Source organism: Chenopodium album, chromosome 5 (genome assembly GCF_948465745.1).
Source record: "Chenopodium album chromosome 5, dcCheAlbu1.1, whole genome shotgun sequence".
Lineage (NCBI taxonomy): Eukaryota > Viridiplantae > Streptophyta > Magnoliopsida > Caryophyllales > Amaranthaceae > Chenopodium > Chenopodium album.
The window spans coordinates 39,772,137-39,844,225 of NC_137838.1; the positions used below are offsets into that span (position 1 = coordinate 39,772,137).

A 72,089-nucleotide genomic window follows, 5' to 3' on the forward strand; every position below is an offset into this window, starting at 1 on the left:
GGGTTGAGCATAGGAATTATCACCATTTCCTTGAGATTTTTGGAGCTAATTTGGGTGGGGCTCCCCTTTTATTGTTGTTTTGAAAATTTTCCCTATTTTGATTGTTCCAATTACCTCGTCCTTCATTATCGCCATCATTTTGGTGTTGTCCACTAAAGCCATGAGAATGGCTTTGATTTTCATACCCTTGGCCTTAGTTTTGATTACTATAACCTTGATTGTTATGGTTACCTCGAAAACCTTGATTTCCTGTAGTTATCAAAACTCCCTTATTGGTGAGTATTCCTAGTCCCAAAATTCCTTGGACCATCAAATCTTTGTCCATAGTTATTGTTGGAAACAAAATTCACTTGCTCACAATCATTATTTTCAACATCATCACAATTCTTAAAAGCATGTGGACGACTAGAGGAGTCATGGTCATATGACCCACAAACATCACAAAAGGCACATCCACTTGGCATATTAATTAAAGTAGAAGGAAAAGTAGAGTTAGAAGATGTACCTCTCCCTTTCATGTGGGAGGAAAGACTCGGTGCAATTGAAGAGGCACTCTTTAGCTTGGCCTTTATTAATGTTATCTCCTTCCCCAAGTTTGAGATTTATGAAGACAAGTTATTAATTGCATTGAGATGGTCAACCAATTAGACCGTTGAGCCACTCCTGCTTGTAGACTCTCTCTCTCTCTCTCTCTCTCTCTCTCTCGCCAATCCATGTAGTGACGAACTACATCCTCTATTATATCAACAACTTCTTCCTCGGTATTGTTCATAATTGGGCCTCCGGCATCAAGACATGACTTCCCTTGTGGACTCAATCCTCCATAGAAGATTTGTATGATTTGGTAGGTCAAGATTCCATGGTAGACATTCTCGTTGATACTCCTCGTATCTTTCCCATGCCACATACAAACTCTCGCTAGGCTTTTGCTTGAAACTTTGGATTAGAGTTCTTACCTCGACTATATTCTTTTGAGAGTAAAAGCGAGAAAAAAACTCTTTAGTGACCTCATCCCAAGTTCTTAAGTTATTAGGCTCCACTTCCTTATTTAGCCACTTCAAAGCTCCTCTTATTAGAGAGAACGGGAATAGATTGAGCCTTATGAATTCTTGAGAAACCCCATTGGCCTTGATTGTGTTGCAATAATTTTCAAACACTTTAAGATGATTTAGTTGGCTTTCGTGCTTGACACCACTAAATTTCCTTCTTTCAATCATTGTTATCATCGCCAGCCTTATCTCAAAGTCATTACTCATTGTTGTTGGCGGAGCAATACCACTCTCAACTCTATAGGCATCGGGGGTTCCAAAATCCTTCAAACCACGCTTAAATAGACCCAAGAGGGGCACAATTACGGCAATTTTTGCTCGAAGGAAAGTTCATCAACATGTGGAGCACGCAACTCATGAGTTGCGCGTGACATCCACGCGCAACCAATACACATGCGCGCGACAGCCGCGCGCAACTCCTCCCGTTGTGCGAGTCTGCTCTGTCGCGGCATCTGAGTTAGGATTATTTCCGTATTTTGGACTACATAATGACAGGATACCACAAGATCTTAAGACAAATCATATGTTTACCTTTTACTAACCTTTGTGTCCTTTTCCTTAATATTTTCTTATTTTTCCTATTTTCTTTTTTATTTTCCTTTCCTTTTTTCTTTTCTTCTTTCCTTTTTTCCTTTCTTCTTTCCTTTTTTCTTTTCTTTTTCCTATCCTACTTCCTTTGTTTCTTTTTTGTTATTTTTTCGATGGGGGGTAAGTCAGGAACCCTTATCTCCCTCGGAAAATTTTTGCAAATTTTTATATTTAATAATAAAAAAAAAAAAAAAGAAAAGGGTAAAAAAATAATAAAAACATATATAAAATAAAATTGTACACATAGAAACAAAAGAAAATGATATATATATATGTATATATATATATATATATATATATATATATATATATATATATATATATATATATATATGTTTCCTAATCACGAAAAAATATGCGTACATAGGAGGTCAGGATGCTCGGTGACTCCCAAACGGCTGCTGCACATCCTGCAAAATTTGAACGAAGATTAATACATAAAATGTGTGGTAACTTCGATAAAAGAAAAATAAATATATAATAAACTTACCACGACCATCCGATGATCACGGCATGACAAAGTGATGAGAGCTCTTCGATAAGCAGCTCGGAAAGCGCTCAAAGTCCTCACCATTCCATTCACGGTCTCTCGCGAAACTTGTTCAAAAATACAAGGACATTTAGAAATAATGTAAATGAATATATATATATATATATACATATATATATAAGGAACATACCGACTAAACCGTCTAAGGAACAAACGGTATCCCCTCCTCATCCTTCGCTGCTGGAAGGATTTCACGAATTACCGACCCATTGGCATCGGTATACGTGATCTCCGCTGTAGGAGGCACCCAACCACCTAGCTCAACCCGCTGAAAAATAAATACAATAAAAGGGTCAAAAGTTACGATAAAATAAATATAAATAACAAAATAGAGTTAAAGTACTAACCGGAACAAAAGCTTGGAAAGGAGTCAGCCTGGATGCAATGAAAGTTCGATACGATGCATCTGATAGCAACAGCTGCTCCGCTGGATAACCTAGGATCGCCTGAGCTCGGTCCTCGGTAGACAGCGAATCCGGACGTAACATCTAGATCGGAGGATCCACGGGAACCCAGGGCTCTTCAAATGCAGACTGCCAGAGAACATGCTCGCCTAAAAACCAAGCGTCTATCCTCTGGAAGACTAGAAGTCCCTGATAAAGGGCTCAGAAATGGCAGCAAAACATGTCAGACAGCCTCAGGGACTCCAACAATCAAACTCCAAGGATGGAGATCGATCTATAAATACAACCACATGAAAAATCATCAGAAAATAAATAATATTAAATATCAAAAGATGCACATTTAGGTTGAATACTCACTGACGTACGAGTCGCCGAAAGGATCCTCTAGCAAAAAAAGTCGGCAGATGTGGCTCGTCTCTTCTTAATCGTGACCAATCGATGGCCGATAGGAAAACGAGCAGCCCCAAGCATCCTGGGGGCTAAGAAAGGCAGGTACGAGTATCCCCAAGCCTAAAACCGAAAAATAATAAGCTTTAATGAGAAAAGCAAAAATAATAACTGGAAAAAGCTCAAAGTAAGTACCTCAAGGATACGTCCGTGCCGTGTAAGGGAAATCCGAGGCACTTCAGTAGCTGCCGCGGAATCCATCACCTGGGTCGCCTTGCCCATTGCTGTAAGCATACGGGCATACGACAACTCCGCCCAAGTCAGGTTACTTACTTGCCCCAAATAACCGAGGCAAAAAAGTAACCCAATAGCGAAATGTTCTCCTCGATCACTCAAGATAGTGACGAAAAGAATGTGAGCAATGTATATCCGAGCAAGCTGCTCAGGTGTACATACTGATCAAGCTCGTCAGTTGACAACTCATCGGCATGGACCGAGTACAGACAAGACTACGCGTACACATGAAGGGCCGCTGCAAGACTCCCCCACAAGGTTGCGTAGTCTCTCGTTTGACCCCTTAACAATCTCTATAGCTACGGGCTCGCCTCCAAAAGGGACACTCGTAATCATAAAGAAATCGAAAGGGGTAACTATCATCTATCCTCATAGAAAATGGAAAGTGTTGGTGGAATCCCACAAAAACACCAGCAATCCACGAAGGAAAGCTAACGACGCAGGCTGACTCGATAAATCCCGAAGAGCCGCCTGCTGGGAACTAATCCCCGAAAGCTCCACAATCTCCTTTGCAACCTCGGAAAAACTTGCAAAACGAGCTCACAGGTCACCAGAGTCGTAAAGACGCATGCTAGGATCTCTCTAAGGAAAATAAAAAAAAAATGAAAATAATAAAAAAAAACGGTTATTGTTTAAAAAGGAGAAAATACAAAAGGAAAAAAGAAAAAACAGAAGGCGCAAAGAATTCACGATGTCGCGCCACCCTCTGATCAAGACATGATGGTCTGGGTCCGACTTAATGACCCTAGGGTTCAGTTGGGAGAAGCCCTCCAAACCACATCCTCTTGGTGACATTGATCGGCTGCGACGCGTTGCTCCTGAACCTCCTCTCGAGGACGGGGCACCCTCTTTCGAGGGCGAACCACCTTGTCAGGACCCTCTAGAATCTCCTTAACATCGACAAATGGAGGTGAGTCCATGCTATGATGGATAAAGTTTCTTTATTAGTTTATTAGTCCATGCATAACGGCTGCCGATAGGGCAAAACACGAAAATCAAATGCCACCCGTACTTGGGGGCCACAATACCTGCAGTTAAACTTAGTAAATGGGGGCTTCTAACACCCACAAAAGCCATCCTACACCAGTTTCAACTAAGCATTCAAGGGATTGTATTTCAAAATGTCAAATAATCAACTACTCCTAGACGAATAACATTAATACAAACATGATTATCGTCTACCAAACAATCTTGAGGTTAAAACATGGCAAAAATAAGCTAAGAGTATGCTTCGTGCCATTTTTTAACAATTCAAATTCGCAAAAAGTAAATTATGAAAGTAATACGGGTCCCATTACTATAATCTAATTCATAATCAACAAATGTAACCAAAGTGAGCAAGAAAAAACAATAGATTCGAGCAAAATTTGAAGAAAAATAGCAAGAACGAACTTGAACAAAGAAATGCTCATATAAGGTTCAATACATAACCATTTTTCATGAAATTTGTTGCAAAACACTCCTTAAACATAGTATAACAACATAGAACAAACCATTTCAAGAATAATGGACCAAACCAAGAATAATGGACCAAACAATTTGAAATTTAGGGTTTAACGGTTCGAAAATCGTCCCAATTAAGCCAAAATCAAACGAAATTTAACAAAAGACTTACAATAGATTTTGGCAAATATGATTAAGGGATGTGATCTTCTTCCTTTAGCTTTGAAAAACAAGAAAATCTGAGCCTCCTAGACAAGTCTCTTCTGCAATAGATCTATCCCTGATGAGTGATAATAGTAGCGGTCTTTATGTTTCACGGCTGGAACAGCGGCATTCACCGTAGCAGTTTCGTTCAACGAAGGAGCAGCAGTGGTTATAGCAGTGGTATTGTCAGCATTTGGAGACCCTTTTCTTTGTCTTTTTCGTGGATATGTAGTAGCTTAACTAAAGAGAGAAAGGAGCGAAAATGGGGAAGGAAGAAGAAACAGAGTGCTAAATGAAAATCGCGCTCAGCGATTTCCTTTTGCTGACATAAATGTCACGCGCAACTGAATCTTTTGCACAAGACAGACCAACGCAACTCAGAACGATGCACGCGCCTAGCCAGCGTGACCCACTAAGTTGCACGCGACTACTGGTCACTTAAAAGACCGGAATCCTGATTTTGATCTGTTTGATCATTTTTCAACGGTTTTTGCTCATTATTAGACGTAATGGCACGCATATTATCAAAATCTTTTAAATTGCATTGAATTTTGTAGTTTTTTTTCTTCTTTGTTAGTTTTTTGCATCATTCTTGCATGCACACCATGCTTTTTGCCTTCCCTAAGCATATGTTTTGAACATTTTTTGTAAGAGTGTCATAAGACGTTCCGTGGTGGTGCTTTACGTAAAAGCACCCATAGACAGGTTTGTTATTTTACTGTACTGACGTTACAACTGTCCGGCTTTTCTTCTTTTTTCACGTCCGAAGTAAAAAGGAAGACGATTTCATGTAGCGTAAAAATGCAAAAGGCGTATTGTACGGCGCAAAATTGTACAGCATAGGTGTTGCATAAAATTTCATTTCATCTCAAGCTTTGCGAGATCTACCTCTCGAAACTAAAAGGTAGAGGATTACTTTAGGTGTTAGCTTACGAGTAAACAGGTGCGCTGAACCATCAGGAACAGACACTTCTTTATTGGAAGCAAATACGATAGTTAGTGAGCTTACTAGCTTACCAGACATTTAGGGTGTCCGTCCACCCCCTTTATAAAGAAGTGACAAGACGATGTCGCGCTTATGTAGTCACGTGCCCCCAGTCCTGAGACACGTGTACTCATCTTGTGGACAAAACTGCTGAGAGAGTTGTTGACTTTCTTTCCTCTCACTGGATTTTGATATATGCCTCCAGTCCTGAGACATGTATTTCTATCTTGTTGACATCCGGCTCGAATACCGGACCGTTTCGAATCAAATACCGAAAACACCTTTTATCATCTTTTTACTTTGTTAAAGTTAGGCTAAAGTTTCAATGACATATCGAGGGACTTTAGACCAACGATGAGACGATTGAGAGGAAATCATCCCCTTTTATTCTTTTTTTAAAACCGATCTCTTCTCATGACTTGATATCTCCCAGAACACCTTTACTTGTAAAAGTGTTCTACAATTGCAAAGGATCAATCTAGATTCTTTAGCGTGTTAATACCTGGAAAAAATTTTCCTAGCCTTAATAGTTACTTGTTTCGAACACTTAGCGAACCAAGGATCATTTTCGCATCCTTAACATTTCTTAAAGATTCTCTATTATATGAGAACTTCGCAGAATGAGTCTCGGATTTATTTCCTTAACTACTTTGATCATCGCCTATTCTAGACTCAATCAAAGTGGGGGCTAACTGTAGACATCTGTTTTTGCCTCCTGTCCTGACAGAAAGTGCAATGACGATAAATAAAACCATCTTCGTGTTAGATTGAAGTGGAGAATGCTTATGGATGACTGGTTAAGCCACAAAACAAAACAACTAGCCTAAACTAAAAAACATAGCTAAGCAAGGTCCAATTAACTAAATCCGATCAATATTAGGCTTAAGCCCGTGCTTAAAACCCAATAATGACGGATTTAGGAGTGCCTAGGTTAAATTTTAATGCTGCCGCAGGAAAATCCGCGCACATCTCAATTAGTCGCGCTGGGCAGGCGCGTGCAACTAATTTTGTTGCGCACGACACTCAGCGTAGCCTCTAGAGATGCGCTCGCGGATGATTCGGGATTTTATGAAAATATATAATCGAATCTTACCATAATGCCACGCGCAAAACATTTAGTTGCGCTGACCATAGCAGCGCTACCAAATCACTTGCGCTAGGATGCCGCGCGCAACCAATCATGTTGACGCGACACCTGCTGCGGCATAATGTTCATAACCATAAACCTACCCATTCCCTATAAATAGAGGCTTAATCCAAGGATTAAACACCAGAAAAATAACCTAAAACTCTGGCGGAATACTTATGAACTTGTGCTACCTAAACCCTCTTGTCCTAAAGACTCACCCCTTGATATTTCGTTACTATGGGGGAGGTTCCCCAACAAGAAGGTGTCCATAAGTGTTCTAAACAGAGATCTAGCAAAGAGAAGTGGTAAATTCCCAAGCACTTAGATAAATCATATTTATTTTCATGTTTAAAAGAATCTTAATTAATTAATTAGTGATGTTTGATCACCTTTAAAGGACTAATTAATTATTTGCACATAGTATCTTGCGTTAAATAAAGATTAGAATTGGATAAATAATTGTTGGTTGATCACTTAAGCCAAGGCGAATATTGTTTATTTTCTTGTTCTTTTCACAAAATTAATTAAATAAAGAATAATTACTTTGCAATGTAATTCCTACGTGAATTAACGTGTGTAAATAAAATCAACTAACTTAGTTTTAGGTATCGCGTTTCTTATATTGTTTAGTAATGAAATTGCAAAAAAGGAAGAGCAAGTAGAGGCCGTACTAGGGCTAGAATAGCTATTCCTCCCTAAAAGGAACGTTATTTTAGTACCCTCGCTCTCGCTCTCAAACTCATTTCTTGTTTATGTAGACCAATTTGGGCATGGTTAAACTTACAATTCGTGTTAATTATTCAATGAACCAAACATGCAAGAAAGGCATGAACGAGATTTATGAGTTTTCCTAAAACTCATTGGCGACTCCTACTTGTTTCTTACAAAAAAGCATGATGAGAGTATCATTTCTAATTTAAGGTCTCCCAAACAGTCACAAATTCAAATCCTAATACACCCTAACAAGTGTAAAGTCCTAGGCTTTTTAGTGGCCATGGGCATCTAAAGAAGGACCCCCTACGATGGGATCACCCTCCTAACACATACTAGGCATCAAGATCTATGGGGATAGATAAAAAAGGATGATAAGATTGTGTCAAAGTACTTATATTGATAAGGTACTAGCTCGATTCAACATGAAAGGAGCCCAGGGAGGCCACCTACCCATGTCGCATGGCATAACCCTAAGCAAGAAGCGGTGTCAAAAGACACCTGATGAGTGAGAAAGGATGAATCAGATTCCATATGCTTCGCTTATTGGTTCGATCATGTATGCCATGATATATACCAAGCTAGATATATCATATTCCTTGAGCGCTACAAGCCGATATCAATTAGACCTAGGAGAGGCGCGTTAAACTTCAACCAAGAATATCCTAAAGCACCTGAAAAGGAACAAGGATAAATTCCTAGTCTATGGTGGCAAAGATGAATTGGTTGTTGAGGGTTACACCGATGCAAGCTTCCAGACAGATAGAGACGACTTCAAGTCACAGACTGGCTACATATTATGTCTCAATGGAGGAGCGTTTAGTTGGAAAAGTGCTAAGCAAAGCACAACTGCTGATTCTACAACTGAAGCCGAATACTTGGGAGCATCTGAGGCAGCTAAGGAGGCAGTTTGGATTCTCAAGTTCATTGGTGAACTTGGTGTTGTACCCTCATCGAGGGACCAATAGACCACTTTTGTGACAACAATGGAGCTATTCCTCAGGCTAGAGAGCCACGATAACATCAAAAGGAAAACATGTGAAGTAGAGGTTTCACATGATTCGAGAATAGAAATAAGAAGGTGAAATCAGAATTTGTAAAGTTAGAACGGATGACAATGTAGCCGATCCACTCACTAAACCTTTGTCTCAAGTGAAGCACAAGAAACACGTTGAGGCAATAGGAATCAAGCACATAAAAGATTGGCTTTGATTTCCTTATTTTAATGTTTTGATTAATTTTGGAAATTTTTAATGTAAAGCACTATGATGAACAATTCAGTTTTGGAGTAATCAAATTTTTCATGCAATTCAAATCACTCTGGTACTATTTTATTGTGGTTTAAAATTTAATATTTAGTCCATTTGATTTTAAGAATATTCAAAATAGGGTATCAAGACACAATCTTGGATAAATAAACACCTATTAAGGGAACATTGAATATTTTAATCGAAAATTATCCATGATCAAGGTCATTTAAATGATAGACGATTAATGACCCATAGAGATTGGTGTGTAGTATGATTTATAGAATCGTTTCCTGTGCTACAAGGACATAAATCATTTGCACAAGTATTGGTTTAGAACCATACTTAATCGACCTATGAGAATACTTAAAGAGATTAAAAATCGTCATAAGTATATTTCTCATTATTGCTATCGGAACTCTTATCCTCGACCATGGGTATTGTTAGGTCTTTTGTTTGAGTACTAATCAGTTTTGATGTTGGTCAAACGTCTGTCGTACATGGGGATTATAGCGACGGCAATCGGGCGGCTAGGTCCTCTTAGTAAGAGATGCTACATTAAAAGACTAATTAAGAATGTCCCCCTACTAACAATAGGGAACATGTCTTTGTTGTTTACAAGGCCTATCGAAGAGCAAGACTGTGAAAATGCATGGCCATGCTCAGATGGATTTTTGAAATCATCTGCTTATTGACAGTTAAACTCGGATTTCGAGAAACAATTCTAGACGTAATAGGAATGACAAATAATCTTATCTTATAGTTCATGAAGAGACATGAAGTGATATAGGAAAAGGGCTATACACTTAAAGCTCACTTGTCCGGAAGGACAATGGGAGATTGAAAGGAATGGTGTCCTTTGAACAAGTGTATTATTTTTATGGTGGGTTCAAAATTATTATAAAGCTAATATATTCAGTGAGGTCAAGAGATCGGAATGCCTGGGTGGAGGCCGCTTCCGATCAGTAATATTAATGCATAATTAATATTAAAGCTTAATCTTAACTAAACCCTTCAAGTCACACCCAATCAACTGACGAGCCAAAGCAATGAGTTAATTTGGAAGGAATTAATGAGTCGACCGAGTAATAAATATCTAGACGTCGGAAAATCAAGCTTAGAGCATCTAAAACAAGAGTCGGAAGTCAAGTCAAAAATAATAAAAAGACGAGACGAGAAAACGGTAATAAATTAACAATGACCAAAGTACCCCTAACATCGAAACCCCGAGTGCTAGGGGCAATGCCGAGCTAGCAGCCCACACCAAGTGCGGGGCTTGCTAGTAAGCTGCAGCTAGCAGCCCACACTAGGTGCGAGGAAAGCTAGCAGCAGCCCGCCCGCAAGTGTAAGGGCCTGCTGGCCGAAGGTGCTAGCAAGCAACCCGCACTTTGTAGTGCGGGGATGGCTGGGCCGAGGCTAGGGGAAGCAACAAAATGAGAATCCCACTTGGGTAACTTAGTGCCCCAGTGGGGGTTGCCATGTGGCGCAAGGTAGGGAGATAGTGGGGTGCATGTTAGGTCCCCATCTCCAAGTGGTCCTCACCTACTCCCTCATGTATGCTTGACACTTGTTGATTAATTACTACTTTTCTTAAATAATTTTATTTTAGCTTAAAAATAAAATGTGAAAATCTCATTGTCCCACATTGATGGGAGAGATTATCATATTCTCATCATTCCCTATAAATACCCATGTTGGGGCATTGGGAATGACGCTTGAGTAAGAGTTGGAAAAGGAATCAATAGTAGTGAAAACCTTTGAACTCAAGAGTTGAAAAAGGCATCACCTTTGTGGAAACCTTTAAACTCAATTACTCGGGTTTCGGCCGGACCTTGCTAACCCCAAGGCATTGGACCTTATCGGTGATCGTGTTGTGGGTGGATCATCGTTGGAGGCCTTCATATTATCGAGGCTAGCTTTCAAGTAAGAGCCCTAGTGGTCGAGCGAAGCATGCTTCAAAGGTATATTTATTATCTTAATCTTTTCATTAAGTTAATTATGTTTATGGTTTTATTTATTGCAAGTGCAGTCTTGTTTTTTGGTTTGTTTCCGCGGTGAGTCGGACTCACCAAACCCCAACAAGTTTTCCTAAAACTCATTGGCGACTCCTACTAGTTTCTTACAAAAAAGTGTGATGAGAGTATCATTTCTAATTCAAGGTCTCCCAAAAAGTCAAGAATTCAAATCCTAATACACCCTAACAAGTGTAAAGTCTTGGGCTTCTAAAGGGCCATGGGCAACTATGGAGAAGGATCCCCTACGATGGGAACATCCTCCTTACATGTGTCATCATCTCATTAAACTTCTTATCACTCACCGCGATGTAAGTGTTCAAAAATTTGTTTGATTTTCAATGATCTCATCTAAGTTAGTTATAGAAAATGGGGGTTGAGCATAGGAATTATCACCATTGCCTGAAGGTTTTTGGAGCAAATTTGGGCGGGGGTCCCCTTTGATTGTTGTTTTGAAAATTTCCCCTATTTTGATTGTTCCAATTACCTCGTCCTTCATTGTTGCCATCATTTTGGTGTTGTCCACTAAAGCCATGAGATTGGCCTTGATTTCCATACCCTTGTCCTTGGTTTTGATTACTATAACCTTGATTGTTATCGTTACCTCAAAAACCTTGATTTCCTTAGTTCCTATAACCATCATTGTTGTAGTTATCAAAACTCCCTTATTGGTGAGTATTTCTAGTCCCAAAATTCCTTGGACCATCAAATATTTGTCCATAGTTATTGTTAGAAACAAAATTCACTTGCTCACAATCATTATTTTCAACATCTTCAAAATTCTCAATAGCATGTGGACGACTAGAGGAGTCATGGTCATATGACCCAGTAACATCACAAAAGGCACATCCACTTGGCATATCACTTAAAGTAGAAGGAGGAGTAGAGTTAGAAGATGTACCTCTCCCTTTAATGTGGGAGGAAAGACTCGTTGCAATTAAAGAGGCACTCTCTAGCTTGGCCTTTATTAATGTCATCTCCTTCCCAAAGTTTGAGATTTATGAAGACAAGTTATTAATTGCATTGAGATGGTCAACCGATTAAACCGTTGAGACACTCTTGCTTGTAGACTCTCTCTCTCTCTCTCTCTCTTGCCAATCCATGTAGTGACGAACTACATCCTATATTATATCAACAACTTCTTCCTCAGTATTGTTCATAATCGGGCCTCCGGCATCAAGACATGACTTCCCTTGTGGACTCAATCCTCCATAGAAGATTTGTATGATTTGGTAGGTTGGGATTCCGGTAGACATTCTCGTTGATACTCCTCGTATCTTTCCCATGCCTCATACAAACTCTCGCTAGGCTTTTGCTTGAAACTTTGGATTAGAGTTCTTACCTCGACTATCTTCTTTTGAGAGTAAAAGCGAGAAAGAAACTCTTTAGTGACCTCATCCCAAGTTCTTAAGGTATTAGGCTCCACTTCCTTATCTAGCAACTTCAAAGATCCTCCGATTAGAGAGAACGGGAATAGATTGAGCCTTATGAATTCTTGAGAAACCCCATTAGCCTTGATTGTGTTGTAATAATTCTCAAAATCTTTAAGATGATTTAGTTGGCTTTCGTGCTTGACACCACTAAATTTCCTTCTTTCAATCATTGTTATCATCGCCAGTGTTGTTGGCGGAGCAATACCACTCTAACTCTATAGGCACCGGGGGTTCCAAAATCCTTCAAAGCAACTCTTGGAACTTCACCCATTCTTCTTTGTTCTTCTTCGTGAAATTCTTTTTCATTTGAAGAGTTAAAACTCAAGGATCATCTAGCAACTCTTATCCTTGCAATTGTTTTCTTAATCTTCGGATCAAAAGGTACTAAAGTCCTTCCTCTTTTCCTATGCATACAATCTCAAAGAAACAATTAGTAGCACGGCTACAAGTGTAACTCAAAAGAGAAAAATATTTTTGTATTTTTGAAATGAAATCAAATAGACTAAACAACAATAGCAAACAACTACGCCATTCCCCGGCAACGGCGCCGTTTTGACCGAGAGGTGGATTGTAGGTCGTTGAAACTAAAACTCCTCTAACAAAACTAAATTTATAACTAAACCTACACCTGGTAATAGGGCAAGTTCAAGTCGAACCACTAGGAATGGGGGAAAGTTAGCTATTGCCAAAGTAAAGCTATTTCGAAGCGTAAAAGGTAGTGTAGGTTATCTAATTCAACTAAACAAACAAAGTAAATCACAAAGCAAATCAATATATCAAACACTAAGGATTTAGGATCCACATATTCTTGCAATGGACACACACACTAATCGGGATGGTGACGCAGGGAAAATATAGGCCTAATCTACCCTCCCTTAGAGCCAAACAAAATTTATATACACTCGACCAACCTTATACGAGAATATGGTAAGTGAAGGGTCGAACCCAAAGGAATGAATAGGCACAAGCTATAGCCTAGGTAAAGCTACTTCGAAGATTGTTGTAAGAAATGGTTAGTAACTAAGGTATCAAAAAGTTAGTTAAATCGAGAAATTCAATATGCTAAACACTAGGGATATAGATTCCACATGAAAACTCCATGATTATGCTAATTGATGGATGACTCAATCGATTCAAACATTGCAAAGGACAAACAATAGTTGCAACTAATGGAATCCAAAAGCTATCTCCTATAAGCCAAGCTAGGGTTCACTATGAATGGCTAACAAGGAAATCACAATCAAAATCAATCAATTAAAGAAATTCTCAAATCAAGGGTTCATGTCATTGAAATTTGCAATGCAATCTTGATTAATCTTATAGATTGATCACTCCTAGTCTAATTAATCACATGCACAACTATGTCAACCAATTTAATTGCAACAATTCAATCAAGTATCATCAACTAGCAAAAATCATCAATCAAGCATGCTTCCCTTTCTCCCTAGCAACTAATCTACCCACTAATCATGGTGGAATTGGAAAACAATACAAATTGAATCACAAACATTATTATTTCAAATTTAATCAAGAAGAAAATCAATCATTCAACAATTTCTCAACCAAAGATCAAAATTCAAATCAAACATTCAAGAATTAAAGAAAATTTCAATAAAAGTAAATTCAAAGGAAAGAAATCTCACAAACTTTCATTGATTTGAAGATAAAATCCAAGATCAAGTTAAAATCAAAGATAAAATTGAAGTACAATCAAGTAATCCTAAGCTTCTCTCTCTACTATTTATGGAAAATAAGTCTCAAATACAAATAAAGTCATCTCCCTAAATTATGGAAAAGTCAAAACTTATATGTAACAAATCGAGCGAAGGGAGGCGGAGCCCCTCGTGCGCAACCAGGGTTGCCACGCGCGCACAACAGGGTCTGTGCGTACGCATAGAGGGGGTTGCGTGCGCGCACCCCTGTTGTGGTGCTCATGGCTCGCCTCCCTTGCTTGCTCGATCAATATTCTCTCTCCCAAGCATCCCTATCATCGGTGCACTCAAGGCGATGCCCGCGAGAAGGGCATCATCTTATTCTCCAAGCACTTGTACACTCCGGACCTAATCATTGCTTCCTCGGTGCTTGTGCTTGCGGAGCTAGCTTGGTTTGCTTTAAATTGCATGCTTGGATTCTCTAACTTAGCTCCGTCAAATTCCTTGAATGCGCTCGAGCTTCTTCCTTGATAATTAAACCTTGGGAAGCTCGAAACACCTACAAAACAAGCCAAAGAAACGAAGAAGCGAGAGAAATAACCAAGAAATGAATAAAATAATAGGAAAATCATCAAAAGCACACATTTCTCTAATCTTACACACAAACATGGAAAACAAGCATCGATATGTAAAAATAAGACATAAAAGACTAAAAACAAGCATAGAACTATGAAGAAAACCTAGCCTAAGAGTACCATAAATGACACTCATTAAATTCCCCTAAGTTAGACTTTTGCTCGTCCTCGAGGAAAACAAATCAAACATAAAGGAAGATGATGACATTTTTTAAGCTAAATAAGAAATGAGAAAATTAGAGAATAAGAGAATGTACACCAACTCATTTTTGTAGGAATCACGGTCAATTTTAGTAATAAATGACAATCCATTTAAACCTCTAGATCGCTCTAGAGGACGAGTAATGCTCTCGTAAGGGTTTCCTAAGAGATTAACCCATAACTCTTAAGTAAAAGGAGGCAAAGCATAAAAAGAGAAAAGAGAAAGTTAAGGCTTAAACGAAACAGAGGTTCTTCTACAATGGTCTTTTGCAAATGGTCAAAACACGAGAGGATACCAAACTTCCTAAAACAAACATTGGTAAGCACGTTCCGAGATATCTAGGATTGATTGAAACATAGGACATGCTAAGCATAGAGAACTAAAGAAATGCAATTCACTTTCATCTCAAAATATTTTAGCACATTCTCCCAATTAGCTTCAAATCTACTTTTAGCAAGCATCTCTATAGTTCCTCGAAGGAACCCGAAAAGGTAATCTATTTGAGGTTTTTCATCATCTCAACTATTGCATGCCACTCTATAAGCTTGACCTACATCTCCCTCCACCAGTTAGTGACTCAACCACAAAGGTCAAAAGGTCTTGGATAGGGTTACAATGTAAAGGCGAGAAAGGTGAGGGTAGGTTAAAATTTGAAATTTGGTTGTACATCTAAGTTTTGAAGCAAAGATTTGCCAAATCTCAACACCAAACAAAAACACATCACCCCAAAGCTTATTCAAAGCTAATAATCACAAACATATGTAAAAAAAACGTAAGACGGTTCACCCCATGCTAGAATAAAGCATTGTCTTCAATGCAAAAGAAAGGGAGAAACAAACTTACATCAAAATATTTTTTGAACTTTCTCATTTTCCACCTTTTCATTATCTCACTATTTTTTCAATTTTTGCCAAATCATTTCAATGTGCTTTTCTTTTTTCTTCTTTTTTCATTTTTCATCGCACTTTATTGTCCTCGCCTCTTTTAACTATGGACGGCTTTTTCAACATTTGCATTTGCTTTTTATTAACACAATATTTACAACACATGCTTGCTTTAATTATAAGAACCAAACAATCCATTATCTTCCATCAAAACTCAAACATAAGAGACCAAATGCTTCACAAAAACCAATGTTGGAAACAAAAATTAAACAAAAGGCTCGGGATCTAAAGATGTTGCTTGAAAAGAAGGGTATACGGCTAAAATGGTTAGCAATTAGGAAAATGAAAACCGAAAATAGAGATAAGAAAACTATCTTAGAAAAGGAAAAATTACCACCTCGAAAAGATGCCTTTGTCCTTCCTAAATGGCTCGGTCGTAATCTCGGAAGATGAAAGTCAAATTGTAGATAAAGCATACAATAGTCAAGGATCCAAACGCCGCACATATAGAATATGGAGAAGGCTAGAAAAACATGAAACCTCACAAGGTTATGGAAAAATTCACTATAATCTTCAAATTCAACAAAGGGATGCAATTGTAAATTTTCAAAAATAATAGAATCCGGCTTCAAGGTCCCAAGAGTTCTAAATCGTGCAAACCATTTGTCCTTAGTAAGAGTGATAGCCTAAAGTGCAAGTCCCCGGCAAAGGCGCCATTTTTACGTAGGGAAAATGTAGGTCGTTTTCTACCCTCCCCTAGAGCATATGGTAAGTCAAGGGTCGAACCCAAAAGAATGAATAGGCACAAACTATAGCCTAGGTCAAGCTACTTCGAAGATTGTAGTTATAAATGGTTGGTAGCTAAGGTAACAAAAAGCTAGATAAATTGAGAAATTCAATATGCTAAACAATATAGGTTCCACATGTAAGCTCAATGATTATGCTAATTGATGGATGACTCAATCGATTCAAACATTGAAAAGAACAAACGGTAGTTGCAACTAATGGAATCCAAAAGCTATCTCCTATTAGCTAAGATAGGGTTCACTATGAATGGATAACAAGGAAAATCACAATCAAATTCAATCAATTAAAGTTATTCTCAAATCAAGGGTTCATGTCATTGAAATTTGCATTGCAATCTTGATTAATCTTATAGTTTGATCACTCCTAGTCTAGTTAATAACATGCACAACTATGTCAACCAATTTAATTGCAACAATTCAATCAATCAAGTATCATCAACTAGCAAAAATCATCAATCAAGCATGCTTCCCATTCTCCCTGGCAACTAATCAACCCACTAATCATTGTGGAATTGAAAAAAAATACAAATTGAATCACAAACATTATCATTTCAAGTTTAATCAAGAAGAAAATCAATCATTCAACAATTTCTCAACCAAAGATCAAAAATCAAATAAAACATTCTAGAATTAAAGGAAATTGAAATAAAAGTAAATTCAAAGGAAAGAAATCTCATAAAATTTCATTGATTTGAAGAGGAAATCCAAGATCAAGTTGAAATCAAAGATCAGATTGAAGTACAATCAAGTAACTTAAGCTTTTCTCTGTACTTTCTCTCTCTATTTATGAAAAATAAGTCTCAAGTACAAATACAGTCGGCTCCCTAAAAAAAGAAAAGTCAAAAGCTATATATAAGAAATCGAGCAAAGGGAGGCAGAGCCCCTCGTGCGCACGTACCAAGTCTTCCACGCGAGCGCACAACAGGGTTTGCTTGCACGCACAAAGAGGTCTTTGCGCGTGCACCCTACTATGGTGCTCGTGGCTGGCCTCCCTTGCTATCTCGATCAAACTTCGCGCTCTCGAGCATCCCTGTCATCGGTGCACTTGAGGCGATGCCCATGAGGAGGGTAGTTTTTATTCTCCAAGCACTTGTACACTCCGGACCTAATCATTGCTTCCTTGGTGCTTGTGCTTGCGGAGCTAGCTTTGTTTGCTTGAATTGCATGCTTGGATTCCTGAACTTAGCTCCATCAACTTCCTTGAATGCGCTCGAGCTTCCTCCTTGGTAATTAAACCCCGGGAAACTTGACACACCTACAAAACAAGTCAAAGAAACAAAGAAGCGAGAGAAATAACTAAGAAATGAATAAAATAATAGGAAAATCATCAAAAGCACACGTTTCTCTAAACTTACACACAAACATGCAAAACATGCATTATCATGTGAAAATACAACATAAAAGCCTAAAAACGATCATAGAACTACGAAGAAAACCTAGCCTAAGAGTGCCATAAATGACACTCATCATTTGGATATTGATTAATCCCAATATTGCAAGAAAAGATAGACAATGCAATCAAAAGACCTCAATAAGCTATCTCCTAGAGGTCTAACTAGCGCCAACTAAGAAAGACTCTGCTAGGAACGCCACAAATGAAGCTCAATCATAAATGTGAGCTACAAATCAATGGTTAGTAATAATGTAGGCACACAATGCAATCTATTATGACAATTAAAGTTAGCTACTCTTTAACTAATCACACACATGCACAAAATCAATCAACAAATTTAATCACAATGCTAAATCAATCAAAAACTCCCAATTAGCTATGATCCATCACCCAAACATGCTTCACCACATCTCTAGAGAGTAAACTACTCACAATCCATGGAAAAAATCAAAATCAAAACTAAGCTAATCAACAAATTCATCATCATCATTTCAATCAAACAAATTCAATCAAGTAATCAACAAACTTGAACAATCAACAAAAAAACGAAATCAAAAGCTAAAGATTGCATTAAAGTAAAAGAAATCCTTACAAACTTTGGTGGAATTAAAGGAAAATGTGCTTATAATCATCAATCATCAACCATGAATTTCTGTCTCTAAAAATCTAACCTAATTCTCTAATGAATTCCCTCAAAACTTCTCTCTAAACTACTACAATCTACTTCTCTTTCTAAAAGTGAATTCTACTTCTAAAGATGAATTCTCCCTCTAAAAATAGAAGAAAAGTCTGTATATAGTAAAACTAACAAAGAGAAGTTAGTTAGATCGTGCAAAACAGACCCGTACAGGCGCGACCTTCTTAAAGAGGATGCGCGGCCACACAAAAGAGGGTAAGGAACAGGGGAAGCAACAAGCACGTACGCGCTAAGGCCACGCTCGCCCGCGCCACTAGGCCGCGCGCTCGCGCCATTGCCACGCGCGCCCGCACCTAGGAACATGGCATCTTCTTCCCCTTCAACTCGACGCTCCTCGTGCGCTCCAATTAATGTGCTTGATGAACACGGAGCATGACAGAACCTAAAACAAATTGACGGTGAGTTCAACATCAGAATCTCTGCCCCCACGGCTTAAATGCACGGCCTACGGTTACTTAGAACTTGCGTATCTCCATACTTGGGTTTCAAATGGAAGATACTAGGCATCCTAGTCAATGCAAGACTCGGGAAGAAACCTCGGTTTGGACAACGATCTTAACTTGAAAATGAAAGAAAACAACTAAATAAAAGGGAAAAAGATAAAATAAACCAAGAAATGCATGAAAATGGAAAATCGACTAAGGAAAGTGCAAACTAAAGAAATAAAGAGCTAAACTAAGGAAAAAGGAATGAAAAAAAGCTATAAAAGCAATAAAAAATCACCTTAAAAAAGAACAAATGAGTATCATAAATGACACTCTTTAGTTTTGCGCACGCATGCGTGGGTCTGCACACACACAGCAGGGGCAGCCCTCACTCTCGTTTTTTATTAATTTTAAACTTACTCATTCGAATTCATTTTTTCAATCCTTCACACAAATTACAAAGATTAATTTTAAACTTACTCATTCGAATTTTTAGATTTTTGAACCAAGATTTTCGAGTTTTATTTGTGAAATTCGAATTTTGGTTTTTCGAATTTCTTCTTGGTGCTAGAATTTGGGTGTTTTAATTGGCTTATTACCTTTATTTCTTCCATTTTCAAGGGTTTTAATGCTTTATTGAGGTATGATTTCTTAATTCTTATTCATCTTTATCACCATTTTGAAGCTTGAAACACTTGGTTAGGCTTTAATGGTAGAACTCCATTGTTAGTTCTTTTTGCTAGTATTTTTTGTTATCTGATGATATTTGATGTTACTTTGAAGCTTTTTCATGTTGAAATTGTTTAATTTTCTAGAACTCTTGACACCGCTATTGTTGGTTATCTTTTTTTCTCATGTGTATTGTTCACAGTAGCATTATTTCTTTGTATATTCACTATCAATATTGGTCAATTTTGCTTATGATGTTCATGAATTTTTGCTTCTATGATTAACTTTTTCCATAGAAATTTGTATTGGTTGCTTCATAGTTCTGATTGAATATTTCTTTGTTGCTACTATACTAGCCATGGCATTAGTTCTTTATGATAATTCTTAATCATCTATTTTGGGGTCATTTTTGTGCTTCAATTTCTTAGGCTATTCATTGCGATACTTTGGTGATTGTCTTATTTCTTATGCACTTGTGTGTGTTTATCCCCAATTCATTATGAATCTCTTATGCTTGCCCTTATTCCCTGTAGATGGTTCCTTTGTACTGCAAGAGAAGGGCCCAACACAACCCCATCACGGCATGTTGTTCCTCCTCTTCCCGAGGTGGTTGAAACCTGTGGTATTGATTTTGCAAAGGAGCTATATTGGGAGAGGTTTGTTCAATTGACAAAGAGGAAGCTCAAATTGACAAGGATGTTTGGCTTCTTGTAAAGAATTTGGGGCTTTTAGAATTTTTGGATCTCAATGCGCCCACTTATGCCCGGTTGACTTTTGAATTTCTCTCTTCTCTCGAGGTGATAAGAGTCAATAATGGTGATTCTTCAAGGACTTTATCATTCAAACTATTCAATAATGATCATCGTATCTTGGAGTCTCAATTTGGTGCTTGCTTTAGATTTCCTACCTCCGTGGACGAAGATCATCTTGTGTACCCGGCTCATGGTAATATGAATGATGACCATGAATACAACGAGCTAAAATGGTGGCGATGCTTCTCCATTAAAGGAAAGTATGAGCCTCAAACTTCCAAAGCCGCATCCATTATTCAGCCAGCCATGCAATATTTCAATCGCATCCTCACCTATGCTCTAAGGATTCAATAGGTGCTATCTCACGAGAAGAGTTATGTTGGTTATGGATGGCCGACCATGATCGAGAAGAACTTGAGATGGGTTAACTTCACGCAACATTTGATAAATCGATTCCTTGATATTAGGGATGGTGTTTCACTTTCAGGTAGCATCCAACTTAGGGGCATGGTATCTGTTCTTACCCTTTGCCCCGATGACTCTTACAAAACCTTTCTTAGTGAGCTTCCGTCTATTAGTGATCCTCGTGAGCAGACCTCTTTGCACTACCTTAATATCTATGCCCTTATAATCAAAAGTTTCTTGAGCGCACCAAAAGGCTGAGCCTTTTCATTTGAAAATTTTCTCGTGTTCGGGATTGGTTTGTGATTCAAAGTAAAGAGGCCACCAATCGAAAGACAAAGAACAACACTCTTACTTGGAAAGTCTCGGAATGTAAGATTGATCTTACCCTTCGGCGGAAGATGACTCATTTTGATGAGTGTAATTTATGGAACTCATTTGATGAGTATTTAGCTTTTTTTATATTATTTACATAGCTTTCTTTCTTAATACATGCTTAGTTTTATGCATTTTCTCTTTATTTCCCTTTTCTCTCTTAGTTTGTGTTTTTATGGTATTTCTTGTGTTTTCTCCTTTATTTCTTTTCTTTTTGTGGTTGTAGGTATTAAACAAGGTTTGAGACTTTATTTTGGTGGTTTTCTATGATAGAAGATTCTTTAGAAGTAAGCTCATAGCATTGGGAAAGCTCAAGATGTAAGAAAGTGGATGCTCAAAGTTCTAGTTCTTGTCCTCTCAAGCCGTGCTCCCATGAAGAGGTGGTGTCCAACACACCGTGGAGGCCCACAGAAACTGCCACTATCATCATGCATCATCCAGAGCTCAAGGGCTCATTATTGAGCGCGTAAAACGGCTAGAAAGTCGGAAGAAAAACAAAAAATTGCGAGCGCGCATGCCATACGCGCTTGTGCGCAGCCCCCGTGCACGGGAGCTCCCCCTTGCCCGCGCGTGCGCTCCTCCCTATTTTCTGGCTTTGCTCGATTCCTTTTCCGCAGCTCTTATAAATGCCTTTCTTAACCCGATTTTTGTAAGAAGTTCTAGATATAATTTTGATCATAATTTTAGCTGAGTTGAGAGCTTCTCTCTCTCTAGTTTTAGGGTTAGTTTTAGGAGTAGATTTAGAGAGATAAAGTGAGAGATTTCCTTGGGGATTTGAGAGATTGAAGATCCAAGGTGTTAATTGTATTGAAGATCTCAAGAATAAATCAATGAGGATTTCTAACTCTATCTCATTTAATTGTTTTGTTTAATTTCATGTTTATTTTGTTGAGTAGTTTTTTTAGCTAGGAATTAGGTGAAACTTGTATGATTGATTGATTGTGGTTAATTTGGGAATTGCGTTAATTGATTGTTGAGATTAAAGTGATTAATGTAAGTTTTTGCATGTGTGTAATTCAATTAGGCATTGAGAATTATGCTAGATTGTATTGTAATTGCTAATGACACGGCCAATTGATTTAGGAATTGCAATTATCGATTGGTTTGAATTGTGTTTCTCTTAGTTTGTTATTCGTAGAGACATCTAGCTTAATGATTAGGAGATAGCTCTTTGATTCCAATTGATAGCTCTTATCATTAGTCTTCACAACCTTTGATTGGCATGTTCTTCTCAATTTGTTGCAATTGTCATGATTACTTGTTGATCCCCATTCCTAGTGTTTTATTTATTTGTTTGGTTGTTTGTTTTTTAGTTGTTAGTGTTATTTCTCCACCTTCAACTTTGACCTAGCTTAGGCTCATAATTGAGAGCTCTTGAACATAACCATTCCTTTGGTTTTACCCTTGACTTACCTCTATACTTGTATTTAGGTTTGTTAAGTGTTTTTTAATTTAGTTTAACTTAGAGAGAATTAGTCAACGACCTAGTCTTTCCCGTCATTAAAATGGTGCCATTGTCGGGGAACGGTGTCTATGTTTGAGTGTTTTTTATTGCTTGTGTCTAGGTCTTTGTATATACTTTTCTTTTATTTGATTTTTTTATTTTTTTATTTTGTTTTTTTGTAAAAAAAAAGAAGAAAAAAATGGCATGTCTCTCGTTTCCTCAATATAACAATGAGCATTTTTGTGAATATTCCAATAGACTTGAGGGATTTTTGGACTATAATTGTAGTAGTCTTTGAGAGGCTTGCGAGGTTTGTTATTTTGGTTTGAATGAGCAAACAAGGAATGTAGTTGAAAGCATGCATAGTGGTGAATTTAGAGCATTGTCAATTGATGATGCTTGGGAAATCTATGTTTTGTTTTCTTGGAATGTTTATAATAGGGGTAATCATGTTTCTAATATTAATGTGCAATGTTTTGATACTTCTTATGTTATCATGAATTCCCATGAATTGTCAAATGATCCCATGAGTGAACAAATGATTTCAACTCTATTTCCTCTTTTATTCATGATGATGACGTGGATGCTCAAGTTGATGCTCAAGTTGATTATGCCTTCTTGTGATGTGCTCAAGTTGGTGCTCAAGTTGATGCTCAAGTTGATGCTCAAGTGGATGCTCAAGTTGATGATAATGGTGTGTTTCAGTTTTCTCCTTTAATTACCATGCCTTCTTGTGATGTGCTTTGTTCCCTTAATGATAAATCTCATATACTTGATTATGCCTCTACTCCCCAACGTGATGTATATGCTCATGATCTTAATGTTGATTCTTCCAATCTTGGTTGTGATCCTTCTTCTTCTTTTGTTGAACTTCAACCTTCTACACCTTTTGAATCTCTTGTTGATATTTTTAAAACTCAAATTAGGCATATTGAGCTTAGTAATGAGCTTAGGCCTAGTAAGGAGTCGATTCTTCATTATATGAGAAGTCAATTAGAGATGATGAAAAAGAGTGAGAAGTATTTTTAAGGAGGAAAGAAGGAGAGGTGGAGATCTAGAAAGCCAAGTATCATCTTTGATGATTGTTTGTGAAAATTCTAAATCCAATGTGTGTGATGAGGATGATGATGATGATTATGAGCAACCAAGAGAGGGTGAGGATCTCATTGGTGAGCATTTAAGTGATGGTGAAGGAGTTCTGAGTGAAGATAGTGCTGATTTTGAAAACCCCAACCCTTCTTCCCATCTTGATGAGTCTCTTGTGCATGATTGTGATTCTACTATCCATGAGCATTTGAACTCATTTGAGGTTATATCAAATAACTTCTTTGAGAGTCAAAAGAAAACCTATAGCCTTTAGAATGAGTTTATTGAGGATTTTTCATGGGAGATGGATGAGTTTGAAATGAATTTGCATCCATTCATGCATGTCTTGGGGACTTTAGGCTTTAAGGAAGTTGAGGGACTTATTGTTCATTGTTGTGATTGAGGAGATTATGTTGTTCCTCTTGGAAGTTGGATATTTAAGGGACATGGATATCATGAGTGTTTTTCTTTAGAGGTAACTATTATTGATTTTCATGCTCTTATTGATGATTTGAGGCATGGTGATGAGGAAGAGTTCATTTGTGAGACCATTACCCAATTCCTTTTTCTCATGTCCCTTTTTCAAGAAAGTTTAACCATATCCCCTACACTCCTATATCCTTCCCTTCTTTTGTCAATAAGCCAATTAGGGACCCCCTTGTCTATGATGATTTACATGTCCCTTATTCGTCTTCTATTGAGGAAAAGGGTGATTATGCCACCCAAAAATATTTTGAGGAGAGTTTGCCTTATTTTTTCTTCTTCTTCTTTTTCTTATTTGGTTGAATTTGCATTTGATTTTTTTTTCTTGGCATCTCTCTCCTCATGGGTGTGCAATAAGCTTGTTGCACATCCTCTTCCCGTCATTTGCCTACCTTCTTTCTTATGAAATCTGTAGTAGTGCATTTGACAAGCTCTTGCGCTCGTTGCAATATTATTTTCTAAAGCGGTCAAGCTTGGACCTTAAGCAAGCCTTTCTCGGGAAGTAACACGTGTTTTAATGCTTTTATTTTCTTTTCTTTTTAGAATAGATTTTTGTCTCATGGAAATATTTGTGTGCCTTTTGCTAGGTACATGACTTGATATACTTTGGTGCATTGGTTTGAATAAAGATTCAAGGAAGTATGAATCCACATTTGTTAGCATATGAAAGGGGAGATTCAATTCTAGAGTAAAGTAGTTTTGAAAGGTTTAATTGGATCATTTGTGGGTGGTTACACTCACCTTAATCCGGTAAAATCTTTCCTTGCCCCTCCTCTTATTGTTAGTGACTTGTCGGACATATGTTGGTATTGTTGGTTTGATTTTTTTCTTTTCCCCTCCCATGGATTCTTTGATTTATGTTTGAGCATGATTGTCTCATTCAAGCTTAGGGGAGGGTATTCTATCATGTTTGGTGGGATGTTGATTCATATATGCCATGCACATTTGTAGATGCATTTCCATGTTCTTTTATTTTGAAAAATTCCAAAAAGATATTCGTTTCTATCAAGGCAAATTTGCATCGTGTTTATTTTGTTCTTGCTTTGGACATAATACTTTTGGACTTGTATAGTTGAATGTTTCTCTTCTTAAATGGTATCAATGAACACGGTTTGAGAGTATGTTTTGTTGATTCTAGGATACAGTATGCTAAGCTAGTGTCATTAGAACTTTTGGGACCTTAAAGCCAGATTCACTAGTGGAAAAATTCCTATGTGTAACACCCTATTTTAAACGGACAAAGATATGCCAGTTACAATAAACCCATTCGTAACGGGCAAAATAAAAGCTCGTTACATTAAAGCTGCGTGAAGGGTATGTATTCGTAACGTTACAAATATTATATTATTCGTAACGTTACAAATATTATATTATTCGTAACGGGGAGCGTTTTGCCCGATACAAAAATAGCAATATTTGTAACAGGCAAACTTGCCCGATACAAATACAGTATAGTATAGAATAAATAAAAAAAAACCCTAACCCCTTACTCCCTTAGCCGTATAACTTCTATTTTCTCCCTCTCTCCTCAATCAACTCATTCTCTCTCTTCGCATTCTTGCAATGGAAATCGAGCTATTTTGTGTCGAAACAAGCTAGATCGTTGTCTAGGAAGGGATGTTGCTCCTCAAACTCCCAAGGTATTCGATATTTTCTTCTGATTTTAAGTTTTTTTAATTTATTTTTGGTGTTTTTTTCGCTAGATCTGGAGCATATATCTTGTTGTTTTTTTTCATCTAATTTCCCCCAAATTGATTTCTCAATTAGAGTTCCCTCACTTTCTGCTGAACTGCGTCCTCATTAGCCTTTGAATTTTAATTTGTTTCATTATTCTGGGTTTCTAATTTTTCTCCAATTGACAGTTTTTCATCGGGGTAAAACTCTAATTTTTGATAGAGTATATAGGGGCTTGTGGACATGAATTTTATTTTCAACTTGAGCTGCTTTCTTCCGTAAATCTGTCTAGGCTTCAAGGATGAGCTGATCAGGCCAGCCTCAAGATCTCAAGAAGTCTGTATTTTCCCCCTTTTTGTTGTTATTGTTTGAATTTCTATTTGATAATCAATTTATCTTTTGATTTTTCTACAAATTTGTCACTAATTTTATTTATCTCTGTTTTTTTTTTTTTTTTGGTGTTTCACAGGTACATGGACAAGAAGCTCCAAAGTAAGTTTTCACCATGATAATTCTGGTTCAATTTTAATTTATTTTTTTATTCTTTGTTTTTGATTTAATTGTGGGAGAAATTTGTGGGTATTGCTATTAGTGTGTGTTGATTTTTTGTTATGAATTTGTTGTAGCACCATAGTAGGATTGTATTAGAAGATTTGATGGATTAAAAAGCAAATTTTTTTGCAAAATTTTAGGTTCTTAAATTTGGGTGAATAATGATTAAGTTACATGTGGTGATAACCTGGATATTGATGCCAGTTAAGATATTTGTACAAGTGGAAAATTTGTGTTTTGGTTATATGAAATGGTTATTGGACTTTTATGGAGTAAAAATAAGAATTTTAAGTTGATATGATGAGTTAAGAGAGAAAATTGTTAGTGCAGCTATAAATTGCCTTACAAAGAGATACCCATAAAAACGGACCTTATTTGCCAGAAAATTCAGTAGAAAGCATAAAGGTTCGTTGCTAGATGGATATTTTGATTTGATTTGATTTTTTGGGTATAAATTATGAAGGCCATTGATAACCTTTTACAAGTCACACTAAACACTCAGCATGTAGGTATTGACCATTAAAAGGGATTTAAAAAAAAAAACCCTGTGCATGTAGGTTGCTGCAGTTGGTTAACCAGACACCATATTATAATACCATGAGCTCATGTGACTGGATTATGCAAGAATTTCTAAGGGACAGAACAACGGTTCAACAGTTGGTTGAGTTATTTGACCCTGTAGTTCTTGCAGTTGATGGTATTGCAGGGGAGCGTGTGTCAATGAGGGTAAGGTGCTGTAAACTGATTAGTGTTTTACAAATTATTCCTAGTATCACTTCTAAAATTCTAAGTTCTAACGGTAAGGTGCTGTTACTATCTTACTTCGTATGAAATTGACATGGTGGTTGTGTGTTTATTGGTTGGGTTGAGCTTGCTGCACTTCATGAAATTTTAAAAGACATCATACTCCCAGAAGCAACATTGCTTGAATAGTTGAATCTATTGGTTTTTAAAAACAGACCTTTCAGAATAATTAATGGAACTTTTGCAGTGTCTATCTCAAGTGCTTTCTAATAAAGGTGTAAGATACTTTGACATAAATAAATATGCTGTTAAAGAAAATAGAACTATATACTGGGAGTGGAAATATATTCTGAGACTGCAATTTATGTAAGAAGGTAGGACCCTACTTTTAGTATGATGGTCTAGTATTGATGCAGTATTACTTGGTGATGAATTTAGAGCATGTTTGGTATGGGCTTTTTATAGGGTTAGTAACGGAATCGGGTTACCGTTTCCGTTAGAAGATGTTTGGTTAAAGAGTTAAGTAATAGAAACCGTTTCCTTCCTCTAACCCATTCCATTACTTTGTTTCCACTGTAAAACTTGGGGAAACAAATCCCGTTTCTTTCCTCTATCTATTCTCTCTCCTCTCATACAACAGATCTCCCCACAATCCTCAACTTTGATCGATCGAAGCCACAAATTTGCTGATGAATTCTAAATTTCGTACTTCAAATTTCCAGAAATCAACAATCTCAAGGTTTGATCTCTCACTTTTTTGTTGAAGAACCCTAGTTTTTGAGTTGTGTTGAATTTATAAAAATTTTGTCTTATTGATAACGTTTTGATTTTTCTACTGTATATTGAAAGATTGCTATTTAATTTGATTTGCGATCTATATTTTTTCTTTGTGTTGGTTGCTATTTTCGATTTATGGTGTTAATTAATTTCTAGGGTTTTCTGTCCTAATTTTTCAGTTTTATTTAAGTTTTATTTTTCTCAATTGAATCTCCTGTTTTTTGCTTCATGACATTATTGCTAACATGATATCAATTTCGATTTTATGAAATAATACTTACTGATGTTTTGTAATGCAAATTTCGATTTTATGCTATTATAATTTGCTATTATTATTTGGCTTCTTTTCCCCCAAATTTCGATTTTATGCTTAATAGTAATACTTACTGATGTTTTGATCTGCAAATCAGCTTTGTTTAGCAAATGTCAATGGTAAATAATCAGCTTTGTTTAGCGAAAATCAATGTTTTGAGGCAGATTGTTAATGTTGTTTGATTGCTATTGCTTTGCTGGTTTTTAAGGCATATTGGGTCTCTAATTTTTGTTACTTGATTGCTATTGTTTTGCTTATGGACAAATCGACAACCCGAAAGTGCCGATACTATTCCCCTGCTGTTGCCCCTCCCCCCGTCTGCTATTTCCCTACTGCTTCCCCCTCCCCCCCCCCCCCCCCCCCCTTCTGCTATTCCCCCCCGATGCTGCCCCTCCCCCCTGCTGCTATGGTTTGGTGGTTTATGCATAATTTAAGTTCAATTATGTTGGCATCTAGGCTACCAAAAACAGACCACTAACTACCAATTCTATTTGGCATCTAGGCTAGAATATGTTATTTGGCATCTACCACTAATTTAATGCTTTGTTTATGAAATGATTATCCTGCTCTTGTTTAAGTTTCCAAAACTACTTTACACATAATTAATCATACACACGCTCACACATATTTAGAATTTTTTTTTTTTCAAAAATGGAGAAGAAATGATAATGTCTCTATGTTAAATGTTTGATTAGTGATTTTTGGAAGCTTATGATTGCTGTGTTGCTAAAGTCCTGTCCTGCATCAGTTCATTTACAAAAGTTATATGGGTGCTTTGGTAATGGATATAGACCTAAGATGCTGTGACAAGTGTTAAGAATATATAAATGAGCAAAATTTAGATGCGGTTCTAATAAGATATTTGCATGAGTTGAGTAGCGATCCGAAGTGGAAGTGTGAGAATGGGTTTAAAAATGGTTACATGAATAAGTTGGAAGAGATGATCAATGGTGTACTTCCTAATTGCGGCTTGAGAGCGGTTCCCCACATTGAGTCAAGGATCAAGCATTGGTCGGAGAAATATAATGCATTGGCGGAAATGTTATCCACCTCCGAGAAGAAGATTCTACAAGTAGATAAGTCGGTGTTCGACGGATGGGTAAAGGTATGAACTGTAATTTTTGTTCTGTTCTGATGCTGCTCCCCTCCTTTATGCTGCCCCCTCCCTTATGCTGCTATCACCTTGCTGCTTCCCCCTTCCCTTCTGCTATTCCCCTGTTGCTGCCCCTCCTGCTACACTATCTCTTTGTTTGACATGTATTACAAAGTTCAGACACATTTTGGACTGTGTAAGTGCAACTGAGACTTGAACAAATTGTACATATATACCACTTTGAAATCTGATAATTACCAAGCTATGGTCAGTATATTTTTTGTGGGGATTGAATACTTCTGTGTTCTGATTCTTACTTAAACCCCCCTCTCTTTCTGCTGTTGTGACTCGGTGACATGTATTATTCAATATCTCTTTGTTTCACATGATTTGGATTAGTTAGACTTGCTGCCGAGTCATGGGATTTATCCAAATTGGTAATTTCAGATTAGTTAGACTACTAGTGAATGTAGTACCTTTTATGCTGTAACAAGACTACTAGTGAATGTATCACACAAAATATAATGAAACAAAGTAGTTTACTAGTTTATGTGAATGTATCATGCATGATGTATTATGTTTTTTTGTAAAAATAAAAAATGCTTAGTTATGTGAATGTATCATGCATGATGTATTAATTTTCTTCTGCGTTTGTGATTTTATATAAAGAACAAATCTTATTCTTTACATGTTTTAACTTGTTGTATTTTACATGTTATGACTTGTTGCAGACTCATAAGAAAGCTAAGGGATTGTTTGGAGTTCCTTTCGTTCATTATGACACTCTAGCAGAAATTTATGCAAAAGACAAAGCTACCGGAGATGCAAGTGAGTCGTTTGTTAATGCTATAGAAGATATGGATCAAGAGATTCATAAGCAACCATTGGATGTCGAGAGTGATGAAGAAGATGATGTGAATTCTACTCATTCGGACACTTATTCTTCTACAAGTCAATCCGGAAAACATCCCATGAAGATAGAGGATGATCATTCAACTCCTTCGAAAGTGGCAAAAGTGAAGGCTTCTACGATTCATTCTTCCGCAAGTGATTCCACTACTCAATCTAGAAAACGTTCTACAAAGGCGAAGGAGGCTAAGGTAAAGGGAAAGAACAAGGTAGATTTGAAGAGTTTTTGTAGGAATGATGATGATGATTTGGTGGCCTCCCTCCATGATGTTTCTAACAATTTTGGGAAGATATTTGAAAATATCAATGTTAATCTTGGGACTATGGCTAGTGCATGGTCTAAAGCGGAAGAAAGAGAGCAAATGATGGATGAAAAAGTGAACAAGGTTTTGGATGAGGTGATGAAGTTAGATGGAATTTCTCCATCCGAAGCTTTAGAGGTTGCTACAATTCTCATGGCGGAAGAACATAAGCTTCGCATCTTCTATCAAGCTCCAACTAATATGAAGAAACAATATGCAATTGATCTTCTTAAGAAGAAGTAGAAAGTTTTGTCCTAAGTTGTTATTGGAGTTAATGGTTTTTAAATGCTTTAATTTTTTTTTTATTATTTATTATTTATTTTTTATTTTTTGAGAATACTAGAATTTCAACGCTTTTGTAATCAAAAACTTATGTGACTTTGCCTATATATCTAGCATATGATATATTATGGTAATCGGTTCAAATATATATATTATGGTAATTAGTGTTGCTCTACATTGTATAATGTATATCAAAAGTTAGTCAAGACATAAAAAATTAGAAGGAAAACTATTTGTTTCCAAGTTATCTATGCCAAACAAGAGGAAAGGGATTAGTTATAATTGTTTAGGTTTCCTTAGTAATACCAAACAACTAGTAAGGGTAACACTATATATTACCCTTTCCCCTCCTAAATTGTTTCCATTCCCTTACATTTACTAATTTGATACCAAACACCCCCTTAGTGTATTCATGGTGTAGGAAGTTGCTTGTTATTCGCAGGCTTTATGATAATTGGTGTATTCATGGTGCAGGAAGTTGCTAGTTTGGACAAGAAATTATTAATCAAGAGCATGTGGATCATGTAGCCTTGGAGGTGTCTATCAATTCAGAAAGCTCTCCTTGTGGCATCTATTTGACAAATTCTGATCCGGAGCACAATGTCCTTAGAGAAAATATTAGTCCAAGTGACCTTAAAAGCCTCAACAATTATCCTTTCCACAACAAGTTGTAGGGCTCATAATCTTTATATTTATTTCGTTTAGAAAGTTTTAAAGAGTTTTGATCTATCCATTTGTCACTTGCAAGTTATATATAACATACATACATCCAAAGGTCAGTCAATCTTCAACCTTTCTAATCATATAATATTCCAAGAACAAACTTTATTAAGGTGTATTATTTTTTATTATTATTATGAAAATATCTTCATTATTTCCGGAAATAAAGTGACGTTTTGTGCTAATAACTATATTTTATATTATAAAGTCATTAAGAATTTTCTATAACAACAGAATATATGGTAGGTGTGAGTAATGTCATTGACTTCAATTGTATATGTTAAAATTTACTTAGTCTCCACAATTTGGGAAAACTTTAGAGTACAAATAATTACATGAATTTTATTATAAATAATATAAGAATTATCACATGTACAAGCAATTATGTGTTATGATTAGCTGTTTAATTACTTTAGGTTGTGTTTGGGAAGATAGATTTCATTTCAAATGCATCATTTGAATTATTGAATTTGAGTATTTCAAATGACATGGTTTACCTTGTCATTTGAAATCCTTACCTTCATGGGTTATTACTTGGTAGTTGTATAATTTGGGCAAATTCCTCATTTGAAATTGTTGGACATCCAAACACTATAATTGTCCCAATTCCGGAATTTCAAATGAAATTCTAGAATCCAAACATACCATTAAGTAATTTCAAATGTAATCATATTTGAGTTAATTGTTTGCATTGAGTTATTGCCTCCAACTTAACTTGTTAAAACTGTTGACTTTGAAAATGCCTAGACTTAAATTTATACTTTCAGTGGTTCTAATTTTGACTGTTACTGCACCTCAAGAACTGGATTCTCTAAAATTTTCAGAAGTTAGAGATGCTCTAGATGATAGATGCTAGTCCATTGTAAATATCATTTTAGTCATGTGATACCAATATGCCAATTTTAAAAAAAAATCCGAAGACTCTCAAACACTCATAATTTACGCAGAGGCTTTAAAACAATGTGGGATACATTTATTTACTTATTTGAATTCATTCTTTTGTATGATGCAGAAACTGAAGGTTTGAAGTCCAGAAATGAATCATTTGTGTTCACTGATACAGAAATTGATATGTTCTGGGATGAGATAGAAAAAGAAGAGGCCAGCAAGTTGCAAACAAAAGTTTCAGATATCACAATCTCAGTGAACGAGTATGAGGCTGTAAATGTTCATAAATGCCAGCCTGCTATTGGAGCTGACAGTGATCCTTGGTGAACAAAATCTTCAGAAAGTTAACGAGAGAGAAGAAAGGGGTGACAATGCTCTTGATTGCTGCTGTTACTACTGGCCTGTTGCTGTTTGTGCTTATAATGTATTTCCTTACTAAATTTTGTAATCAATAGCGTTTTGGACTTCTCAATAGGAGAGTTTATAATTAGCAAACAAAATTAGATTTGGTGTATATGTTATGTTTGATAATATGTTTGTGGCATGAAATATTTGGGTTTGTTATAAATTATTATAATAATATGGGTGGTAAATGGAAAGAAGAATGGGGGTATTTGTAACTAGCACCTAAAATGCTAGTTACAAATGCCCCTAACTTTTTGTCTTATTTGGAGATTATTCGTAACGGGCATTGTAATTGCCAGTTACGAATAACTACTTATTCGTAACGGGCACTTACAATGTGCGTTACGAAAAAGTACTTATTCGTAACGGGCACTTACAATGTCCGTTACGAATAAGTACTTATTCGTAATGGGCATTTCAAGTGAGTTATTTGTAACGTGCATTTCAGTTGCCCGTTATGAATAAGTTGTTATTTGTAACTGACGGTGCCCGTTACGAATAACAATGGTATCCGTAACGGCCGCATACGCAACGGACGCTGCCCGTTACGGATGGACCCTTTTTGCCCGTTACGGATAGCCTTTTTTCCACTAGTGATTCTATTTGTTTTTAAAATTTTGCAATTACTCCTTTTTAGTGAATTTGAAACTAATAGTCAGTTACTGCTACAACTATGTGAGGTTTCTTTCTTTTCAAACTTTCTACATATCTTACATGAGCAACATATGGATCCTTTACTATTTTATGCTTTATCTAGAAATTGAATCTTGTCTCCTGAGATCACGACCGAGCAATTTAGGAATGACAAAGGCATCTTTTCGGGGTGGTAATTTTCTTTTTTCTAGGACAGTTTTTTTTATCTTTATTTCGGGTTTTTGTTTGCCTACTTGCTAACCATTTGAGCCTTATACCCTTAATTTCAAGCCACATCTTTAGCTTTTGATGAGCCTTTTGTTTCATTCATGTTCCCATCATTGGTTTTTGTGAAGCATTTAGTCTCTATTTTTGGAGTTTTGGTGGATGAGAATGATTGTTTAGTTCTTTTGACAAAAACAAGTTTGTGTTGTCGATATCTTCCAAATAGAAAGCAAATTTAAAGTTGAAAAAGCTCTCCATAGTTAAAAGAGGCAAGGACAATAAAGTGAAAAAAAAATTAAAAAAAAAGTTAAAAAAGCAAAGCAATTTCAATAAGCTTTGGCAAAAGTGATAAAATGTAAAAAATAAAAAAAAAGTTCAAAAATATTTTGATATAAGTGTCTTTCTCCCTATTTTTATCATTGAGGACAATGCTTTGTTCAAGGTTGGGGGGAAGCGTTCCTACGCTTTTTGTATTTATGATTGTGATTTTGGCTTTGAATAAGCATGGGGGTGTTGGTGTTTTTGTTTGGTGATTACTTGGTTTTGGTTTTGAGATTTGGCCAATCTTTGCATCATAGTTCAGGTATACCTCCAAATTTCAAAATTTAGCCTCCTACCTTCACACTTTTTGCCCTTACATTACAACCCTTCTCAAGACCTTTTGACCTTTTTTGTTGAGTCACTTGTCGGTGGATGGAGATGTATGTCATACCTATAGAGCGGTATGCAATAGTCGAGATGTCGAGTAGCTTCAAACTTCTTTATTTTCCCGTTCCATTGAGGAATCATTCAGATGCTCACTAATGGTAGATTTGAAGATAATTGGGTGAATGTGTTAAAAATGTTATGAGATGAGGGCGATTTGTGTTTCTTTAGTTCTTTATGCTTAGCATATCCTATGTTTCAATGAACCTTGGATATGTTGAAACGTGCACTCCCTTACTTGTTTAGAAAGAATTGCATCCATTTATGCCTTTTCATTTGCAAAAGTCCACTCATGAACATTTGTTTTCTTTTCTTTTCTTTTTGTTTCTTTTTTTTTTATGCTTTGCCTTGTTTGTTTGGTTTGTGAGAGTTATGGGTTAATCTCTTAGGAAACCCTTACGAGAGCATTACTCATCCTCTAGGGCGATATAGGGGTTTAAATGGCTTGTCTTTAGTTGCTCAAATTGACCATGATTCCTACAAAAGTGAGTTAGTGTATATTATTCTTGTCTTCTCTCTTTACCTTTTTTTCGTTTGAATAAGTTTATCATTTTTCCCATACTTGCTTTGGTTTTTCCCAAGGAGGAGCAAAAGTTAAGCTTGGGGGAATTTGATGAGTGCCAAATGGAAATCATTTGATGAGTATTTTGCTTGTTTTTACCTTCTTTTCATAGCTTTCTTTCTTAATAAAAGCTTAGTTTTATACATTTTCTCTTTATTTTCCTTTTCTCTTTTGTTTTGTGTTTTTATGGTTTTTTTTTTGTTTTCTCCTTTATTTCTTCTCTTTTCGTGGTTGCAGGTGTTGAACGAGGTTTGGGACTTGATGTTGGTGGTTATCTAAGTTGGAAAATCTTTTGAAGTAAGCTCATAGCATTGGGAAAGCTCAAGATGCAAGGAAGTGGATGCTCCATGTTCTAGTTCTTGTGCTCTCAAGCCGTGCTACCATGAAGTGGTGGTGTTGAACCCACCTTGGAGGCCCTTTGAAACTGCCACTATCATCATGCATCATACGAAGCATAAGGCTCATTATCGAGAGTGTAAACTGGCGAGAAAGTCGGAAGAAATCCAGCAAAGCGCGAGCGCGCAGCCCCTGTGCGCGGGCGCGCTACCCTTGTGTGCGGGCTCGCAGGCCCCACGCACGGTCGCGCAACCCTTGTGCACGGGCTCACGCGCCACAGGCACGGGCGCACTTGGCTCATGTGCGAGCGTGCACCTTTGCCCGTGCGGGCGCTCCTCCCTGTTTTTCGGCTTCACTAGATTCCTATTCCACACCTATAATAAATACCTTTCTTAACGCGATTTTTGCAAGAAGTTCTAGATATAATTTTGATCATAATTTTAGATTATTGTAGAGCTTTTCTCTCTCTAGTTTTAGGGTTAGTTTAAGGAGTATATTTAGAGAGAGAAAGTAAGAGATTTCATTAAGGATTTGACAGATTAATGATCCAAGGTGACAATTATATTGAAGATCTCCATAATCAATCAATGAGGATTTCTAACTCTTTCTCATTTAATTGTTTTGGTTAATTTCATGTTTGTTTGGTTTGAGTTTGATGTATGTTTGATGATTAGTGTAATTATTCTTCATATTTTGGTGATTCTTGATTCCTTTAGTTGTTTGTTGATAGATGGTGATACTTGAGTAGTTGTTTGGCTAGGAATTGGGTGAAACTAGTATGATTGATTGATTGTGATTAATTTGGGAATTGTGTTAATTAATTGTTGATATTAAAACGATTAATGTAAGTTCTTGAATGTGTGTAATTCGATTAGGCCTTGAAAATTATTCTTGATAACTTTGTATTTTCTAATGATACGACCAATTGATTTAGGAATTGCAATTATCAATTGGTTTGGATTGTGATTCTCATAGATTGTGATTCTCCTAGTTTGTTATTCGTAGAGATCGACATCTAGCTTAACGATTAGGAGATAGCTCTTTGATTGCAATTGATAGCTCTTATCAGTAGTCATCACAACCTTTGATTGACATATTCTTCCCAATTTGTTGCAATTTTCATGATTACTTGTTGATCCCCATTCCTAGTGTTTTATTTACTTGGTTGTTTGTTTGTTAGTTGTTAGTGTTTTTTCTTCACGTTCGACTTCGACCTAGCTTGGGCGCATTATTGAGAACTCTTAAACATAACCATTCCTTTGGGTATGACACTTGACTTACCTTTATATTTGTATTTAGGTTTGTTAAGAGTTAATAAATTTAGTTTTACTTAGAGAGGATTAGTCAACGACCTAGTCATTCCCCTCGTCACTTTTGCGCAACAATTCCGATGATGCCCCTCTAAAGGATTTTCAAACCATTCCCCCGGATGAGCGGGGAGGTATATATCTCTATCCCTTCTTCTACTTCCTCCTATCCTCTTACTTCACTTTATTTTCTAGTTGCATGCTAAGATTAGCCCTATTGGTAAATGTAAGGAGGGTGTTCCCATCGTAAGGGGATCCTTCCTTAGATGCCCATCGGCCCTCTAAAAGCCTAGGACTTTACACTTGTTAAGGTGTAGTAGGATTTGAATTCCTTACTGTTTGGGGGACCTTGAATTAGAATTGATCTTGTCATCACGCTTTTTTATAAGAAACAAGTAGGGAGTCGCCAATGAGTTTTAGAAAAACTCATCAACCTCGTTCGTGACTTTCTCCAATGTGGAGTTCATGGGATAATTAGCATGAATCGTAAGTTTACCCATCCCCAAATTAGTATACATAAACCAGAAATGAGTTTGGGATCGAGGGTACTAAAATAACGTTCTTTTTAGGGAGGAATTGCTATTCTAGCCCTAGTGCGACCTCTACTAGCTTTTCCTTTTTCAAAATTTCATCACCAAACAATATATGCAACGTGATTCCTAAAAATAAGTTAATTGATTTTATTTACACGCATTAATCATGAAGGAATTACATTGCAAAAGTCGTTATTCTTTTTTTAATCAATATTCGTGTAAGAACAATAAATAAAAAATATTCGCCTTGTCTTAAGTGATAAAACAACAATTAATTATTCAAATTCTAGTCTTGAGTAACGAAAGAGTACTATGTGAATAAATTAATTAAATTTTTTTTCAAAGTGATCAAACAACACTATTTATTCAATTAAAGTTATTTAAACAATAAAGGAAAAGTGATTTATCTAAGTGCTCAGGAAACTAACCGTTCTTCTTTTGTGTTAAATCTCTGTTTAAAGTGTTTATGGTTTTTCTTTCTTCTTTTTACCTCCAAGGACATCAATGGATTAAATTAGGGTTGGAAAGTATATGGGAAGAGAGAAGAAAAAGTAGTATGATAGTAAGAGAAGTCAAGAGATTAGGGTTTTGAGAATACCAGGGTTTTAATTCTGAATTTTTGGTCCCCGTAATACTGAACGAAGACCCCTATTTATAGGCATAGTGATCTAGGTTTAGGGTTTTAGAGCCACGCCGTCAGGTGGCGTGCGCAACTCTACGAGTGGCGCTGGGTTCCGTGGCATCTCAATGAGTTGCGCTGGTTTGCGGTTTGCCCTATACAAAAACATGTTTAACTTCCACATCTTTTGATTGCAGAGTTGGATTAAGGCGTGTAAGATATCATTGGAAAGATCTGAATGTCTACTTTCCAATGCTGTTAGAGTTAGTTCAAAATATGTTCTGGATCTAAAGTTATAGCTGTTAGAGTGCAAGGGTGTCGGTTTTAGGGCCTGGTTTACTGTTTTGATCATAACCTCTTCATTTTAGGTCGGAATTGGGCTTATAATATACCTTTAGAGATCTATTTGAAAGGTTTATCCATCTGTATTGGCCTTGCATTAGAACTTTATGTTTGGTTCATCTATTTGGCTCGGTTTTTCAACAATGTATGTTCCATTGGATCCAATCATTGCATTAAATGCATTTAGGTCCGTTATTAATCATGTTTAAACATGTATGTACATGTTTTAGGCCTAATTAGTAATCGGACAAGGCTTCAAGATATATTGGTCTCAAATATGGATTTTAACTTACTTCTAATTTCTTTTCATAGTCCATAAACATTTTAACTTTGATCTAACATGAAGAACGGATTTTTGTAACATCATCGCACTTCCTTTTGGGACAAGAGACCAAAATTAGGTGTCTACAGTAATCCCCCACTTTGATTGAGTCTAGAAAAGACTATGATAAAAGTATTCAAGGAAATAAATCCGAGACTCATTCTGCGAAGTTCTCAAAGAACAAAGAATCTTTTAGAAATGTTAAGGATGTCGATCCTTGATTCTAAGTGTTTGAAACAAGTAGCTATTAAGGCTAGAAAAAGTTATCTCTAGTCTCAACGCGCTAAAGAATCTAGATTGATCCTTTGCATTTGTAGAACACTAAGTAAAGGTGTTCTAGGTAATTTCAAGTCATGAGAAGAGATCGGTTTAAAAAAGGAGTAAAGGGGATGATTTCCTCTCAATCATGTCATCATTGGTCTAAAGTCCCTGGATAAGTCATTGAAACTTTAGCCTGACTTTAACGAAGTAAAAATATAAAAAAGGTGTTTTCAGCATTCGAGCCTAGACGTTTTCGGCATTCGAGCCTAAATGTTTCGGCATTCAAGCCTAAATGTTTTGGTTTTCGAACCGGATGTCCACAAGATAGAAATACATGTCTCAGGACTGGAGGCACATATCCAAATCCAGTGAGAGAGAAGAAAGTCAGCAACTCTCTTAGCTGTTTTGTCCATAAGATTAGTACTCCTGTCTCAAGACTAGTGCACGTGACTACAAAGGTGCAACATCATCTCGTCTCTCTTTATACAGGGGGTGGACGGACACCCTTACTATCCGGTAAGCTACTAAGCTCACTAACTACTATATTTGCTTCAAATCAAGAAGTGTCTGTTCCTGATGGTTTGGCGCTCCTGTCGACTCGTGAGCTAACTCCTAAAGTAATCCTTTACCTTTTAGTTCCGAGAGCTAGATCTCGCAAAGCTTGGGATGAAGTGAAATTTTATGCAACACCTACTCTGTACAATTTTGCGCCGTACGAAACGACTTTTGCATTTTTGTAAGAAGTTCTAGATATATGTTTGATCATAATTTTAGATTAGTTTAGAGCTTCTCTCTCTCTAATTTTAGGGTTAGTTTAAGGAGTAGATTTAGAGAGAGAAAGTAAGAGATTTCATTAAGGATTTGACAGATTGATGATCCAAGGTGACAATTATATTAAAGATGTCCATAATAAATTAATGAGGATTCCTAACTATTTCTCATTTAATTGTTTTGTTTAATTTCATGTTTGTTTGGTTTAAGTTTAATGTATGATTCTTGATTAGTGTAATTGTTCTTCATATTTTGGTGATTCTTAATTTCTTTAGTTGTTTGTTGATAGATGGTGATACTTGAGTAGTTGTTTGCCTAGGAATTGGGTGAAACTAGTATGATTAATTGATTGTGATTAATTTGGGAATTGTGTTAATTAATTGTTGATATTAAAATGATTAATGTAATTTTTGAATGTGTGTAATTCGATTAGGCCTTGAGAATTATGCTTGATAACTTTGTATTTTCTAATGATACGACCAATTGATTTAGGAATTGCAATTATCAATTGGTTTGGACTGTGATTCTCCTAGTTTGTTATTCGTAGAGACATCTAGCTAACGATTAGGAGATAGCTCTTTGATTGCAATTGATAGCTCTTTTCAGTAGTCATCACAACCTTTGATTGACATGTTCTTCCCAATTTGTTGCAATTGTCATGATTACTTGTTGATCCCCATTCCTAGTGTTTTATTTGCTTGGTTGTTTTTTTGTTAGTTGTTAGTGTTCTTTCTTCACGTCCGACTTCGACCTAGCTTGGGCGCATAATTTAGTACTCTTAAACATAACCGTTCCTTTTGGTATGACATTTGACTTACCTTTATATTTTTATTTAGGTTTCTTAAGAGTTAATAAATTTAGTTTTACTTAGAAAGGATTAGTCAACGACCTAGTCATTCCCCTCGTCACTTTTGCGCACCAATTCCGATGATGCCCCTCTAACGGATTTTCAAACCATTCCCCCGGATGAGCGGGGAGGTATATATCTCTATCCCTTATTCTACTTCCTCCTATCCTCTTACTTCACTTTAGTTTCTAGTTTTCATGCTAAGATTGGCCCTATTGCTAAATGTAAGGAGGGTGTTCCAATCGTAAGGGGATCCTTCCTTAGATGCCCATTGGCGCTCTAAAAGCCTAGGACTTTACACTTGTTAAGGTGTAGTAGGATTTGAATTCCTTACTGTTTGGGGGACCTTGAATTAGAATTGATCTTGTCATCACGCTTTTTTATAAGAAACAAGTAGGGAGTCGCCAATGAGTTTTAGAAAAACTCATAAACCTCGTTCATGACTTTCTCCAATGTGGAGTTCATGGGATAATTAGCATGAATCGTAAGTTTACCCATGCTTAAATTAGTTTACATAAACCAGAAATGAGTTTGGGATCGAGGGTACTAAAATAACATTCCTTTTAGGGAGGAATTGCTATTCTAGCCCTAGTGCGACCTCTACTAGCTTTTCCTTTTTAAGAATTTCATCACCAAACAATATATGCAACGTGATTCCAAAAACTAAGTTAGTTGATTTTATTTACACGCATTAATCATGTAGGAATTCGAGCCTAGACATTTTCGGCATTCGCGCCTAAATGTTTCGGCATTCAAGCCTAAATATTTCGGTTTTCGACCCGGATTTCCACAAGATTGAAATACATGTCTCAGGACTGGAGGCACATATCCAAATCCAGTGAAATAGTAGAAAGTCAGCAACTCTCTTAGTAGTTTTGTCCATAAGATGAGTACACCTGTCTTAGGACTGGTTCACGTGATTACATAGGTGCGACATCGTCTCGTCGCTCTTTATACAGGGGGTGGATGGACACCCTTCCTGTTTGGTAAGCTACTAAGCTCACTAACTACTGTATTTGCTTCAAATCAAGAAGTGTCAGTTCCTGATGGTTTGGCGCTCCTGTCGACTCGTGAGCTAACTCCTAAAGTAATCCTGTACCTTTTAGTTCCGAGAGGTAGATCTCGCAAAGGTTGGGATGAAGTGAAATTTTACGCAACACCTACGCCGTACGATACGCCTTTTCCATTTTTACACTGCATCACAACGCCTTCCTTTTTGCTTCGGACGTGAAAAAACAAGAAAAGCCGGACATTTATAACGTTAGTACAGTAAAATGGCAAACCTGTCTATTGGTTCTTTTACGTAAAGTACCACTACAGAACGTCTTAAGACACATTTACGAAAAACGTTCAAAACGTATGCTTAGTCAAGGCACAAAGCACGGTGTACATGCAAAATGATGCAAAAAATTATCAAAGACGAAAACAAACTAATGGATGCAAAGCAATTTTAAAAGATTTCGATAATTCGCGCGTTATTATGTCTAACAATGTAAAAAATCTTTGAGAAAAAATCAAAACGGATCAAAATCTGAGTACTAGTCTTTGATGTGACCAGTGTCCGCGCGCAACTCAATAGGTTGTGCTGGCCAAGCGCGCACAAGAAATAGGGTTGCGTTGGGATGCCACGCGCCACTTAATGAGTTACGCGCAACATTTGAATTAGTAAAAATTTTGGAGAAGCGCGATCTGCAACTTACTTTCTTCTTCTCGTCTTTCTACAATCTTGATCACTTTCCATTTTTGGTAGTCGTTTGAAGCTAAGGAAAGTAAATCTTTCTCCTTTTATTCGACTAGACTTTGATCTTGGTCAATAAAATGGAGAAATTGAATGAAGAATCCTAACAAAAGTTGGGGTTTTCGATTCGATTTGTTGTCATGAATTTGTTTGTATGTTGTTGTGACATGTTTAAGCAATATAATGCAACAAATTTCATGTTAAGTGATAAAGTATTGATTCTCTATGAGCAAGTCCAACATATATGTGTTTTTTTTTTTCATTCTAATTTTGACTTTGTGCTTGATCTTTATTTCTATCTTTTTTGCCCACATAGACTATACTTGTTAATTTTAATGTAAATTGAAGTGTTTAGAACAACAATTATACATTAAAATTATAAATGGAATTTTGAACTTTTATAATAGCATTAATTTGTTCTTGTGACTCATATATTTTTTTTTCATGCGTAAGTTGCAAAATTGGCTTTATCAATGATAAAAAGAATCGATGGTGATTATTATTCACATATAAAACAGTGATTTCAAGATTTGCACAAAATTAGTTAGTTTAGGAATTCTTGAAGAGATCATCGAACTGGTGTAGCTTGGTTATATTTCTGGTTCGTAAGTCCCCATTTTACATTTTCAAATGTTGTAGACCCCAGTGTTGGGTGACTTTGATGATTTGCTTGTTGTCAATAATTAGACCCCTTTATTTTGCTTAAAATGGGTCTGTAAATTCCATGTTTTGTCTTATTATGATATCAACTAGGATCTTGGAAACGATTAAACTAGTGTGTTTAAATCGGTTTTTAACCATTCATAGTTTTAACAAAGAAATTTGCTAAGTCTAGTAGTATTGGTCTTTCATTAGAACAAGTAAGGGGAAAAAATGAAATGTTGTTAAAAATTTTCGTCTGTTCTTGCTACTTTTGAATTATTTCTTTTGAGTTCAAATTTTGTCACTATTTTAAATCTCGATAAAGTAGATGTTATCCTCCTTGCGAAATTCCAATGTGTGCAACAATCGAAAATAATTTAAAATGAAGACTCCTTAATTTCGAATTTAGGTGTCTTTTGTTTACATTCTAACTCAAGAAATTGTTTGTCTTATGTTAATAATGTGTCTTGATACAAATTTCATGATGAATGATTGAGTACCAAACTTTCGTATGAACAAGTATCATGATTTTGTTGCTCTATACTTGTCATACTCTCTAATCTCTAGAGTAAATTGAAGTATTGAAACATCAATTATGCACTAAGATTAGTTCTTGAAGTTGAACTTGAAAATGGCTCAAATATGTAACTTGTTTCATGGCCAAGTTCAATTGCAAACTTAGTTTTCAAAGAAACAAAATTATTATTAAACCATTGTGATACATTTGAAAATTATAAGGCTCAAGATCTACAATTATTTAGGCGATTCTCGAAAGTAGCTCGAATGGCATGAATATCTCATTTTGTTTCTTTGCGGATATTGGAGCCCCCATGTGTCGGGTGATGAGCATTCTTGCTATTTCTCAAGTCTTGGAGCCCCAATTTGTGGTAGTTCTAATGACTTGCTATTGTTTAGGCCATTCATATAATCATGATATTGAGATAAACCTATGTATATGTCCTATTTTTGTTTTGAGATATTTAGGACAATGACATGGCTTTCACATTTTAGTTAAAGTCATGTTCGAGAAAGCAAGTTAGTTCTTATCTTGTTTATAAACCAAAACAATTGTGTTTAAGGTTTATTATATCATACCTAATGTCTAAACATTTGTAAAGATCATTGTGGTGATTTTATTCTCAAAGTTGATTTAGAACATCAAATATTTTCTTTGTTCTTATCAATTATTGATTTTGGTCTTGCAGGTTGTTTGTTTACCATCCCTAAGCCAATGAGAACAAGTTCGAGCCAAGAATTTGAATCTTAGTTCATTCCTTTTGAAAATATAAATGTACATACACATATTATCAAAACGGTTATTAAGAATCTGAAAATTTATTTATTTGAGGAAATGAAACAAAAATTCAGAAAGGAAATTTTGAATACTGTTTTTTATTAGAGACAGGTTATTTCGAACTAGAATTCAAAATTTGGAAAGGGTCCAATAATTTAAATAAAATTTTGTTTTGAAAAGAAACTTTTTATAGCTGGCAAATTTCATAATATTATTTTCAAAATTGAACCCAAAATGGAAAGAAAAGTCTAGCTCGTAATTGAGTGTGACTTTATTTTGTCAAAGATTGATGAAGGTAAGTTGTAATTTGCAACTTATTTCAACAAAGATATGAAAATGTGAGCAAACTTTCAAATATCTAGTTTTTTTTTTTTTAAGTTTTACTTTTTGTCATCATTGTCATATGTTGCTAATTGAAAGTGAATTTCTTTCAATTAAATAAGCACCGTAGTTTGAAAACGAATGTTTATCAAACCTATGTTTGGTGAAGTGTCAGAATAATTTATAAAATCATTCGAATCACTTTCCAAAATATGGTCTCATTTTTAAATGAAAGTTAAGGTGAGAGTTATATTTTTAATTTGAAGCCCCCAAGTGTAGATTTAGGTGGCTTTTGGAATTCATGTATACATATGCTTGGGGATGTTTCACATGTTGATTTAAGGCCCAAAGATTTGTATTTTCAATTTGCTTAATATTGCATATGTTTATCATAAATTGTATGATCAAGTAACATAATTAATTATCTTGGTCAAATAATAGGAAGTGGTATTCTTCCCTTTGTCATTTAAAGTTATTACGATGGTTCATAATAAGCTTTGCATGACATTGATTTCGCAGCATAAATAGCGTGTTCAAATATGTAAATAGAGAGAAGTGATGATATCCTGGCTTTATTAAGCCCCCAATTTTAGGCAAAGAGCGGAAAAATTATATTATTTTCGAATATTTTAGTTGCCAAATGGGAGGGATCATCCCGACTTACCCCCTGAAAAATAAATGAACAAAAAAGACGGTTTTGTATAAAAAGGAAGGGGAATCCAACTTTCCCATAGAAGACTAAAGAAAGAAAATTAGACATGTTTTCGAATAGCAAGGATTATTAACTTAATATTTGAATAATCGTGATGACTTGGCAGTGAGGTATACGTGTGATAGCGATAACGATCATTTTTTTCATGTAGCAATCATGTTCAATCAATGTTCCTCTCTTAGAGAAGATGGAGATATCCCACGCAAGCGGACATATTAATTGCTCATGATAAGTGAGAAGAACAAAGCTCAAGAGTTGTAAAAGACATCTAAAGTTGACGTCAAGGCTGTCGATATATCAAATCAATTTATTGTGTTAACTCTTTTTATTTCTAGGAAATGTATATAGAACTTGAATTACCTTGGTAATAAATAGCCCTATTATTAAAAGAAAATAAGATGATTGTTTTTTTTAAAGTGATAATCATCTCATTTTTCTTTGGCAAAAGATATGGAAAACATCGAATTTAGTTTGATTAGATTGCTTTACTAACATGATGTAATCAAGCCACTGGCTAACAAATCATCCAAATCATTTGAATTTTTTTATATGATCTTTTAAATCATAACTCAACACTTCATGCATTTTTATATATGGGCATGACTACTCAATAGTTGGTCCATATGTGCAAAGGCCTAATATTGGCCATATTTTCATGGAATGATGTTTTTGGTATATGGTTATAGTCTAATCTAAAGGAGGGCCTTTCCAAGGTTGCTAGGCTTTGGGTTATGAACAATGGATAGGCTCAAGTATTGTAGACACCCATTTGTGTCTCCCCAAAACCAAACCCAGTGATGAGTACCTTTCACGTCGAATCATAATCGAATGAAGCGAAAGTGTGGAAAGTCTAGCGTTGCGGATAGTTTTAATTTCTTTTCTTTTCTCTCTGTTTTTGAAAACTTATTTTTAAGAAAACAGCCAATCCAGTTTGGTTGGTCCATGATATGGGTCCAATAGTAGTGTAGTTGGATGAGGCTTGCAATGACCTTTCCAACGATATATTATAAGCCCAATTCCGATGAATATTGAGGAAGTTATGGCCAATTTACCAAACTAGGCCCGATTTGAGCTTTATGTACGACACAATGATCTAGGGGAGGGCCTAATGCAATTAGGAATGGTTTTAGTCTTCTAGAATCTTCTAGAAGGTTCTTTCCATTCCTAATTCAATTAGCATTGATAAATTGACTTTTGTTGACTTTTCAGAGTTTTAATTAAAATCAAATAGCATTTTCGAAGAAATTATATGATTTTATCCTCCAGTACGGTAAACTTATCGGATTTTCGAAAACGCGTTGGTATCAGGCTTGGCGCCTAACCCCAGGCCTTGGCGCCTGGCGCCAGCTAGCCAGGGTTGGCGCCAGCTCTGTTTTCTGAGCGTCAGACTCTGTTTTGTTTATTTATCTTTTTTGGCTGATTTTCTCTATAAATATCGTATTAAAAACTCCGTTTTCATTCACCAATTCTCACCATTCATCATCTACATCTATCATTCACCAATTCTCCTCATTCACAAGTTTTTATTAGCATTCTTTAATTCATTCATCTCTTTCTTTCTTTCTTTTAAAAACTTTGCTTTTCATACAAAATTCCGCATTCACAAGATCTAGAAACACCTAGCCATATTCGAAGTTGCCTTCGCCCTAGATGTGAAAGGTTTAATTTCTGAGGGTTTGGTCCCAAATCTCTATTTCAATTATTTAATATAATTGTTTCATTATTATTTTCCTTGAAGTTACTAACATGTGTATTTTGTTATTAGAAAGAGGTACGAAGCATCAAAGTAAGTATTTTATTGATTTATTGATGTTGTGATTTAGAAATCATGTTTATATTGTTATTATGATATTCCTGGTATCATGTCTAGGGTAATTTTAATATTAAATATGATTCCTGCGATGCCTTTTATGTTCTTCCTCATATTTATGATTGTTAGTATCATGTTAGGGCTAAAGATTTGATTTTTATTTCTTAGTGACAAGCTAGGGTTTGTTATTAATCTTGTTAGTATCATGCCTAGGATCTTACTTTTATTATTGTACCAACATCCCCGAACCCTTATTTGGTTCTAGACCTTATAGAGTTGACAATCTCTTGGATCGTTAAGGGGTGTAACCTTCATCCTATGAACGGTTTACAAGTTCCTAAAAAAACTTGTTGGCGACTCTTTTGCTGTATCTTCTTCCCTTTTGGACGCCACCGTACTTTAGTGTATGATCACAGTGGGGTTCAAGCTAGTGGGATTAAGGCTTGAATTTATTCCCTACAAGTATATTCCCAAAATCCCTTAATTTTGGTGCTTCTCAAATGTAAACCTTTCTGCTTTGTGTGGCAACTTCCTATATTAGGTGCCTTTTCCTTGTCATCTCTCTTTTGTTTTTTTTTTTTTTTATCTTTTTTTTTTTTTTTTTTTTTTTTTTTTTTTTTTTTGTTGTACAAGTTTTGTTTTGGGTTTGGAACGATTTTTTGATCATTTATTTTGGGTTTAGACAAACTTTGTGTCCCTCTTTTATGCTTCGTTCCCCCAATTTCCAATTTGTATCTTTGCACCATTCTCATCCTAAGGTATGGAATATTATAAGTTGAATAACTAAGGCTCGATTGACGAGGCTCAAAAGGGTTGCCAAAAACATGGATTTTCTTTAAGGTTAAGAACATGGGATTATATTTGTGGTGTTTCAAGTTTCCTCTTGTGATGGTGAAATCATCACATCCTTTCTTTGTGGGCCTAAGATGTGCCTCTTTTCATTTAATACATCTTGTAAGCCAAAGCTCATCAAGATTCTTAAAGTGTTGAGTATGTATGCCTTTTGATATTGCCTGTTTGTATGTATACGTTTTATTTAATTCAAGTCAATAACAATAAAGAGATTGAAAAGAGAACAAGATAGACGTAATTGAAAATATATTTTTTATTCATTAATTAATGAGAGTACAAAATAAGTAGATTCGACAGCATGAATCTCTTAGTCTATCATAAAAAAAAACAAAGGAAAGAAACAAAACAAGACCTAGGGTGCTACATCTTGAATTGTTGACAACTTCTTTAGATTGTGTCTTCGAGCTTTGTCTGTTTTCGATGTAGGTGAAATTCTCTAAAAAAAATCAAGTCCATCTATATAATTCATGGTTTCATTTATCAAGTCACTTTCAATTAATATTCCCATAGTGTAGACTTTTTGAAATGTGTCTAAAACAAGGTATTGTAAATGGCACTTTTATGGTGGAGACTTATTGTCTATGAACTTTGGGACGAGTTCTGGAGGTCTTTGTGGAAAAAGAGCAACCTTTGATCGCAACCTGGAAAAGAAGTCAATAAAGCCTTCTTCTTCCCATTGCAAGATCATGTTAATCATGTTAAAAATAAAGCATAGCAAGATCCTAAGCATGATACTAACAAGATTAATAACAAACCCTAGCATGTCACTAAGCAATAAAAATCAAAGCTTTAACCCTAACATGATAGTAACATGAATATTAGGAGAAGAATAGGAAGCATCACGGGAATCACAATTTTCATATTTGATATTAGAAATTATGGTTGTTACCCTAAACATGATACTAGGAAGCAATAAAACATCCTAACATGATACTAGGAATCATAATAACAATCTATGCGTGATTTCTATATCACAATATCAATAATTCAATTAAAGTACTTACTTGGATGTCTCGTATCTCTTTCTAATAACAAAATATACACGTTAGTAACTTCAAGGAAAATAATAAACAATTAAATTAAATAATTGAAAGAGAGATTTTGGACCAAACCCTCATAAATTAAAACCTTTCACGTCTAGGACGAAGGCAACTTCAAACTTGGTTAGGTGTGTCTAGTGGTAATGTATGAGGAATTTTGTTTGTTAAAGGGTTGGCTTAGAAAGAGGGAGAGAGAATCAAGAAATTCTTGATGAGAGTTGATGATTGAAAACGGAGGTTTTAGGAGGCTTATGGATAAGGTTTACTTTATGGCCTACCCAAAAGAAACCAAAGGGTATTACTTCTACAACAAATCGGAGAACAAAGTGATTGTTGCTCTCGATGGTGTCTTTTTGGAGAAGAAGCACCATTCCAAAATGACAAGTGAGAGGAAATCAAATTCGACGAAGTTTGTAAGGATGAGCAACAAAATCAAAATGACAATCGAAGTGCTCAAGCAGCATCTGTTGACGAAGGTCAAAATATGCAAAGTCGAACCGATAATGCAAATGCTTAGTCCATTACCCTATGTAGGTCTCAGAGGCCGAGATCTCAACCTGATAGATATCTTGAATTGTTTTTAACCAAGAATCAGGACATCTTAATCATGGATGGAGATGAGCCGACATCCTACAAGCAAGCGATGGCAAACACCGACTCTGCTAAAATGGCAAGAGGCCATGAGATCTAAAATGGATTCCATGATTGAAAATCAAGTCTAGGACTTGGTTAGCTTACCCGAAGGCTACACACCTATCGGATGTAAATAGATTTTCATGTTGGAAACCAACAAAGATGGAAATGTATTAATTTACAAAGCTAGATTGGTAGCAAAAGGTTATAGACAAGTTCATGGTATTGATTACGATGATAAATTTTCTCCATTCACAATGCTTAAATCCGTTCGGATCCTCCTAGAGATTGCTGCATATTACAGTTATGAAATATGGCAAATGGACGTTAAAACCGCCTTAATAAATGGTATTTTGGATGAAACTATGTATATGACACAGCCTGAAGGTTTTGTCAACCAAAAAAACACGGGAAAGGTATGCAAGCTTAGGAAATATTTATGGATTAAAGCAAGCAAGCAGAAGTTGGAATCTGTGATTTGATGAAGCCATTAGTGAGTTTGGTTTTATCAAGAATCAAGATGAGTCTTGTGTTTACAAGAAGGTCAGTGGGAGTGACATTGCCTTCCTAGTCTTATATGTCGATGACATTTTGCTCATTGGAAACAACATTCCATTATTAGAGTCTGTAAAGGCTTGGCTTGGAAAATGTTTTTCAATGAATGACTTGGGAGAGGCTTAGTACATACTAGGCATTAAGATCAATAGTGATAGATCAAAAAGGATGATAGGATTGAGTAAAATTACTTATATTGATAAGGTACTAACTCGATTCGGCATGGAAGGAGCCAAGAGAGGCCACCTATCCATGTCGCATGGCATAACCCTAAGCAAGAAGCAGGGTCCAAAGACACCTGATGAGCGAGAAAGGATGAATCAAATTCCATATCCTTCGCTTATTGGATCGATCATGTATGCCATGATATGTACTAGGCCAGATGTGTCGTATGCCTTGAGCGCTACGAGCCGATACCAATCAGATCTAGGAGAGGCTTATTGGACTGCGACCAAAAATATCCTAAAGTAACTAAAAAGGAACAAGGATAAATTCCTTATCTATGGTAGCAAAGATAAATTAGTTGTTTAGGGTTACACCGACGCAATCTTCCAAACAAATAGAGATGACTTCAAGTCAGAGTTTGGGTACATATTCTGTCTCAATGGAGGAGCGTTTAGTTGGAAGAGTGCTAAGCAAAGCACAACTGCAGATTCTACAATTGAAGCAGAATACTTGGCAGCATCTGAGGCACCTAAGAAGGCTGTTTGGATTCGCAAGTTCATTGGTGAACTTGGTGTTGTACCCTCCATCGAGGGACCAATAGACCTCTATTGTGACAATAATTGAGCTATTGCTTAAGCCAGAGAGCCAAGAGAACATCAGAAGGTCAAACATGTCAAGTGGCGGTTTCACATGATTCGAGAATGGCAATCAGAAGGTGAAATAAAAATTTGTAAAGTTGGAATGGATGACAATGTAGCCGATCCACTAACTAAACATTTCCCTCAAGTGAAGCAAAACAAGCACGTTGGGGCAATGGGAATCAGGCACATTGGAGATTGGCTTTGATTTCCTTATTTTAGTGTTTTAATTATTTTTGGACAATTTTAATGTAAAGCACTATGATGAACCATTAGGTTTTTTTAAGTAATTAAATTTTTCATGCTATTTGAATCACTCCGTTAACTATTTAATTGTGGTTTAAAATTAAATAATGAGTCCATTTGATTTTCGGAATATTTAAAATAGGGTATCAAGACCAGTCTTGGTAAGGAAACACCTATTAAGTGAATGTTGAATATTATAATCGAAATTTATCCCTAATCAAGGTCATTTAAACGATGAACGATTAATGACTAGTTGACATTAGTGTGTAGTCTGATTAATAGCACCGTTCCGTGTGCTACAAGGACATGATTGTCATGCATCATTTGCATAGGTATTGGTTTAGAACCACACTGGACCGACCTATGAGAATACTTTAAGAGATTAAAAATCGTCATAAGTATACTTCTCATTATTGCTATTGGAACCTTTTTCCTTGGCCATGAGTATTGTGAGCTTTTTTGTTTGAGTACTAGTCTGCTATGATGATTGTCAAACGTCAGCCGTAATAGGGAATTATAACGGCATCACTCGGGCGGCTAGGTCCTCTTAGTAAGAGAAGCTACATTACAAGACTAGAAATGCCCCCCTACAAAAATAGGGAAGATGTCTTTGTTGTTTACAAGGCATCTCGTAGAGCGAGACTGTATGACAAGTGGAAAACTAGTTCGTCATCTAATTCTCCCTTGGTCAAACTAAATTTATAAACACTTAACAAACCTTATACAAGTATGCAGTAAGTCAAAGGTCGAACCCAAAGGAATGAATAGGAACTATGATATAGTCTATTGTCAAGCTAAATCGAAGAATATCGATGGTTGAGGTTGGTAACTAGGATATCAAGAATCAAGACAAATCAAATAAATCAACCAATAATGCTATACACTAGGGATATAGGTTCAACATGCAAGCTAAACGATAATGCTAATTGATAGATTCACTCAATTGATTCAAAAATTGCAAGGGACAAACAATAGTTGCAATCAAAGGAATTCAAAGGTTATCTCCTATAAACCAAGCTAGGGTTCACTATGAATAGCTAACAAGGAGAATCACAATCAAATTTAATCAATTAAAGCAATTCTCAAATCAAGGGTTCATGTCATTGAAATTTGCAATGCAATCTAGATTAGTCTTATAGGTTGATCACTCCTACTCTAATTAATCACATGCACAACTATATCACCCAATTTAATTGCAACAATTATTCAATCAATCAATGATCATCAACTAGAAAAAATCATCAATCAATCATGCTTCCCCTTCTCCCTAGCAACTAATCTACTCACTAATCATGGTGAAATTGAAAGACAAAACAAATTCAAACACAAACATATTCATTTCAAGCGAAATCAAAAGGGAAATCAATCAATCAAAAAATTCTCAAAACTAAATCAAAATCCAAACCAAACATTCAAGCATTAAAGGAAAATGTAATTGAAGTAAATTATAAGGAAAGAAATCTCACAAACTTTCATTGGTATGAAGAAGAAATCCAAACTTGATTGAAGAAGCAATGTTGAAATACAATAAAATCCAGGAACTACAATCTCTACTTTCTCTCTAACTTCTCTTTAGTTTCTCTCTCTAAAAACTAAGAAAATGAAATATTATTTAAAAGTTAGCCTTCAAAAGGATTTACAAGAGTATTTATAGACAAAGAAGAAAAACTTATCGGCCGCGTCTTCTCCATGAACGCCTCGCGGGCGCGTAGAAATGGGTACAGAACCCATACCAAACTCCGCGAGCAATCTGGGCAAGCCCCGCACCCACGGCTAAAGGCGCGGCAGCTTCCCTGTTCCGAGTGAAGACAGGGGGCCGCAGTCTCTCCAACTGGAGCGGTCTCTCCAGATTTTCCGCGTCCGTGGCGAGACTGCGACTAATTTGCGGAGAGTTCCTGCCATAAATTACCAACTTGATGCACTTCACCCGCGCCCGCGGCCCTCAGGACCCACGCCCGCAGCAATGAAAAGATGCAGTGCGCCCTCTTCGAGCCCTTTCCAAGCCCTCTCCAAGAGGCTTTAATCTCCTTTGCTTAGCTCTTTTTGCTCCTCTTGTTTCCTTTGCGAAGCTAACTCCTTAAGCACCTACAAAAGTAACCAAAGAGAGAAAATAGAGGAGAAAAAGAACAATATAAAAGAGAAACACGAAGAAAACAAAATAAAGGGAAGTAAAACACGAAGGAAGAAGAAATAGAGAAACTAAAGGAGAAATGACCAAAATGATAAAAGAATAGCATGAAAAATAAGGTGATAACACCCTAAAAACATTACCCTATGAGTGCCATAAATGACACTCATAAAATTTTCCCAAGCTAGACTTTTGCTCGTCCCGAGCAAAAGAAAAGTTAAAAAGGAATAAGGAGGGTTTATTTGGAAAAGAAAAAGAGAGAAGAGGAATATATACTAAGACTCACTAATGTAGGAATCACGGTTGTTTTTAGTTACAACAAGCCCTTTAAACCCCAAAGTCGCTTATGAGGACGAGTGAGGTCTTGTAAAGGTTTCCTAAGAGCTTAACCCACAACTCATTGAAATAAAATGAGGTGAAATCTTTTAAAAAGAAAAGAAGGTAAAACAAAAATTCAAACAAATAGTTCTTAACAAGGACTTTCACAAACGGTCAAATGCAAATGAATGAACACTTTTCTATATGAAAATGGGTATGCATGCTTCAAGAAATTCACAGTTTATTGAAATATAAGGTATGCTAAGCGTAGAGAACTAATGAGGCGCAATCCACTTTCATCCCAACCAATCTAGCCGCGTTCTCCCTATGGTTTCAAATCTTCCCTTAGTAAGCGTCTCTATAGTTCCTCGAAGGAACCTGGAAAATAGTAAAATTTGAGGGTTTCTCGACATCTTTACCTTGCATCCCTTTTCCTTAGGCTTTAACTCATAATGCCCTCCCTCGGTATATGACTCAACCACTAGGTCGAAAGGACTTTCCCAAAGGTTGTAATGTAAGGGCAAAAGGTTAGGGGTAGGTTAAAATTTTAAAATTTGGTGGTATCCCTAAAAGTGAAGCAAAGAACGGACCCTTTCTTAGAATTAGAATCAGAATCAAGTAGTCACTAAACAAACCCTCAAGCTTATTCAAAGCTATATCCACAAGTATATATACAAAAAGCGTAAATGCTTCTCCCCCAAGCTAAAAGGAAGCATTGTCCTCAATGCTTGAAAAGGGAAAAGATATTACATCAAAATGTTTTTGAATTTTCTCATTTTCAGTTCTCTTTTATATTATTTCTTTCAAAGCAATTGTCCATGCTTCTTTAACTAAGGACGACTTTTACAATTTTTGCATTTGCATTGTCCCTGCCTTTTGTTTTACTTTGGACGACTTTTTCTTTATTCACTTGCCATTATTCACACAAATATCACAACATAAACTTGCTTTCAAGAGAACCAAATATCCAAACTTCTTCACCACAAACTCCAACAATAATGATCAATTGCTTCACAAAAACAAAGAATGGAAAGGAAAATGAAACAAAAGGCTCAGGATCTAAAGAAGTTGCTTGAAAAAAAGGGAAAAGGCTCAAATGGTTAGCATGAAGGCAAATGTAAACCTAATGAACTAAAAAGAAAGAAAAATCCAAAAACTGAAAAATTACCACCCCGAAAAGTTGCCTTTGTCCTTCCTAGTTGGTTCGGTCTCGTGTTTGAGAATTATGTGTCAAGATTCAAGATTAGGTATGCAAAGGTCAAGGATCCACGCCTCACAATCAAAACATGATGAAGGCTTGAAAAAGAAAAATCCTCACAAGGTTGTAGAAAAAACATACTAAAGGTGTCAAATTCACCGAAGGAAGCAACTTCGTCTTACCCCAAACCAAAAGAATCCGGCTTCAAGGCCCCAAAAGGTCTAAAGTGCTACCTTATCATACCATATCCTAGAGTCAACCTCAAATACTCTCAAAGCATGCACACCAATAAAACATAGGAAAGCATACATGCAAAGAAAAAATTCCGAATTGTAGAATGTCCAAAGATAAGAGCTAAAAAAGCTAAAAGGAAAGAATAGCCTCAAAAATGTTTTAATTCTTAATTAAAAGAAAGAAAAGAACAAAAAACCAAAATAAAGAGAGAAAAACACAAGAATGCAAGCAATCACAAGTAATACTCAATCGTCAAACATACGGTCATTCGGCAACTACGCCGATGACCACAAACACGCTAGGTGTTACAAAGCAAACATCCTCGAACCATTAAACGCATCTTAAAGCTAATCCTAAAATAATCAACCATGAAAAGAAAGAGAAGAGAAATAGAAAGATCTCACCGGGCGCCAAAGCAATGCTACATAAATCAAGGTGAAAGAGCACCTTACGAATCGTTAAAATCCAAAGCATAAGCAATAGAGCAAGGTGAGAAAATAAGAACTATATACAAAGACAATTTTTAGTAACTTCCAAACAAAAGCAAACAAAAAAATACTCAATAGAAAACTATATACAAAAACCTAGAAAAACATCATCATCATCAATGGTGGAAATCCCAAAACATCAATATCAAAAGTAAGACAACATAATAGACAACAAACCAACCTGACTACCAACAGCGAAGCAAGAAAACCGACCAAAACCTTTTCAAACTTACCCCTACAAGTCTATGGTGCCTCCCCCAAACCTACCCTAAAACACCCTTTTTGACACCTCCCCTCACACAAAGGCAATCATAGGAGAGGTATCAAAAAGGGGTAAATAAACAACCCAAGGGGGACTAATGCCCACTAGGCCCGGCACCACCATCACCCGCATATCCATCATAAGAGAAGCCCGATGGGGGGCCATAGAGATCCCAACCATGGCAACCAACGGTGTAACCGGGTGGCCACCCAGGTGTAACCGGGTGGCCACCCATAATGACCCTTAAAAGGTCAAGTTGGGATGCGGACAATTGGTCATATGGCTCAGGTTGGATACAAAGATCGAGGTGAGTGGGGTGAACATAGGGGTAGTCGGGATCACCCTTATAGTCACTACCCCCGAAACCCGGTTGTCATAATGATCGGACTCGTCGGGGAAATTGCGCCTAGGCACATCCGGGTTTAAGACCCCTTGCCAATAAGGGTACGTAGGGAGGTTGTCACCACCCCAAGATGACACGGGCCCTGGTTGGGCTGGCTCATAAGGGTAGTTAACCGGAGGAGTGACCTCCCCCCTACGTACACTAGCATCGTATCAGGCGCTAGTTTGAAAAGCCATGTTTTGTTTATCGGCATACATACCTTGCATGCTTAATTGCATGCGCTCCATTTGCTCTCGCATGTCCGTCATTTCCCTAAGGTAGGGATCTTGTTAGTAGTCATGTTGTTGTCGATGTTGTCGTCTACCTTGATGTTGTTAAAAGAATTGTCGTTGTTGTTGTTGTTATTATTGCTTATAATCATCATAACCATCATCATCCACCATCATCATTTACATCCTCATCCTCCTCCATATCCAATACTACTTGCCTCCAATCCTTAGGAGGAATCCAAACATTCCTAGCCTCCCTACTAATAGAAGTTGCGGTTGGGTTCGGAAGCAAGCAATGTGCTTATTTTGCACTAGGCAAGAATAAACATCGGCGTTCCTTGTACTATTAATGAAGCGTAGGGTGTTAAATTGCTTCAAATTTAGTAACATGTCTACACTCCCTCCAATCAGAGTGCAAGACTTCAAGAACCCGTCTTGCTAGAAATGAGTTATCAACCTCGTCACCATTCCTCCATAATGAATTTCACCGGTTTTAACCCCACTAATAATCGCCCGACAATACTCCATAAAAATGTATCCAAAATTAAAATCAGGCCCAAAATCCGATTTCATTGCCATCCAAAGAACCATGATCTCTTCTCTTGAAAGCTTACCAAGATCTTGCTTGTTGAATACGGCATAACCAAGGACCCTATGAAGAATCCTAAGGGTCGGATGAATGATTTCACTAGCAATTGAATTCTCGGAGTTAAAAGTTTCTTTTATGAGCAATGGTTCTCCACCAATCAACCTCATTGTAAATGCCCGGGTTGGAAAGGAGTGGCTCAAGAATATCTGCATGAGGGTGAAAGGAATGGTGTCCTTCGAACAAGTGTATTATTCTGATAGTGGGTTCAGAATAATTAGGAACCTAATATATTCAGTAAGGTCAAGTGATCGGAATGCCTAGGTGGAGGCCGCTTTCGATCAGTAATATTAACGCATAAATAATATTACAGCTTAATCTTGACTAAACCTTCGGGTCACACCCAAGCAATTAACAAACCAACTCGATGAATTAATTCGGAAGAAATTAATGAGTCGCCTGAGTATTAAATATTTAGACGTCGGAAATTCAAGCTTAGAGTGTCGAAATCGAGCGTCGGAAGACGAGTCAAAATAATAAAAGACGAGACGCGCAAATAATAATAAATCGACATTATTTGCCAAAATACCCCTAGCATCGGAATGCCCCGAGCATCCGAGCGCTAGGGGCATAATGTACTAGCGTAGGTGGCGAGCATACGCACCAAGCCGAGCCTAGGCTGGCGGGTGCATGCTAGCGAACCAATGCTACCAGCCAAGGGCAGCCACTACGGTCGCAAGCAGCAGCCCGCACAAGGTGTGCGTGGCTTGCTGGCCGCAAGCAGCAGCAGCTCGCACAAGCGTGCGAGGCTTGCAAGGCCGTGGGCTAAGGGGAAACATGTGAAGGGAGGGTTTAAGTGTGAGGGACATGTGGCACAAGGAGAGTATGGAGTGGAGAGTAAGTATGGTCCCCCACTCTCCAAGTGGTCCTCACTTCCCTTTACATGTATTAGTGACACTGGTAGATTTTTTATTAGTTTTCTTATTTATTTTAATTTAGATTTAAAATAAATTGTGGAATTTCATGTTCCCACATTGATAAGATAGAAATTCCACTCTCCCTCTTACCTATAAATACCCATCTTGGGTTTTTGGGAAGAGTGTTTGAGTAGAAGTACAATAGAGCATTGCATTAGCAAAAACTCTTAAACTCATATAATACTCGGGTTTTGATGGGACCTCGCTAACCTCGAGGTGAAGGACTTAAAATTTGGTAGGTTTTTTTGCCGCTGGATCTCCGTCGGAGGCTCTCGTATTTTCAAGGCTAAGCTTCTCAAGTAAGAGCCGAATTTGTTGGGCGAAGCACGCGACAATGGTGAATTTCCGATTTTGCCCTTTTGTGTTTATTTATGCTTTAGTGATATTATTTATTGCGAGCGTGATCCATGGCTCGGGTTTTTTCCGCGGTGAGCGGGACTTGCTTTGGGTGTTTTTTGGATTTCCTCGGATACTGGTCACGCTCTTCTGGCAACGAAACTGAGACCCCTGCAAAACAATGAATAGTCCGTTGTCAGAATATTTGCCTCCGACGATCAAGTCAGTGATCGGAAACGGAAAAGGCTAGAGAGAGAAAGTAGAAATAAGTTCGGGCTATTAATGCTCTTTTTCTTGTAATTTCTTAATCCACCCCTCTCATCATAAATTATTGGGGTATTTATAGGGGTGGAGCTTGTGTCCTTTTTAGGGTTTTTACCCTAAAACTGCGTGAGGTGATTGGCTGCGCAATCGGAGAACTCCATGTGTTGTTTTAAGGGCGCTGCTTTGCGGCTTTCAATGATATCTCTCGGGATTTAGGCCCTGGTGTAATTAGGCCTCTTTTGCGTGCTGATTTCAAGGGTCATATATGCTCTAAATACGTGGAATCTTCGTGTAGCGACATGTGTCACCCTCTCATTGGGCCACGTGTCGCTATAGGATTGGCCTGAGCTCTTGAGTGCGTTTAAGCTGAATGCGTGTGTAGGCGTCGCTCGAAGTGCGTCTACGTTAAAAGCATGTGGTGAATATGCTTGGCACTCATAGGAAGTGGAAATTGACATAATACGATTAGGGACAAGGAAAGTAGGGAGCCGCCAACAAGTTTTTAAGGAACTTGTAAACCGTTCACGGATCATAAAAGGCAACCACAATAAGGGACAACGAAGGCAACAACGATTGACCTGTGAAGGTTACACCCCATTCATAATCCATGAGATTACTAACTCCATATGGTTCGGAACCACGAAATTAGGATCGGGGATGATGGTACGAAGTGAGTCATGGAGTCACATTCACCCGTATTGGCCTCTACTCGATTCTTATAATGAAAAGCATTCCTGTGATCTCAAAGACATACAAACAAAATATTTAATTCGCTCCAAACTATTATTTAACTAAATTGGTTGAATATTAATGCACACATATAATTCTAAAATATTGGTGATCACTTGAATTAAAAAAAAAATTAAAAAGGATCCTAAACCGGTTGTCCAAATTATCTTATTAGGAGTGATTTTCAATTACATATTCCCTTTAACATGTAATATGGTGATAAATAAATATAATAGAACAAACATTAACATTGGAAACAATTTAATCACAATTCCAACAACATAAAATCGTTAGAAAAGTAATAGAAATAAAAGGAACATGATTCTTAATTTGATTCTGTTTGTTTGCAACTACAAAATAATAAACGAGTTAGTAACTTCAAGGAAATAATAAAACAATAATTAAATTAAATTAAATAAAGTAGAGATGATTTGGGGCCAAACCCTCAAACAGTTCTACCTTTCACGCCTTGGCTTAAGGACAGAACCACGAGTAAAGTATGGACTCCTTTGACCACTTGAAGAAGAGAAGTAAAAAGGGTAGGCTAGTGTTTAGGCTAAAGCATAGAAGAGAGAAAAATGAACCAGAGAGTTAATTCATGCCCCGTACATCAGAAATGAGGGGGTATTTATAGGGAAAATGTGCTGAGGGAGCACACGAAACCCTAAAACGATAAAAACCCTAAAAAAGTATCCCGTGACACGGAAAACTGTACCGTGACACGGGAAGTCCCACCGTCAGACGACAAACTTTCCCGTGACACAGTACATTTTTAGTGTGACGCGAGAAATTTTCAGAAAACGGGAAAGAAAACGCGTTAAGGGTTTACGCGGAAAAGACACGGAATGTCTCGTGTCACGGCAGACTTCCCGTGTCACGGGAAATCCCACCATCAGACGGGAAGGATTCCCGTGACACGGTGGCTGTATACCATGGCGCGGAAATTTCCAGCCCACTTTTCCGTCTAAATACATTTTTAACCCTAATATCATTCGGCATTTTAAGTGCCGATTGATAATTTCGGGCCATTTCTGACTTATTATTATTTGGGCTAAAATAAGAAATTAATTAAATAAAAATAAGCAAAAGGTTTGGGCCAAAAAAAAAAAAAAAAAGGGTTTGGGCTAAAATTAAATAATAAGTTTGGGCTGACATAAAAAACTATGCTTTTACCAAACATCAAGACTAATCCATGGACCGTTCAAAAACATGAATTTAATCAAATACGATTTTTTAAGCACTCTCGGGATTAAATACTGAACCCGACCAATAGTGGCGGTGAAAGGTTGTTCATCATCGGGTTTGGTTTTGGGGAGACATTTTTAGGTGTCTACAGAAGCCACCACTTTGACTGAGTTTGTAGAAACGTCAGTTTCGAAAACGATAGTCAAAGTAGCCGATAGGGATGGAGAACGATTTAAGACGTTCTGCGATCCTAAATTATTCTGTATACGCCGATACCTGCAGAAAAATGTTAGTTCCACAGATAAAAGAGTAAACGGATAGAATACGTATGTGGCACCAGTGTATCGGTGACAAATGATTTTGGCAGCTTCCTATGCTTGAAGGAATCCACCGGATGACATTTTTTAAAACGCTTTCCATGCTTGAGGAAAGCCAACTGAAGAGCTTGGTAGCTTTCTAAGCCTGAAGAAACCTACCAAATAATACTTTCCATGCCTGAGGAAAGTCGACGAATGAATTCGGTGTCATTCTATGCTTGAGGAAATCCACCGATAATGCCTTCCATGCTTGAGGAAAGCCGACAAAGGAATTTGGCGGTTTTCTATACTTGAAGAAAAATCCACCGATAACGCTTTCCATGCTTGAGGAAAGCCAACTTGGCGGTTTTCTATACTTAAAGAAAAATCCACTGATAACGCTTTCCATGCCTGAGGAAAGCCGACTTGGCGGTTTTCTATACTTGAAGAAAAATCCACCGATAACACTTTCCATGCCTGAGGAAAGCTGACTTGGCGGTTTTCTATACTTGAAGAAAAATCCACCGATAACGCTTTCCATGCCTGAGGAAAGCTGACTTGGCGGTTTTCTATACTTGAAGAAAAATCCACCGATAACGCTTTCCATGCCCGAGGAAAGCCGACGATTGCTGAAATTCGCAAGTGTACGATGGTTCGATTATCCCCGAACGTGGGCCGCAGATGATTCACACCTTTAAGTCGATTATCCGGCCATATTAGGTGCTTAAAATGCCGAAAAATAGACTTTGATGCTTGCTAGGGCTAAAATGGTAATTTCAGTCCCCTTTAAGTATCAGTTAGAATTTTCCGCGTAATTCCAGCGAAAAATAACTGTCCAATTTACGCAAAAAATCGTGCAACCTTAGTCAAAATGTCAGGAATATTGGCAAATAACTATACAAAGCCACCGTGTCACAAAAAATATTCCCGTGACACGGCACGGGTCCCCGTCACGCGTAGCTGTTTCCCGTGACGTGGCAAGGGGGTCCCGTGGCGCGGGAATTTTTTGGCTGAAAAATCGGTCAACTGGCATCTTTGACCAGTCAAAGCTTGTGCACCACACAATATATGACCGTTACGTGGGAACGGGGTCCGTTGCACGGGATTTTTTGGTTTTAAATATCAAACATTTTTCTCATTTTGCTCATCCCCCATTCCTCTTTCTTGTCCGATTTTCACCGAAAGAAAATTTTTTTTTTTCGGTTTGCCGTGTCTCGGCGGCTTCTCACTGGCGCTCGGAGCTCGTTCCCGTCAGCCGGCATACATCATCATGTCACGGCGATTCTGCTTCCCTTTTTTTTTTTTTTTTTTTTAATTTTCGCTGCAACTCGCTGCTAATCACTGCTGCTTGTCGTGCTGCTGTTGCCTGAAGCTGCCGCCGGTATCGCCGGAGATCCGTCGCTTCTGACGGTCACTGTGACACGGGACACACTCATCGTGTCACGGCATTGACTGACCGTGTCGCGGCGGTCTGCTTGGTTGCCGGAGTTTTTTCGAGCTTTTGTTGTTCGATTTTTCACCAAATTCACTCCAAATTTTTGCCATACTCCTCATATTCGAACCTCTACAAGGATCTATGTAAGTTCCTCTTCATTTTTGTCTCGAATTTGCTTCAAATGAGTAATTTCATGAAAAACTCTTAAAAATCAATTTGGGGATTTTTGATTTTGAGGTTTTATGTTGAAATTCTTGCCATGATTTTACTTGTATTTGTATGTATGTGTGTTTGTGAGAAATTTGAGACAAAAATTGCATGATTTGATGGAGAATTGAGCAAATCACCATTTTTTGGGTACTACTTTTTGTGAAATGATGTTCATGTTACTTCTTTGCACTTGAAAAAGTGAAATATTGGTGGTAGATCTTGTAAAAATATGTCACGATGTGTTGATTAATTATTTTTGTGCAATTTCGAAACATATTTCGTGTATGTACTATATTATCATGGAGAACATAGTATCATGCGGCTAGGAGAACTATAGTACTAGTTTGTCATGGAGAAACTAAATACTATAAATACTTCCATAATTTTGCCAATTTTTAGCCTTGAGGTAAAAATTTAGCGTATAATGCAATAAACAACTAAATAACTTAGCAAATGATGCTAAGCATTTAGATTTTTTATAAAAATGCAACTTGAATTAAATGTCTTAGGAAATGATGCTAAGCATTTAGATCTTTATTTTTATAAACGCATGCCTAGGCGACGGGACCGCGATCTTTCCACCCACGGCCGGCGTCAGGCTTTTCAGGAGGACACTCCCACTATTCCTGAGGGTATGGATGACGATGCCTTAGAGTCCGAGCCTCGGGCTTCTACGAGTAGAGGTAGGTGGGTCCCACCTCTGTGGACTCCAGACCAGTTGGTTTTCTGCCGCGAAAACCATGTTTCTCATCGCCCACTCTCCGGCATAGTCGACGACACACTTTGCCACCACGGTTCTGGAGCCGGCGATTTGACTCCTCGACTTCACCAGATCATTACAAGGGATCCTGCTACGAATGCCCTATGGGAATCGACTGGTTTAGTAGATTTCTATACGGCAGTCGTAGGGTTTCGCAGCCCCCGGGGTTGTGGTGCAACGGTCGTTCGCGCATTGTTGGAGTATTTTTGGGATACTACCAACACTTTTCATTTTTCTTGGGGGGAGATGACAGTGACCCCTCTGGACTTTAATATGATTAGCGAGTTGCGCTTCACCGACCGGGCTGTAGCTCAGATGTCTGATCTGTCTTGGGGATCGGCTGAGGCAGCCGATTTGTTAGGTCCGATCGTTCAGCATATCAGGACCCGACTAGTGTCTCGAGGTGGTCCTAGGAGCGGGCGATCAGAGCTGGCTTCAGTTTTAGCTCGTGGCTTCGACATGGAGGATACATCGGCTAAGCAGCAAGTGCGGATCTTCATTCTGATTCTGATCTCCATGACCCTTTCTCCTGATAGGAGTTCACGCGTACTCCTTTGCTACCTCCCCTCTTTGGTCAGGATCCATGAGATAGGATCCTATAGCTGGGCCAGCCTCGAATACGCCGACCTTCTCTTATCGCTACGTCATGGCTGTCGGCAGCTGAACGACGAGTCTCCCATCACTGTCTATGGTCTGTGGAGAGTCGTAGAGGTGATGATCTTTTCCTCTTTTTGTTTCACTTTAACTTGTTCGACTCATGTGCTCAAAGATTACTTTTCATTGCTGCTATGGTTCTACGAGTACTTCCCAGGCTTGGCTCCTCGCCGGCGTCGTGGAGCGGTCCATGATTTCCCTGTCGGGGCCAGCTGGCGTGATCGAGGAGAGTCACGGGTGGAGTCGGTCCCCGCGCTGCGTGGGCTGCTACGCCGAGGCACCTCTTCTGTTGGCGTAAGAATTAGTTTTGTTGCCTGTTATTTTCCCTCTAACGTTGTTTCCGTTGTTTCACGCCAACTTTTTATGGTTTTCAGGTTACCATTGATGTCCAGTATCGTCCTTAGGCCGGGATGACTTATCTTCCTTAGGCCTTGCGTCTTTCAGCGCACCGCACCATTTTGGTTGGTACTGGACGCTTTGTCTGGTATTTGGGGGAGCGTGTCGTTCGTCAGCATAGCGACGATCGCTTTGTGGTGCCCTCATCTCCACCAGAGTCGATGCTGGACTCACGCTTGATTAGGGAGTTGATAAACAGGGGAGAGCGCTATACTTTTCCATGGCAGGAGCTTGTGCACATGGAGAGTGATTATGCGTAGGACTTGCTTCCCTCTCTGGCTCCTCCACCCCTTCTTCCTGAGGTATGATTTCTTTTGAGGATCTTTGTTACTAGTTTCTGTTTTAAATAGTCGAATAACTTGATTATTCGATTATATTTTAAGACGACTGTTCGCCCTGTGGGGAGGATCGAGATTCCGCCTCAGTCTGTCCGTTATCCAGGGCCGATTGGTATCACTGAGGACCATATTGCTGACGCGCCAGAGGGTTACAGACAGGCGCTGGAGTCTTTGCCCGATGTCTTTGAGCCGGTAAGTTTTTTGATGCATTATTCATCCTTTTAACACGCTTGTTACTGACTTTTCTTTGTTTTATCCTTAGCCTAACCGCCCGGAGATGATGGGATTCATGAAGCTGGTTGACGCCCTGAAGTACTGCATCATCAAGCTTCGGCGTGGTGCGAGTTATCGGAGCTCTAGCGACGTTCTTGAGGTATCATTCATTTTTTTCACTTCTACCATTTGTTTTATTTTGCATTGTTGACACCTTTTGATTTTGTATCTTTCAGGAGCAACGGAGGTCCCGCCCGCGCTCGAGGCATAGAGGCTCGGACGAGGAGGAGCTTGGTCGTGGTAGACGATCTCCTGAGATTCACCGGCGTTCTCATTCTCAGCGAGAGCCTCAGATTACTCCGCCGTTTCAGGAGGCTCAGTGGCAACAGCCTCAGTCTTCCTAACGCTTTCCGGGCCAGAGTCAGGGGCAGCGGCAGTCGTTTTCACAGCCTCCAGAGCCTGAGCTTGGGTCTGTTTTGACTCCCGTGGATACTGGTTCATTTTCAGCTCCATTGTCTGGGATTCCTCCACCGGTGTCGGGCTTGTTCTCAGTGCCGATGTATGGGACGATGCCTCCACCGACGATTCCTGCGTCTTTGAGCCAGTCTACACCGTTTACCGGTTGGACGGGTTCTGCCTTGAGTTTGACTACTGCTGGGGTCATAGGGACTAGTAGGGACACTACTCCCTGTACTCGGATGATGGAGGGACTCTTTGGCTCACCGTTCCCATATTTACAGGGTGGAGATGATACTGATTTTGGCTCTAGAGACTTTTGACCGAGGGTTTTTATTTGTATATACTATGATGATACTTGACATGTTTATTTGTTATGACTCTTTTGTACATTATTCACAGTTTATGTATTTATTATTGTGTGTTAGTGTGTGCTTGAGACTCATTGTGTGTGTTCGTGTATTTATTAATGACGCGACAAAAAACGTAAGTGGAGTAATGGAGGGTACCGACCTTCCCCAAAAGAAAAAGAAATAAAAAGACAAGTAAAATAAATAGAATAAGTAAATAAAATGATAAAGAGAAAAAAAAATATTAAAGTGATGAATAAATAAATAAATAAAATAAAGATAATAAAAAAATAATAAAAAATAAAAAAGTTGAGAATTTTATTAAAAATAAAACTCTCAGAAAACTGAAAAATAAACGGGGAAGATAAAATACTAAAAAAAATCCGGATAGATACGGGAAAAGACGAACAAAAGAAAACGCGTGAGGTGCCGTGACACGGCACTGTACACCGTGTCACGGCAAAAATTGCCGTGTCGCGGCAAATGTTCCCGTGACACGGTGGGATTTCCCGTGTCACGGTATGCGAATTTCGCAGTGGTGTGTTTTACGCGTATGAAAAGATAATTTTTGAGCAGTTTCGAGCGCTTTTGCTATAAAATAGGACAAGTATATTCATGATATGCATAATTACGAAACACAAAATAAATTAGAATTTCATATTTCAATAATCATGTCTCAGAATTTTGATAATACATTGCACGACTGGTTGTATTCTTTGACCAATGTTGACAAAAGAGAGTTAGAATTATTTCATGTCAGGGGTTTTCTAGCCCTGCGACATGTAGCTATTGAACATGATTTTCTTAGGGCAGCATTAGATTATTGGAGTCCAGAAACACACTGTTTTAAACTTGATTATGATGAAATATGTCCCCTGTCGAAGGAATTCGGTGCAATCTTTGGATTTCATGCTAGAAATCTTATTGCCATGCCTACCCTACGTGAATATTATTACCAAGATTTTGAACGCCATCTGAATCTAACAGATCCAGATTTAAATAGAATTGTGTGTGGTAATCAGGTAGACTTAGAAAAACTTGTAAATTTATATTTTAATCGCCCTATCTCTGAGTCTTATCATATATATCGTAGAAGGGCATATATTTTTTGCATGTTTAGCAAGCTTTTATTTGCAAACGGTAGGGTAGGACATGCTTGTCTAGCGTGTGTGCTTGAACATGTCGAATATGGAAGATCTCCTATGCCGACGTGCCTTGGAGAAACATTTCGTGGCCTTGACGAAGCAAAAGATGACCGGAAAGCCATCAGGAAGGGCTCTCTGGTACTGCTGCAGGTAAAAATTCCCTCCGATTAGCCCCCGTGACACAAAACAGGCACCGTGTCACGGTGGGTGTCTGCCATGAGTCGGTAAGATCTGCCGTGTCACGGGAATCTGCAATTTTTTTTTATTTTTTTTTTTTATTTTTTTTTTTTGCAGATTTGGTTGATGGAGCGTTTAGAACTATTTGAAGCCCCCGACGATGTTGAAAAATATGGCCCTAACGACCTAGTCCACAGGAAAAAGAATTACTCTGCGAACATGTCGTATGAAGACTGGAAAAATTTCTTTGCAAAGAGGGAATTTTCCATTCGTTAGGTGGTGCCTTAGTGGAGGCTTACTAGGATGGTTGGCACGAATGATACTCCATATTGCCGTGTTTCTAGTATCTCAAAACTGACTTTTTATTGTCCTTCTCGACTGATGCGGCATTATGGACTTGAACAAGTAGTTCCACGCTATAATGATAGTCCTCGTGAAGTATCGTTGCATGAAAGTAACGTTCACAAGTACGAGACTTACTTGATTGGAAGACCTTTGTGGACCGTTTCTGCAAGTGACCAAGCTCCTCCTCCTTTATCTAGTGCATACAAGGCATGGTTGAACCCTAGAAGTAGGAGGGAACGATTCGGATCACGCAAGTCTGATGTGAAGAGTCGTCTTGGAAATAAGAAAGCCCCTCCTAAAGATCGTCTAGGTTCGAGAACACAAGGGATTGAGTTTAAGACTCCTATAATGCCGAAAAAGAAGAATTATGTGAAAGGGAAGGGTAAAGAAAAGATGGTCTATAGAGAGAAACAACCGAAGAATTTCAAGAAAGGAGAAAAGGGTGAAAGTTCGACTAGGGGTGTGACGGTTCGGGCTACAAAAGACACATTAATGGTGAAGGCCGACCTGATTGACCAAGAGAAGGATGTTCCTAAAGTGAAGAGAGATTAGATCAATAGTGCTTTGCTTTTTATGATTTATAATTTTTATTTAAAATAAGGCATATGATGTCAATTATTGTAGTCACATTTATTTCAATAATAATAGCATATTTATTTCAGCCTTAAAAAAATAAAAAATTACAATGACTTTTATTTATTATTTATTTTTCTAAGTCAAGAAGTCGGACGCAATGGAAGAACGAAAATAATAAAAAAAAACCTCGAACAAAAAATGAATTCGCAACGAATGCGTCACTAAAAAAAATCGGAAAACCTGAAATTCCACCGTGTCACGGTGAAAAATCCCGTGACACGTTACAAATTCCCGCGTCACAGCAATTCTTTTTTTTTCAGGTCCACCGCGCCACGGTGGACTGTACCGTGACACGGTGGAATGTCCTGTGTCGCGGCAAAACCCCCCCTTTTTTTATTATTTTTTGTCGTGACGCAATGTTGAAGTGACGCGCATATTTGATCAACAGATGGAGGATTTTTATTTTTTAAAGTGGCCGGGCCCCCTTGAGGGGTTGCCTACGTATCCTAAAAAGGAATCAGGCCAAACGTAGCTCTATTGGGTCATGAACCCATGTGACTAGGCATAGAATTTCTTGAGTTGATCCAAGTTGGTTAAATTGTGGAAGCCGTTACCGTCCATGTCTACCAATTGTGCCGCTCCGCCAAACAGGATGGCTTTAACAATGTACGGGCCTGACCAATTCGGTCTGAATTTTCCTCTTGGATCTAACACGTTTTTACGAAGTGCCTTAAGCACCAGGTCACCCTCTTTGATGTTCCTAGTCTTGACTTTTTTATTAAAATGTCGCGCCATACGCTGTTGGTAGATCTGGACATGATGCAAAGCTGCCAAGCGTTTTTCATCAAGCAAGACTAGTTCATCATATCTTGCTCTAGTCCAGTCGACTTCATCTAATTATCTTTCCAATGCGATTCGAAGAGAAGGGATTTCTAGTTCTATTGGTTGTTCAGCTTCAACTCCATAGACCAAAGAGAAAGGACTAGCCCCTGTTGATGTACGAATAGAGGTTCGATATCCCCAAAGAGCGAAATGTAGCTTACTTGGCCAATCCCTGTAATTTTCTGTCATCTTTTCAATGATAGTTTTCACATTTTTGTTGGCTGATTCGATTGCACCATTTGTTTGTGGTCTATAAGGTGATGATATGTGATGCTTGATATGATATTTCTGTAATAATTCCGCGCACTCGGCTTGGAAATGTGTTCCATTATCACTGATCATCTCATGTGGTACCCCATAGCGGCATATGATATTTTTCTCAATGAATTGAGCTACATGTTTTGCCGTCATCTTAGCATATGAGGCAGCTTCAACCCATTTGGTGAAATAGTAGATTGCTACAAGAATGAATTCATGCCCCCCTTGTCCTGGTGGTGTTATTTTTCCAATGATGTCGATGCCCCAAGTGGAGAAAGGCCATGGAGAAGTATATGTGTAGAGAAGCGAAGGTGGAACATGCTGTCGATTTGCGTAGACTTGATACTTCATACATTTCTTGACATATTCGTGACAATCTCTCTCCATAGTAGTCCAATAGTAACCTTGTCGTTGAATCTTTTGGACTAACATCTTTGCGTTCATGTGTGTTCCACATATATCGGCATGAAGGTTTTCCATGGTTTTATGTGCTTCTTTCTTGGCTATGCATAAGAGATTTCTTCCCATTGCGGTTCTCTTGTGGAGTTCTCCCCTGATGAGCACATATTGTGAGGCCAGGAGCTTCAAAGCACGGCGTGCCCTTTTATCAGTATTAGGAGGGTATTCTCCTCTTGTCACATAATTAAGGATATTTGTATACCATGGCTCTTCATCTTCTTGTTGTGGTTCTTGTTCATCGTCGAGTGCGTGAACATAAGCCGGCTCATATCTTATTTCTATGGTCAATGGCATTCGGATTGTATCAGTTGGAATTCGCACCATTGATGCTAATTTAGCTAGTGCGTCGGCGAATTGGTTTTCTTCTCTTGGCAAATACGTATATTCCACTTCATCTAGTTACTCCGTGAGAGTTTCTAAATGAGCTTGATACGTAGCGAGACTTTCACTTCTCACTTTCCATCTCTTGGAGATTTGGTTAATGATTAGTGAAGAATCACCGTAGATTCTGAGTTTCTTAATTCCCAAGGCGACAGCTGTTTCTAACCCCAAAATACATGCTTCATATTCTGCGGCATTGTTAGTGAAATCAAAGTCGAGCTTCATGGAAATTGGGATGTGCTCTTCATTGGGTGATACAAGCAAGACTCCTACACCACATCCTTTTTGTTTAAAGCTCCATCAAAATAGAGCGTCCAGCTATCATCTTCAGTCATGAGTAAATCTTCGTCAGGGAAATCGTACTCATCTTCTTCTTTTTCAACTTCTTCTAGCGGAAAGTCTGCTAAGAAGTCAGAAACCGCAGAACCTTTCATGGCTTTTTGTGGCACAAATCTCAAGTCAAACTAAGCAAGATTGACTATCCACCTTGATAATCTGCCATTGAGTGTCGCTTTTTCGAACAAGTATTTGAGAGGATCCATCTTGGACATGACATGCACCGTATGAGTGAGCATGTAATGTCTTATTTTCTGTGCGGCCCACACAAATGCGAGACACAACTTTTCAAGTGGTGTGTATCGCGTCTCATATCCTTGAAGATTCTTACTCAAGTAGTAGATTGCATTCTCTTTGTTTTCGATTTCTTGTGCTAGCATTGCCCCCATCGTTTCTCTTGTGACCGTAAGGTAGAGTCGAAGAGGAAAGTCAGGTATTGCTGGCGCTAGCACAGGTGGGTTTGCCAAGTACTCTTTGATTTTGTCGAAAGCCTTTTGGCAATCGTCATCCCATGTGACTGGGACATTTTTCTTGAGCTTCTTGAATATAGGTTCACATATCGCTGTGAGCTTTGATATGAACCTACTCATATACTGCAACCTTCCAATAAAACCTCGAATCTCCTTCCCATTTTTGGGCGGTGGCATGGCCATGATCGCCTTTACTTTTGTAGGATCTATTTCAATCCCTCGAGAACTGATCACGTATTCAAGTAATTTGCCTGACGTGACTCCGAATGCACACTTTGCTGGATTTAATCTCATGTTGTACTTGCAGAGTCTTTCAAAGAACTTACGAAGTGCAATAATATGGCCTGGGCAATCTTTAGACTTAACGATCATATCCTCGACATAGACCTTCACCTCTTTGAGCATCATGTCATGTAACAATGCCGCTGCTCTTTGGTAGGTGGCACCCGCGTTTTTCAACCCGAATGGCATTACCGTATAGCAATATGTACCCCATTGCGTGATGAATGTGGTTTTCTCCATGTCTTCTTCGGCCATCAATACCTGATTATATCCGGCGTAACCGTCCATGAATGATAGGAGTGCATGGTTTGCTGTGTTATCGACCAGAATGTCAATGTGAGGTAGAGGGAACCCATCTTTTGGGCTTGCTTTATTGAGATCCCTGTAATCAACACACATTCTGACTCTTCCATCCTTCTTTGGAACTGGAACCACATTTGCTATCCATTCTGGATATTTGGATACTCTGATGAAACCTGCGGCAAACTGCTTCCTGATTTCTTCCTTGATTTTGAGAGCCACATCCGGTTTCATAGGGCGCAGCTTTTGTTTGACATGCTTCATACCTGGAATGAGTGGTATCGTATGCTGAGCTATATCCCTGTCAATTCCTGGCATATCTTTGTATGACCAAGAAAATAAATCAACAAATTCACTAAGCAAGTTAATTAGCTCTTTGCGTTCATCTTGACTTAGTGTTAATCCAATTTTTACTTCTTTAACAGTCGTTTCATTGGAAATGTTAACTGTTTCTGTATCTTTGATAACTGCTGTTTTATTTTCGTGTTCTTCCATTGCTTTTATTATTTCTTTGTCATTTTTATCATTAGCAAAGCAATATTGATCAGGGCTAAGGGAATGACACGCATCGTAAGCAAAGGTACTCATTTTATTGAATTCATTGGCTAATACATCAAGAGGGGCAAGGTCGGCTGCGACCTCATCGGAATTATTAGGACTAGAAAGAGAGGACTCAACAAGAGACTCAGGGTTGAACTCTGTAGTAGAAAGAGGGTCGGCCTCAGACTCTAAGGACTCGTCTACAGACTTAGACTCAGATTCGGACCCAGACGACTCAGACTCATCAAACATAGGACCCTCGCCAGCGGTTATTTCCAACTTCTCTCCACTTGGCGTAGTGATCCTCAATGTCTTGCGCCATCCCCTTGAAATGTTGTTAGGTTGGATGATTAACTCGGAGGGGTCAAAATCCTTGTTTGCTGATCCGGGCGGACGCTGATCCG

At 37.6% G+C, this 72,089-nt stretch overlaps 1 protein-coding gene and 1 long non-coding RNA gene across 3 annotated transcripts; both read left to right on the forward strand.

Moving 5' to 3' along the window:
- Positions 1–25,849: 25,849 nt before the first annotated feature.
- Positions 25,850–33,199, forward strand: LOC145632083 (uncharacterized). 2 transcript variants are annotated; one of them, XR_014112476.1, is made up of 6 exons: positions 25,850–25,981; positions 26,204–26,351; positions 26,485–26,507; positions 27,125–27,293; positions 31,462–31,614; positions 32,720–33,199. It is a non-coding gene; the product is annotated as an uncharacterized LOC145632083 (long non-coding RNA). The 2 variants fall into 2 exon arrangements; XR_014112475.1 differs by lacking the exon at positions 25,850–25,981 and having other exon boundaries at positions 26,079–26,351.
- On the forward strand, positions 28,271–31,121 carry LOC145632082 (uncharacterized). Its single transcript, XM_081684358.1, has 2 exons — positions 28,271–29,506; positions 30,226–31,121. Exons 1-2 carry the CDS (start codon positions 29,324–29,326, stop codon positions 30,946–30,948), a joined length of 906 nt encoding a protein of 301 aa, XP_081540484.1. The 5' UTR covers positions 28,271–29,323; the 3' UTR covers positions 30,949–31,121.
- Positions 33,200–72,089: the final 38,890 nt, after the last annotated feature.

Excerpts from the sequence above, each read along its gene's own strand:
- LOC145632082 (XM_081684358.1), top strand. The coding sequence starts at position 29,324 with ATGAATAAGTTGGAAGAGATGATCAATGGTGTACTTCCTAATTGCGGC. Across the intron at positions 29,507-30,225 it reads TGTTCGACGGATGGGTAAAG|ACTCATAAGAAAGCTAAGGG; the intron begins GTATGAACTGTA and ends GACTTGTTGCAG.